The 72,089-nt window shown below is 40.9% G+C and overlaps 2 protein-coding genes and 1 long non-coding RNA gene across 4 annotated transcripts; 2 read left to right on the forward strand and 1 right to left on the reverse strand.

Annotated features, from left to right (window-relative positions):
• Window positions 1-1,840: 1,840 nt before the first annotated feature.
• Window positions 1,841-12,960, forward strand: LOC127625999 (uncharacterized). The gene is made up of 14 exons (XM_052101496.1): window positions 1,841-1,850; window positions 4,041-4,121; window positions 4,235-4,346; window positions 4,430-4,558; window positions 4,767-4,826; window positions 4,968-5,018; window positions 5,107-5,157; window positions 5,241-5,315; window positions 6,578-6,622; window positions 7,164-7,384; window positions 7,587-7,752; window positions 8,757-8,850; window positions 12,564-12,617; window positions 12,936-12,960. Exons 5-14 carry the CDS (start codon window positions 4,799-4,801, stop codon window positions 12,958-12,960), a joined length of 810 nt encoding a protein of 269 aa, XP_051957456.1. The 5' UTR covers window positions 1,841-1,850; window positions 4,041-4,121; window positions 4,235-4,346; window positions 4,430-4,558; window positions 4,767-4,798.
• Window positions 12,961-16,073: 3,113 nt separating this feature from the next.
• LOC127626346 (uncharacterized) lies at window positions 16,074-17,421 on the reverse strand. The gene is made up of 3 exons (XR_007968440.1): window positions 16,785-17,421; window positions 16,460-16,619; window positions 16,074-16,373 (listed from the first exon to the last, which is right to left on the reverse strand). It is a non-coding gene; the product is annotated as an uncharacterized LOC127626346 (long non-coding RNA).
• Window positions 17,422-18,352: 931 nt separating this feature from the next.
• On the forward strand, window positions 18,353-22,813 carry LOC127626340 (uncharacterized). Of its 2 annotated transcripts, none has more exons than XM_052102071.1 (4): window positions 18,353-19,509; window positions 19,659-19,871; window positions 20,155-20,270; window positions 21,189-22,813. In XM_052102071.1, exons 1-3 carry the CDS (start codon window positions 19,185-19,187, stop codon window positions 20,268-20,270), a joined length of 654 nt encoding a protein of 217 aa, XP_051958031.1. In that variant the 5' UTR covers window positions 18,353-19,184; the 3' UTR covers window positions 21,189-22,813. The 2 variants fall into 2 exon arrangements, with proteins under 2 accessions (XP_051958031.1, XP_051958032.1); XM_052102072.1 differs by lacking the exon at window positions 21,189-22,813 and adding an exon at window positions 20,757-20,964.
• Window positions 22,814-72,089: the final 49,276 nt, after the last annotated feature.

Genomic DNA, 72,089 nt, shown 5'->3' on the forward strand with positions numbered 1-72,089 from the left:
GTTGTGTATTTTCAAAATCTGCCGGCCGTTTTGCAAATCACATACCCCACCTTTAAAGCTGGCTGCTTTAAATGCTTTTTGAGCGCGCAATTACGGCTCGCGCTTGCGCAGTTGCGGGCGAAGACAACAGTCGTTCAGTCTGATCACCGCTTCAAACGTTGCATCAACAGGTAAGTTTATAAGAGCGGCTACTTTTCTTAAAGGTGGGGTATGTGATTTTCTTTTTTGACCATTTTTTCAAAATAACTTGAAATCCTATTCCTAACCCACTTACTGGCTGTAAATTAGAAGCACTGAAATGAAAATTAAGCAATTTAATCATCTGTGGAACGGGCAGGACTCGAAAAACTCCAGCCGATCATTTTCAAGACCATCTAGAATCAATGGACAGAAAATGTGTCAATCAAACGGTCGTACCATGCCCCCCTCCCCCCACCACCCTGGCGCGCGTGTCCCGTTCGTCATCAGCTGCTTTCAGATGGAGCGGCATTTACTACACAGAGCTGTAGTTCATCACTGACAAGCTGGGCAATTTACCCTTCATTATCACGGCCCAGCTTGTTAGTGAACTACGGCTCTGTGTAGTATACGCCGCTCCATCTGAAAGCAGCTGATGGCGATTTACTAATCAATGAATGCACTTTATGTTATGTGCTTTACTGACGAGATGCGCATAACAATCTCATCTGATAACGTTATATCGGCCGGGCAGCCCTATATTTAGCCATAAACTTCGGTGACAACCAGGACGTCCAGTATATTTTTATATATTTTATATATATTTATACAATATATATTTACATTTCAAAAACATCAATTTTCTAACAATACTAATGATTTATGTGACTGTTGAATGTTAATAATATCTGGTGCAACTTACCGCTGAATGTTGTGCCATGTTGACGGTCTTAGCAGGTAAATGGTGACGTCATGCAGAAACTTCAACCTATGCGCGCATCTGAGTTTTCGCTCGTGCATGATTGCGCGTCCATGTTTTTCGAATGGGTGGAGTCAGGTCCAGCGTTGGAGGAGAGAAGGTAGGACCTTATGAGTTGTGTATTTTCAAAATCTGCCGGCCGTTTTGCAAATCACATACCCCACCTTTAATCATTATGAACTGTTTGTTTTGTTGATTACCAAGTCCACGGCTGTTTTACCTCATTGTGTATTTAATGTTTGAAAGTATATATAACATGTTTTAGCAGGACAATCTATTGTAAATCTAGCACACATACTTTGGGTAAATTTAAAATGAAGTGCACTAAATATAACAAAGATATAAAAAGAAACATGCTAGTTTCAGTTGGGGAATGACCCAAATAATGCAAAATAGATTAATTCATGTTACAACCATTTTTTTTTTTTTTTTTTTTTTTTTGCTATTGTGAATTTTCCTGCCCGAATTATCAGGATTATATTTGGGCTCCATTTTATGGTGGTGGTTTGCGCAGTTGTTTTTGTAAAACCTATTATGCTAGATATACTGCTAGTAGATGTTTAGTTGATTTTTTTTTTATATTTCAAAATTAAAAGTTAAGTCTTCTTTCATAAATACATCCTAGAGAAATAACATTTATGAAAGAAATGAACAGCGCACTTTAAAATAGAGAGAGAGATAGCGGTGATAAAGGAATTTAATTGATTTGATTTGTTCATCTTTATGGAATTGTTTTACTAATTCTTAAGTCCTGTACTCTTCAGGTAATGAAAGCCAATATATGAGTTTTGGAATTCCCTACATGCCTTTAAAGTTTAGGGCACAATAAGTAGGCCTTGACACAAATTTTTCATATTTTTCTTTTTTTCTCTACAGTGATCCAGCCAAAAAAGAAATGATGGCATCTGACTTGGTATGTGGAAAAGACATTTCCCTTTTTATTTCATGAAGTTTTAGAGGGGGTGGTAATTGAAGACATGTCAGAACAACAAAAATACAACACAATTTGGAAGAGAGCTAAAAGAGACCAGCAGAAATCTGTTCAGACTCATATGGAAAACTTAGAGGTGCAGAAAACAGAGAGATTTAGTATACAGCCCCTTGAGGGAACATCTCTTGAATTTGAAACTGATGTTCAGGGGGCTCAAGGAAATTATGATTCAGATTCTTTTGATATGTCTGATGAAAGTGTAAATGACACCATCGTTACAAGTTAGGCTTGCACAGTGGGCCAATAAGTTTCAGATCAAACACAATGCAGTTGATGGCCTTCTTAAGATTCTCGGAGAACATCACCCAGAACTTCCTAGAACTGCAAGAACATTTCTTGGCACTTGTGAGACTGTTACATTTGAAAACTGTTACATGTGAAATCTGGGATGCAGTACTTCTATTTTGGATGCAGAGAACAAATGTGCAGATACTTGAATATATACCCTAGTAATGTTATTACTCATTTAGATTGTCTGGACATTTCTTTGAATATTGATGGCTTGCCATTGTTCAAAAGCAACAGTCAGTCACTGTGGCCAGTTCTTTGCAAAATGAATTTGTGTCCATGCGTTGTTTTTCCTCTTGCTCTGTGTTTTGGTTTGTCAAAGCCTAGGAATCTTGATTTTTTGACAGATGTTACTCATGACCTCAATTACATTTTACAGAATGGATTAGAGACTGACAAGGGTGTCATTAGAGTTAATCTGCGCTGTGTCACTTGTGATGCCCCTGCTAAAGCACTTGTTAAGTGTTCAAAGCAATATTCAGGCTATTACGGTTGTGATAAATGCACACAAAAAGGTTTCTGGGATGATAGTCGGGTTATTTACCCAGAGACTTCTAATCTAACTCTAAGAACAGACGTGTCTTTTCGTGAGCAGTTCCAGGAAGAGCACCACCAGCCTTCAGGGGTTTCTCCTTTTTGCATGCTCCAAATGGACATGATTCAGCAGTTCCCTGCAGATTATATGCACCAATGCTGTCTTGGTGTAATGCGAAAAATGATTATTTTGTGGTTGCGTGGAAAGCTCAGAACAAGATTGTCAGCTGGCCAGGTAAAGGAGATCAGTTCCCGACTTCTTGGTTTAAGACCATTCATCCCAGACAAATTTGCAAGGAAGCCACGTGGCCTGGAAGAAATTGACAGGTGGAAAGCCACTGAACTGTGACAATTTGCCATTTACACAGGCAAAGTTGTACTGAAAGGCATTCTCTCTGATGAGCTCTATGAACATTTTATGCTATTCAGCGTGGCATTGGCCATTTTAGTATGCCCACACCTAGTGAAAGAGTATAACTCATATGCAGAAGATCTGTTGGTGCACTTTGTGGAGGAGGGAAGAAAGTTGTATGGGGATGAGTTCTTGGTTTATAATGTGCACTCTATGGTTCACCTCACCTCTGATGCATACACTTATGGTGGGCTAGATGAATGTAGCGCTTTTCCTTTTGAAAATTACCTACACCAGCTGAAGAGGTTAGTACGCTCTGGTCGGAATCCTCTGTCACAAATTGTCAAACGTCTCAGTGAAATTGACAAGCATAGAGAGGAAATAAAAACACAGCCCAAAGCTGTGGTTGGTACTCAAAAACCAAACAATGCTTTTGCTCTCAGTGACATGCAGTGCTGTGAGGTCATTTCTGCCGTAGGTGAAAACGGAGACAAAGAAACAATGGTACTTTGTCGCATTTATGAGAAACTTGAGCCATTCTTCATGCATCCTTGTGATTCTAGGTTGATTGGTGTTTATAAGGCCCAAATAAATCACACCAGAATGAAAACAATGTCTGAGAGGCAATTGGTCAGAAAGGCATTTTTAATTGAGGCTGAGCACGGTGACTGTCCAAACATCTGCCTTGTCAATAATTAAGGTACAGTTTTTCATACACTTTTAAGTGAATTAAGGACATATTGTGTAAAATAAATGCATTTCACTGGATTTGTAGTTTGTTTGTTTTTATTTTGTTTCTGTACAAACAGTGTACTCTAGGCAAAACCCAATGAACCACTATTTCATACATTTGTATGCACCTGAGGACACATTTAAATTACTTTTAAGTGCACCTGCGCTATGTTGATTCCAGACCCTCATTGTTGTTTATTTTTTAGAAATGCTATGCCGTGATAAAATTTCCTGAGGATAACACTGTTGACGTTGTGCTTTCTACATGGCTCGAAATAACAAGCAAGGTATTACCAATAATTCTCATCTGACTGTTAAAACTCTTACAAATTTCTACAGTATATGCAGCTGTAGGTGGATGTCTTTTTAATTTTTGACATGAAGCTCTTGTTCTCAATAGGCTGTATATTGCTATTGGTCACGTAAAAACTTAACGGCCAAGGTGAAGCGAAGAGATGCACCTGATACTACACTCTGGTCGAAGCATGTTAGGTCCATTCTAGTTTATGCAGGTATAGGATCTATTTGAGGTTTCTGATATATTCAGTGGTTTATACTGTTCTATATTTTACTGTTCTACTCATTTATTTTACAGACAGCTACGAAGAAGCCAGGTGCAAAGCAAATCAGGCAACCATAACTTCAAACTTGGAGAGTGAGGATGAAGATTCAATTCGTAGAAAAATAAGACCCCCAGCACGATACAGTAGAGCATTGGATAGTGGCAAGTACAATATATATTTTATTTTGTTAATACAGCATTATGACTTTGCATAGTTGTGTTTAGGTATGGATAAAAAAAAATTTAGTAGGGTGGTGCTATTGACACCAAATCAGAGTCTATATTTGTTCAGTTCAGTTTAGTGGAACTTTCTGTATTCAATTATTTGACATATTTCTCATAGTCTATTTTTGTATTTTTTTAAAACAAGATGATGATGATGATAACCCTTCGGCACCAAAGATGTCACGAATTACAAGAAGACCCACATGTGAGTTAATTGAGTTGTTTTGATAAGCTCAGAGGCCTGTTGTAAGAAGCTTGTTGTGCTCAATTGTCCTTTGCATAATGTAAAACTACCATTTACTTAAACCTACAATTGTATGCTATTAATTATTCTTTTCTGAACTAGATGTGGAAGACCCACCAGCACCAAAGACAGTCATTGCAAGCACACCTACATGTGAGTTAATTGTTTTCTGCTTAGTTTTCCACTGCATAATTTAAACCCAACATTGACTTAAACCCACCATTATATTCCAACACTTTAGTCACGCCAAGGACAGAATTTTTTAACAACAGAACTGGACAAAGAGAGCCTTGTGAGTTTTTTTCTATTCTTTGTAGACACACATAGGCATTGTATTTCATATAGTTGCTAGTAAACTTTTTTCTTATTTTTCAGGTCTTTTCACAAGTACCCCACGAACAGAGACTGACATTACTTCAAATATATCTGAAGTGGATGCCCATTATCAAGGTGGAAGAGATTAAAAGTTTATACTAGCCATTTAATTGCATTAAGGTGACACTTTTATACATGCATTATTGATGAATATTAATATTAGTAGTAGGTAATCATTCAAAAGTTGATTTATCCAGATGTTTTTTTTTTTTCATTTTTTTTCATTCATAAATAACACATTTAAATGTGTAGTGCTTTTACAAAACACATTGTTGCGAAGTAGCTTTACAGAAGGTCATGCCTAAAAGTTCATCTAAAAATATATTTTTTATAATTATCTCACCCTCATGCCACCTTCATTTGTGCAACACAAAAAAATATACTTAGAAGGATAATTGAGGTGTTTTTGTCCATACATTGTAAGGCAGTGTGGTCCAAAACATTCAAGCTTCTAAAATGATAATAAAGTATCCTTAAAGATATTAAAATAAAGGTAATCTAAACGACTCAAGTGGTTGTTCGTGCATGTTCATGAGAGAAGCTTGTTCACACTTGCACAAACCTGATCCATATGCAGAGCACTGTCCATAAGTTTAGTTGATGTACACATGCTCTGCACAAGTGTCAAGCATAAAGAAATGTGAACAATCTTCTCTCATGAACGTGCAAAGGAGAATGTCGATGTCAAGTTTCATTGCGACTAAGAAGTCACAGATTGTGCTCACTACTAGCCCCGCCACTGTGGTAGTAGTTTATTCCATTTGAAGTCTACCCTAAGAGACCTAAGTAATACAGGCAGAGTTGGTTGTATTTAATTTTCTGTGAAGCCCAATAATATGGTGCCCTTTATTTCTTCTGTGAAGAAATAAAGGGCACCAGAAATATTTCTATAGGCTACACCTGAGTATTTGAAAGTTCTCTCAAGCAACAGAATACTGTTTACTAGTGTTTGAAATCATGTTTCATTTAAAAGTAAAACATTATTGTACTCCAGCCAGGCCACCTAAGCAACCAAATTGACCCTGTAGCTAGATAGGGTAGCGTCACAGGTTACCCTCCTGGAGGTAGTGATAGTGTACCCACTCTCAGTGGGGTTCATGGTGAGTTGTGAGCGGAGAATAGCACGGGCCTACAAACGTGCCACATCTCCACGGTATCACACACAGTGAGCCACGTGAAAAGATTACCATCTCAGAAGCAGAGGCAACTGAGATCACGCCACCACAAGGACTTAGTGAGCACTGGGAATTGGACATGCCTAATTGGTTGAAAAAGGGGGGAAATGGCCCAAAAAAGAAAAACATACTTATTGTAATATATTATTTCCTTACTTTCAGGTGATTACATGCCATGCACACCTACATCAGACAACACCAATGTGGGTGAGTATGCATTGCCCTCCATTGCTTATTCATTCACTAAATAGTTTTGACTAATATTGATTCAGTGAATCCTTGACATTTTGATAGCCTAATATAAAATAATCAGAAAAGAGTCCATTTTTCCCTGTATCTTATAGTATCGGATTAGGCAACTAGAATAATAAAATTATGTTTTTCAAATGTATTGCCTATGCACATAATGTTTTTGACTGTACTAACATTTTTAACTTTTAAACTAGTCAATTGCAACATTTCTGTTTAAACAGCATTAAATTAGTCATTGGCACATCCCTATTGCTGAAATGAGCTAAATTAACTTTTGTGTTAACCTGTTTTACCATAAAAGAGGGATATCAATAAAAAAATCTGTTTCAAATTGTCCTATGGACTTATGAACTCTTTTTAGAATTTAATGACATTTAGATGAGTCATTGTGAATAAAGATGTGAATTTTTGACAAATGTTTATTACTTATAACCTTTGACAAATTTGACAAATTTAACTACTTATAACCTTCTCTTTTGTGTTAACTTGTTAACAGCACAAATCTCAGAGAATTCAGAAATGAAGAAACTTGAACGAGCCATATTTGTTCGACTGGACAAAGTGGACCAGAAACTTGCAGATATAAAATCCATGCTTTTAGGTCTTGTCCCACCAAATGACTCTTCTGATGAGTTCCTGTTAAATCCTTGCCAGAGCATAAATGAATTGGATGAGTTGTGCATGAATTTAAAAGATGGCGAATATAAGAATAAAACTGTAAGTTATTTAAATTTATCAGTAGATTGTTGATGTTGTTTAAATTTTGAATGCAGCATTTGTCATTCTTTTATTAAGTCTCAGAGACTTGCTTTTTACTACATTTTTATACTGTTTTAGTGGTCTGCACATAAGTCTATATGGAATTTAAATGGGAAAAATGCAGCCTGCAAAGCGCTAAAATCTAATTGATTTATTTCAGATCCATCATCTCAGCCTTCTTGGTAGCAAAACTCCAGGTGATGCTGTAAGGAGGGTGTTGCGCACAGTTGCCCCAAACAATGTGTGGGCTCAGTACAGCATGAAGGGTCGAAAGGGAAAGGGAAAGAAAAGCCTTGAAGACCTGGAAATCTGCACGGTGATCATTCGTAAGTGTTCCATTAAAAGATTTTCTGTACCTCAACTGTGATATTGCTTTTATACAAGTTTAATCAGCAAGCATATGTGTTCAATAAATGGCCATTTAAAACAGATATTCTGATACGAAAAGATATTCTTCTTTACTTTTGCCTTCCTATGCTCTATGGTTATTTCAGAATCCATTCAGATTCATTGCACCTGTAAAATTATGGGATACATTCTTTAGAACATCTTTGTTTTGTTAAGCTATTTCAAACTTTTCACACTTCTTATCCATCCATAGTTTAAAGAGATGTTAATCCAGGGTTAAGGAAAATTGTGGCCATTATAATCAATTAGATTGTATATGCTGGATGTGTCGCCACATTGCATTGCAAAACAGTAGAACAGGGTTCCAAAATTTCAATGAAATACCTCTTTTGAAAATAAAACGGGATGCAAGTTATTCAGACATTTTAATCATTGTTGAAGTTTACTCAAGTTCAAAGCTGATTGTCTGTGCTTTATGTAAATTGACATTTATTCATTTATTATAACCTTTTTTAACCAGGATAACCTCTGAGATTAAAAATCAATTTTATAGGAGTGTACTGGCCAAGGTGGGCAGCAAGTAAATAAAAAATTCACAACCTAATTAAAATCAACAGAATTCTGTCAAATTTAACAAAACCTTTTATCCAAATCGACTTACAAATGAGGAATACAACAAGCCATTTATTAGCAATAACACGAGAAGTGATAACAATACGAGGTTCCAAAGTGATTCAGAATAGTACAGGCAAGAACAGGGAGAGAAGAAATAGTAAAAGTTTGTCATTATGAATGTTCGCTTCACATCCAGTGTAGACAGACTCAAGCTCATGTGCCATCTGCCTTGCACAGTGTAGAAAGGGTGTTATTGTAATGTAAGTTGAAAAAAGAATGACCCTGGGTTAAAATTTTCAGGTGTGAAAAGTGTTTAAAAGTTTTTGTTTTGATGCAAACAAATGATTTATGAAAAATATATTTTTAGAGGCATGCCGCAAGATGCATCCAAAGGAGTCAATAAAGGTGTTTGTTGAGTGCATCGCAGAGACTTTTAAGTATGCTCCACATCGTGAACAAGGGTAAGTTTTTATAACAACATGGATGTGTACTAGTGATGCGCTGGGTCGGCTTTTTTCCAACCCGCTGGTCCCGCTTTTATGAAATTATTTGGCCCGCCCGCACCAATGTATCTATTTTTACAACCCGCCCGCCCGCACCACGACCATTAAACAGGCGTAATGTAAATGAAAACAGCCTTTATTTCATTTAAGTGCTTGGAAACATCGTGTAACATGTTGTAAACAGGCAACAACAGACGATTATGTATGAACCATCAGGTCATATTAATAAAATAACGATAAAATAAAAAATAAAAGTGCTGGCATCCACACGTCCATAACGTGAACCAATGTTAATTAGAGACTGGGCTACGGTATGAAATCCATCTCCAGATACTATGTCGAAGGGCCGCAGATCTCGACAGCACAATTCAACACAAGCGTCTGTGACCTCGGACTTGACATGTGCTGGTACTTTACTTTTGAGGAAAGCAGTAATGTTTTGAGACGTGCCACTGTCGTCCTTTTCTTTGACCCCCGCAAATATGTCTAGACAAGCTGGAAGTGCCCGTTTTGTGGCTCTCGTGTTTGTAAATTTTCTCACAGGAGTTGCACTTAACGTAGCCGATACTGCAGTTGTCTTCTGCTGCAACTATTTCAGAGAACCGGTCCCAAACACTAGATTTAGCAGCCTGACCTTTTTTTCGTTTAGTTATGTAATCTCCCGACCTCAATTTCTCCCGCACCTCGTCCTCCATCTTCACTTTTTTTATTGCTACGTTTTGTTGTTGTTGTTGTTGTTGTGTCTGACGGCGGGAGCTGCTTGGCGCGCAGCTTTTATGTGTAGGCTACGTGATGCCAAAGGTTTGGGGAAATCACTACGGCCTTCGTATTGTAACCTTATAAAAGAACCTAATAAAATATGAAAATAGATATTCCCAAATATTTAATATAGGCTGGAAATTGCAAAAAACATACATGAAAAAAATGAGAAAAAGTATGACCCGCCCTAACCCGCCCAGCAAATAAAGTGACAATTTATTTCCAGCGCCCGACCCGCGGGTTACTCATGAGAGTCCATGGGTTACTGAGATCGACTCAGCGCATCACTAATGTGTACCACATGGTGGCCGATGACTTACTGGCATATTGGCAGGGCTTAATGCACATATGTGATCTTAACTGTTTCCAGGCACTCAATAACCTTCCCTGAGCAGTCAGTGATATTTATTTATACTAGTCATCTATGTCTGTTGTGTAACTTTGACCAAAATTACCATATTACAATTACTACAAGTTTTATGTTTATGAAACTGTTTCAGTTTAAATTAATCTTCTGTTCAGAATATTCTTGTTCTTTTCTCTTTTTCTCAAAAATGTAATTAGGTTGAAAGATGGTTAATTTTAATGCAATTGAAAGATTTCTCACAGTTTTAAGGATTGTTTCACTGTGGAACATAAAAATGTAGTACAGCATCCAAGCTGTTCTTGTACATACATATATTAGAACGTAGACTCTAGGGTAAAGTGAGTGAAGTGACTATGCAAACTCGAAAAAACAATTGAAGCATAAATAATATTTATCGGCTAAGGTGCAAAGCAAGATTTTCAATTAATAGATAATTTTGTTTGTTTCTCACACAAAGCTATAATATGGCATTAGATGCTGTGGTATCTAAGCCACATGGCCTAAAGGTTTTTATTTATCTTTTCTTTGTACCTTACCTTAAGGTCTAACACTTGCACTGTGGCAGCAGTGCAATCAAAACATTGTTTTAGGCACACGTTCAGGCCAACAGTTGGTTGGCTCTTCTGAAGTTTGTATAAAAAAACATGGACGTTTTAGCTATTTTCCTTGGTGGAAATTACACACTTCAGCTTTGATAAAAGATGATAAAATAAGTTATATCGGGAAGACTTGAGTGAGGTTTAAGATGGGATTAATTTGATGAATATAAAACAGAAATATAATGTCTCTCTTTGGCATAGGCCCTGTCTGGCAGTCCGAGGGAGTTGTACTCGGCAGGGGCGAGGAGCCTACCCCTGTGTGGGACGGGGCTCAGCTGGTGGTGGTGGTGGTGGGGTGGAGGAGGTTGCCGTGTTAGCACACTGAAACAGCAATGTGATAGATCGTAAGCAGACTTATAAAGCAATGCCTTACATGCGATTGGCTGGGAATTACCCATAATGGTGTGATGATGTACAGCTGATCTTCCCGCTAGAACTACACTGCACTTACATTTCAGTTGCATATAAGTAGCAAAAGTGAATGTCTTATGATAATCTCATAATATAATAACAATTAAAAATAATAACTTGAGGCAATCTGTTCACTTCACAGGTGGAGAATCAGGAGAGTGGACACCAGTAGTGTGTGTAATGTGTACACACACTTATATACTTTTACTCTTAATGTTATAAAATACACACACAAATTTATATTTGTTGTTCCTTATTTTTTATATCATTAAACCATTTTGTTTTTTAAATGTTTTGAAAATCTGTTGTGAAAAGTTTTAATTTTTTAGCAGGAATGCTATCCTTCAAATGTTCTACTCATGGTAGGAAGTACTTGGAATATTACAAAGAAACATTCCAAGAATTATATTGTGAGGGAAATAAAATTAGCAAAATGTAAAAAAAACATTACTCTAAACTTTCATTGACATTCTAAGCACAAGAACAATGTAACATTGTTTAAATGTTTATTTAAACATTATGTTAGTGTTATATTGTGAGGGAAAATAAAGTTTGAAAAATGTTTTTAAAACTTTTTTTTTACCTTTTAATAATGTTATAATCACAATAAGAAAAATTGACATTTTAATGTTCATAGAATATTTAAAATAAACGTTCAAAGTACGTTTTATTTTGGGTGAAATTAATGTTAGGATAACGTTGTTAGAAACGTTTTTTTAACCTTTAAATAACGTTATAATCACGTCAAGAAAACTGGACATTTTAACGTTCTTAGAATATGAAAAATAAACATTCAAAGAACGTTTTTTTTTTTGGGGTGAAATTAAAGTTAGGAAAACGTTGTAAGAAACGTTTTTTTTAACCTTTAAATAACGTTATAATCACGACAAGAAAACTGGACATTTTAACGTTCTTAGAATATGAAAAATAAACATTCAAAGAACGTTTTTTTTTTGGGGTGAAATTAAAGTTAGGAAAACGTTGTAAGAAACGTTTTTTTTAACCTTTAAATAACGTTATAATCACGACAAGAAAACTGGACATTTTAACGTTTTAGTAACATTTTTAAACAACGTTTGGAAAACGTTTTTAGAACCTAAAATTGTTACCTGGGATAGCGCATGCTCGGTGTTGATTTTCTGTAATTGCATGCTGACACCGAAACAAACATGCAATTAGGGTCCGTGAAGTTCTTACGGGTAATAGTCTTTTCTATTTGGAACTGTCATTTCTTCGTGATGGCCGTGATTCATTTGTTGAATGAAACACTTGATACTGTAGATGCATAGATAGTACGCCAGTAGAAGTAACAACAGCAGAATTGCTATTTCCTTGATCCACAGCCAGGGTTTACCTAACAAGTTTCCGAACCATGAAGAATTCTCTTCAGTCATCTGGTGTAATTTTGCTGAAAGATCAAGAATGTCTTGTTGGATGGTTATTAGTACGACAATCTTGATCATGTTGATGGATGACTGAAGGTTCCTGTATGTGAGTCTCTGTGTTGTGTATTTTTTCCTTTTCTTTTGTAATAGTTGGCTCAGCAGTGGGTCTAGTTGTTTTCTGGAAGGTTGTGGCTTCATACGCAGGTGAGGAGGTCGGTGCGAATAGGTCTCGGGACAGCCATCAAGTGGTACCTGCACAGAGGAAGAAAGATAACAAAAAAACAGTAGAGCAGTATTTGTTCAACCTCTATGGTTGCATCCTTTTCCGAGTCTGCTATTATTGTCCCTTCTTTCCCTATTTCTCAATTCCTGTGACACCTAAAGAACAGTGAGGTAAGGATGGACTAGTGGATGGGGGAGGTCTATGAGGGAGCCTTCACCGCAGGGTGGGCCCCCGACGCATGGTGCATTCGGTTCTTCCCTGGGCTCCTCACTGGTTTGTGTCCTATCCTATCCCTGTAGGTGGGGGAACAACTTTACAGTGTGACACATGAGTCCAGGTTTTCCTTCCCTGACACACTACTGCAGCTGCTGTAATCAGCATCACTTGATGTGGTCCGTGCCACTTAACGCAATCCTGTGTCATTTCTCCTTCATCCTCTAACAAAACTTCAGTCATTGCAGACATCATACATGAGGATGGGTTCGTGATCGGTGCACGCTGTAAAACAATGTTCGGGGCTGTGAGAGTTGCTAACCAATTTCCCCAAAGAGAGGAAGTGACAGAAGTGACTTTTGCTTGACTCATTAGTGCGGACACTGCGTGAGGGCAACTTACGTTTACAGTCTGTCCTAACACCATTCCTTTATCCAATTTTGTAGGAATTACTGTAATTTCTGCACCTGTATCAAGCAAAAAAAATCAATCTCTTTCTCTTGTATGTCACCCTTCACAACAATTATTTTGTCATTATGGTGGATCACAGGGGAAAGGTAGCTACTCACAGCCCCAACAATTAGTTTTTTTCCTGGTCTTTTTGTGCTCTTAGAAGAGCCTGAACGAGCTGTCCTAAAGTTTCAGTGGACACTTGCGGAACTGCTTCAGGGTTGTAAACAGGCTGAGGAGGAGCAGAATTATGCATAGCATTTCTTTTTGTATCTTGCAACTTCTTCCTACACTCTTTCTCCCAATGTCCTAATTTTCCACAGTAGTGGCATTTGCCTTCTTTTTTAGACCACCGGTTTTCTTGTTTTGCTGTGCTAAATGTAGCTGCTGCTGCTACTCTCACTTTGGCTTTAACATCAGCATCTCTTTCCCATGCAGCCAACCTGACTAAATTACTTCTGAGAGTTCTGTTAGACCAAGTTAGATCTAGGAATGGCAAAGCGCTTTTGTATTCGGCTACAAGACCATCTGACCAGATACGAATTAGTGGTCCTTTGTCATCGAGTACACTTTCAGAATCATCCACTATTCCACTGTAAGTTACGGCTGACTGACAAAACCTCTCAGTATATTCACTCACAGTTTCTTCTTTCTTTTGTACACAGCTAGTAATTCTAGACCAATCTATTTTGGGTCCTAGGATATTCTTTAGGATTTTCAAAACACCTTCTCTCATATCGCTTCTACTGGCATGCTGTAGTTCAGAAGACACTGCAGATTCAAAACTGTTGAATTCAGATTCAGTTAAAATTTGTGACATTAACTGTGTGACTTCTGTTAATGACATGTCATATAGACGCATTTTGCTGTTCAATGCTCTTCTAAATTCAGAGAACTGTGTGCGTGCTGATGGTAAGCTCTGGGATAGTCTCTCTATATCTTTAGGTCCAAGCGCTTTTGCGACAGTTTGTATTTGGATAACAGAAGAGTTGGTAGAAACACTTTCAGTTACCTCAATTCCCTGTGATCTTTTCCTAGCACCACACACATTGACTGAATTTACAGGCACATCAGTTACTGATTGGAGAGCTACATCTGTTTCATAGAATGCTTGTAAGTCAGGGTAAATGTTATCCGGCTGACTAACTTCTACATCAGTTTTTTCTATGGCTTTGTTGCAGTTCAATTTCTTGGTCAAAGCGGAAACTCTAGCACGTAGCTCTTTGTTCTCTTTCTCTAGCTCAGAGTTACGCTGAGACTGTTGTGTAGCTAGTGCTAAACCGAATTCTCTGTGGCAGCAGATAATGCCTTTCACATTGTTCTTGCGAATACTTGCTCCTAGTACCTTTTTACACTCATCTACCGACCAAGTCTTGTCTGGATGAATCTCATATTTCTGAGTTAGTTCTTGTCTAATTTTCTCAGTGACTATTACCCAGATAGCAAGAAGTCGGCGGTCCGCTGGCGGTGCGCCGGCGGCAGTAGAAGCGGCAGAATGGCGATATCGCAAACACGTTCGACGGCGGTGCGCCGGCGGCAGCCGCTTTTTAAAAGCGGCAGCTGCCTTCCTACCGCCTTCCATACGCGGACGGCCCGCTGGCCAGCCGCCGCTCCGCCGCCGTTATATCGAAGGCGGGCCGTCGGAGGCAAACGCTTTTTTCGAGCGATCTGCCGCCGCTTATTGTGTGTAATATATATATATAGCATGCAGTTTATCAAGAATAATGATTGATCAAACCAGACACATTTCCATTTGGCGTTTTAATTCCACATTTCAAAGTACAGTAACTGTCATTGAAACAAGATGTCAGATCACTGAAATATAAATAACAGAAAAATACAAACATTATATATACACACAAAAGAACATGCAGGTTTCCAATTTCTTTTTTTTTTTTAAAAACACTATTGTAACACTTACAATAATTGTTAATAATATAAAGAGGTCAGCTCTGGGATGAAAAGAATTACCAGTAAACACAAGCAATGAGGATATTTGGTACCAAAGAAAGTGCAGGATACCAAATAAATTGATGTATAACATCATATTTACAAGTCATTTCTAACAATAGGTTAAGTGGTAATAATTTAGAGTAAAGCTCTGGAGTAGAATATACCATTATAACTGCAATGCTGACTTGTGGCACAAGGATTTACAAGCTATATGTAACAATAGAATAACAGTTAAACACTGTGATGGAATGAAAGTAGAATTTTTGGTACTAGTTAATGTGCAATATCAAGTATCAGAGGTATGAAATAGGATTTACAAACTATAATAGAATTGTTAAGCACTGACGGAATGAAATAAGCCAATACTAAAGTCAAGGTAAGTAGAATATTTGATACCAGATAATGTGCAAATATCAAGTATTAGATGTATAATGTAGGATTTACAAGCTATATTTAAAAATAGAATAGTTAAGCACTTTTAACAATGAAATAAGCAGCAAATTGTATATGAAATAATTGAGATCTTTGGTATCAAGGAATGTGCAGGTATAATATACATTTTGACATTCAACTTACACATGACAACAAGTGGGAATAAATATAATTAACAGCAGAAAATCTGGCTGTAGAGAACACAGCCAATCAGAATGTCTGGAGAGGTTGGGGACTTCTGGGCTAAGAATCACCGGTTTTCCCGACCTCCAGAATGAGGCAGTGCAAATTGGCATATCTTCAGTGATTCCTCGTATGCCTGTATAAAACGACAAACCATCCCATATTCATCCAAGGAGCTGCCCTCAAAGCAGGGTCACGAGAAAAAAAAAAAAGAGCAATTTCCACAGTGAACAGTGTGGATTGGGTGAGTGTAGTCTGACACTTTTAGCAGGCTTTTTTAGGGGTCTTGATGTTACTGACTGCAGGATAAAGAAAGGGTTCCAGTTGTCAGTGATGCTGGGGTGTCAGTAGTCAGCCTAGGTTTAAGGGGTCGGCTGTGGGTCCCTCAGCTGTGCGGCACCTTTTTCCACCTTCATGTTCAGATGCTCCTTTCAGGTAACGCGTAACGTTAACCTGGATCGCCTCATCAGTGGCATCCTGTGTTGCCGGGTTCTTCCGGATGGCTCCTGTAGAAAATAAAGATCTGTCATTCCATTTGAATGGCATAAGGTCATACACATCTACTTAAATATAAAAAAAATATCCAACTTACTTTGAACAATGGTCTTCAGGAACATGTCTCTAAAGCATGCTTTATCCCGTACACCAGTCCAGGTTGTATTGATGGAAAGGTGATTAGAGAAGATACTCTGAAGCATTCGCCACACGGTTGTCTTTAGGTCCCTCCCACATTTGATTGCCAAAAACCGAAGCTGAAAATACAAAAAAAACATGTTACAAATTACATTTCTCTGAAGCTTCTCATAAATTTTAAATGTGACAGGCTGTGGATTCAGACTGTAGAATATGCAGTGTACGATCTTAATTGTACTTTTTAGATTACCCTATACCGTTATAAACGAAATCGGCACACTTACAAATCGTTGCTGGAGCTCTTTATCCTGCCTCAAACTGTTGTCAAGCAATGCCAAATGTTCCTGGGTGTCTAGGGGGGAGTAACAGATCCCCTGTCAGGGATAACTCTCCAACAGACACATTGGCACTGAAACGTTGCAGCATAGCATTTTGTCGTCCATGCTACGCACAACATCGCCAAACTCCCAAGACGTCGCAGCACTAGGGTTTGATCTGCACCTACAGGGGTTCCCAGAATAAAAGAATAAAGTTGTCAGTCCTGGACCTTCAAATACTAAACTATGACATTTATATCTAGGTCTACTACATGTACAGGTGGCCCCAGTGGGAATTAAACCAACAACCACAGGTGTTGTTTGCAAGTTGTACCCGATTGCCCAGTGCGAGCAAATGTCTTCAACGTTGTCCCAACTTGCTTCACCTGCTCTTGAAGCGAGCCGCTGTCATCTGGGAAGTAACAATATATTGATTAGCAATACACTAAATATAATAGTAATATAATATAACCACAATTATCATACCAGTAACTTTCCCTGTAATTTCTATCCACAGTATGTTATGCATGGCATACAAGTTCATAATGAAGAACCCTTATGATAACATCAATTTCATTTTTTTTCTTTGAAGCAGAATATTTGTTTGTAAAAGGGAGGAAAAAGAAAATGAAATATTGGTATACAGATTTTGGTTGATATATCATACTGTACAGTGAAATGTGCTATTGTTATATCCCTACTCACCTGAAGGACCGGATAGATCAGGCAAATCTCCAGTCAGGCCTTTGTAGAGTGTGTGCTCCTGCATATCCACAGGTATTTTAATTCAAACATGCAACATATTGTAATAAATCTACAATATTCAGCCTTTACCTTACACCCTCGGTTGTTGCTCTACACTTATTATATTAAATACTTATTTATATAGCTTGCTCACTGTATAATCATGATAGCCTAATACTTATAACACAAGATTGCATCTTAAACGAATGACTGAGTTGAAAACTTGAATAAGAACGCATTTTACACAGAGGGGACCAGCTAGGGAAACTTACCTGCCTACAATAACTGTTTTCATTTGAGTTACATTAATCATGAATAACCTTAGCCGAGTCCCCAGGAACATCGGGCTATTAAAGTAACAAGCCTATAACTGCGGTCTTATTAACGGTACATGTGTTAATTGCGATTATGAACATTTAATGTGTTAAACTTTTTTAATTAATTGCATGCGTTAACTTTGACAGTTCTAACTTATAGACATTTAAATAGAGATGTATATCACGTTAAATCATTTTACATAAACATATTTATGTGTACTAATCAATTCCACTCTCACTATTTTCTGAAATGATGTAAGACTTTAAAATTAAGGCTTCCAAATTCTTATATCAAAATATAATTGGTTCCCAACTCTGTTGTCACAATTTTCATTCAGATGTCACAATTTTGAGACGGCACCCAATTAAAAAAAAACCCAACCATCTCCGGTCTCCCCTAATGCTGGATTCTAATATTGGGTATAGGACTGGGAGCTAGAGTAGTGAGTCATGACCTTTACAGTAATTGGGCTCTGTTTTATTGGGCATACAGTCTCTCTCCTGACTATGCCAATTTAGAACCTGTTACCCCAGCACTAGACCAGTAATATTGACTTTGTGTTCCCGGCCTGTATACTCTCTGCTAAATTAAGGCAGGAGAAGCGATCTATCTACAGGAGTCTGCAGTTGTATGTAAGTGTGTTTATTTAATAGTTTTTAACATTGTTATAGTGGTATTCATTGCTAGATCAGGTGCTGTTTGTTTACTGTCTTGAACGTGGGTCGCTTAGACGTGTGTTTGGTGTGTGTGCGCTATATTTGTGTTGACTTGTCCCATAGTATTCGCTGATTTTTATTGTTTAAACTTGTCACGTAGGATTCGTTGCTAGATTTGCTTAGACTTCGGGTTGGTTATCCTGTGTGTGTGTAAAAATGTCGTCGTTTTAGTGTCTGCAAACAGTGCTTCACTTGTTTTAGAGTATTATTTATTGCTAAAGTGCAGCATAATTTATTTGCGCTGTACAGAAGTTGCGTTTGTTCCCGCGCAACCCTGAGTTTCGGTTTCGGGTGACCACGTGACTAGCTTTGTTGTGATAAGTAGCATTAAGGCGTGGCTGCTTTTTTCCACTGAACGGCTCGTAAAAGTGGTTATTTATTGGACTTAATGCTGACGCGGAAGCGGCAGCGGAAGTGGTGGCCCTCGTGTGAAGCCCTCCTCGTGTGAAGACCTACTTGGGTAAAGACCTGCGAGTCTACCTGTGCGAGTCCACCGAGCAAGGACACTGACAATGCTCCACTCACCAAAGCACTTAAGTATTTTTCTGTTCTATCTCTTTTATTATTTTACTTATACATACATACTAACATGTCTAGTTCACTAATAACACATGCCTTCAAGCACATCCCTGTTATCTGTTGTAGACCATTCACAAGATACAGATGCAAGACAAAACGCAACCCACACAACCTACGGCCGCTTTGCACTTCAACACCTGCTCCACTCTCGTTCTCAGTGGGACACTGGAACTGCCAGTCTGCTGTGAACAAAGCTGCCTTCATTCTAGCTTTCGCCATGCAGTCCACCCTCAGCATCCTGGCACTGACAGAGACATGGAAACATCCTGAGGATACAGCAACACCTGCTGCTCTCTCCAACAACTTCTCCTTCTCCCACACCCCTCGACATACTGGTAGGGTGGGGGAACAGGTTTGCTCATTCATAATAACTGGACTTTTTCACCACAGGCTTCACTATATAACAATACATCTTTTGAATTCCATGCCATTACTACAATGCAACCCACAAAATTACATGTTGTTGTCATCTATCGCCCCCCAGGTCAGCTGACAAGCTTTCTTGAGGAATTGGATGTCCTGCTGTCCTCCTTGCCAGAGGATGGCAGGCCACTTGTGGTTCTTGGTGATTTCAACATACACCAAAACAAACCCCAGGCCATTGAACTGAATACTCTTCTGGCCTCATTTGACTTGGAAAGACTACACACCACAGCAACTCACAGGCCAGGCAACCAGCTGGACCTCATTTTTACACGTAACTGTACCACCTCTAATATTCTTGTTACACCTTTACATGTCTCTGATCACTACTTTGTTCAATTCAACATGATTCTCCCATCCATTGTAAAACCGACCCCACCTTTGGTTTCCTTTCGCCGTAACCTCCGTTCCCTCTCACCCTTTCGCCTTTCCACTGATGTCTCTGCCTCTCTTCCCACAATAAATTTATTTTCCATGCTTGATGTAAACACTGCCACAGACACACTTAGCTCTACTTTAACAACCTGTCTAGACAACATCTGTCCTCTCTCCTCTAGACCAGCACGGACTACACCACCCAGCCCCTGGCTGTCTGACGTCCTTCGTAAACATCGGACTGATCTCAGGGCAGCTGAGAGGAGATGGCGGAAATCTAAAGATCCAGCTGATCTAGGTAAATATCAGCTTCTGCTTGCAACTTTTTCAAATAATGTTAAAACTGCAAAAACTTCATATTACCAGACCAAGATCAACAGCACCACAGACACTCGTAGCTTGTTTTACTTATAAGGTTACAGCCATCAGCAATACATTCACAGCACCACACCCTGTCAAACACCTGGCTCAAGTATGCAACCCTTCTTTCCCTATGTTCTCTCCTTTAACTGACACTGAGGTCTCCCTTGACCCCATTCAATCACACCTTCTCCAGGCCATCTCTCCGTCCATCCTACCGGCACTTACACACATAATTAACACATCCCTTCTTGCAGGCACTTTCCCCACTACATTTAAGCAGGCTCGAGTAACCCCACTGCTGAAAAAACCTGCACTTAACCCCACACAGATAGAACACTACAGACCAGTCTCTCTCATCCCATTCATGGCAAAAACACTTGAAAGGGCAGTTTTCAATCAGATCTCCGCCTATCTCTCACAGAACAAGCTGCTGGATGACAATCAGTCAGGCTTCAAAAGTGGACACTCCACTGAGACTGCCCTGCTGTCTGTCATCGAGTCGCTGAGACAGGCGAAAGCTGAATCCAGATCATCCATTCTGATTCTGCTGGACCTTTCTGCTGCCTTTGATACAGTCAACCATCAGATCCTTCTCTCCACGCTCTCTAAACTGGGTATCACTGGAACTGTGCTTGACTGGTTCAACTCTTATCTCTCAGAAAGGTCCTTTGAGGTAGCATGGAGAGGGGAAGTATCCAAGCCACACCAGTTACTTACTGGGGTACCTCAGGGATCAGTGCTTGGGCCACTTCTCTTCTCCATATACACAACATCACTGGGATCCATCATCCAGTCACATGGTTTCTCTTACCACTGCTACGCTGATGACACGCAACTCTACTTGTCTTTCCAGCCCAACGACACCACAGTGACCGCTCGAATCGCTGCCTGTCTGGCAGACATCTCAGCCTGGATGAAGGAACACCACCTTCAACTCAACCCTGCCAAGACCGAACTCCTTGTCTTTCCAGCCAAACCGGCTGTTGAACACAACATCACCGTGCAGCTGGGTCCAACTACAGTTTCGCCTTCCAAAACGGTCAGAAATCTAGGGGTAACCATTGATGATGAGCTAAATTTCACAGACCACATTTCAAAAACTGCAAGATCATGTAGATTTACACTCTACAATATCAGGAAGGTAAGACCCTTCCTCTCTGTACATGCCACACAACTGCTCGTTCAGTCCCTTGTCATAACTAACTGGACTACTGTAATGCTCTCATTGCAGGCCTTCCTGCATGTGCTATTAGACCTCTCCAAATGATCCAGAATGCAGCAGCACGTCTGGTCATTAATGAACCTAAGAGAGCACATATTACACCACTCTTTGTCTCTCTCCACTGGCTGCCGGTTCATGCACGTATTAAATTCAAGGCCCTGATCCTGGCATTTAAAGCAGTCACTGGGTCTGCTCCAGCATACCTAAAAAAATGTATGCAGAGCTACGTTCCCACCAGAAGCCTGCGGTCGGCTAAGGAACGTCGCCTTGTCGTACCAAAACAAAGAGGCACCAAAACACTTTCCCGGACTTTCAGTTTCATCATACCACGGTGGTGGAATGACCTTCCCAACTCAATCTGGGAAGCTAACTCACTCTCTATCTTCAAAAAACGGCTAAAAACACATCTTTTCCAAAAGCACTTAACCGGTCACAAAAAAAAAAAAAAAAATAAATAAAAAAAAAAAAAAAATATTTACATTTCTTGTTGCACTTAAATCTGTTTTGTATACTATTATGATGATAGTGAAACTTTTTAATATGGCACTTTTTGTACCACTGTCTCCCTAAGATGATTCGCTGATGTTCCTCCTCTTTTGTAAGTCGCTTTGGATAAAAGCGTCTGCCAAATGAATAAATGTAAATGTAAGGCAATGACCCAAAGCTTGGGATCCATGTTTACTTCATGGGGATGCACATGATGTTATTGCTGGATATTACATCACTTTTACAACTCCAAAACGTTGATTAATGATTTGACATTTCAAGATGACTCTTATTGATGACAAATATTTTAACCAGAATTATCTGTGGTTCAACATGCTTTGTCTCTAGGCTGTAAACAGTAGGGACAAGAAAAGTTAGAGGCAGACAGAGATTCAAAAATGTAATGGAAAATAAACAAATACTAAATGAACAAAATCCACCAATAAATACTCTGTCGTTATGCTTAATAGGGATCCTGACTGAGGCTTGGTGTTCATTGATCGTATACCAGAATTTTATTGGAGGGATTTTATCAATTTAAAAATTCCACAATGGGGAAATGTTTTATTTCTCTATTGTCAGGAGTTATTTATAGCCAAAGTGGGGGGCCCGTACACATAGAACAGAATCACTCAGTGCCCAACACACAAGTGAAATAAAACGAAAACAGCCAATAAGTAATTAAAATAATCTGTAAATTAATGGGTTGCAGATAATAACGTCTAGGTTACGTATGTAACCTCCGTTCCCTGATGGAGGGAACGAGACGTTGTGTCAGAGAAGTGACACTAGGGGTCTCTCTTGAGCGCCGATATTCACCTCTGAACTATGAAAAAAGGCCAATGAGAGTTGGCAACCAGTATTTGCATGTCCCGCCCCCGGACATACGGGTATTTAAAAGGCGCAAATACGGGAGTTCATTCAGGATTTTTCTGAGGAGCCGGAAATGGTCCGGCCACAACAGTGGCTCGGCTCAGCGACGTGGCAGGGGAGACACAACATCTCATTCCCTCCATCAGGGGACGTTAACCTAGATGTTCCCCTTCTGTCACTCTCTCCACGTTGTGTCAGAGAAGCGACACTAGGGGTCCACTTAAAAAGTGCCATGAGCCGTGTACGTGAACAGCTGATACAGGAGCGAGCAGGTATTCTTACGTGCAGAACGACCAACTGTATCAGGCTGCACGTACCCTTCCCCAATACCCCATTTAAGCCATCAGACTCCTTATCGTTACCCTGGAGGGGGGAACAAGGCTGGGCCTGGCTGGGCCTCTTTTCTCTCTATGTTTCTCGCATAGAGCAACTACGGCCGGGGCCCTTACATGCATTGAGGGAAGGGGGTCTTAGCCCTCATTCAGGGCGGAGAAGACCCTGCGGAGGCCACACCTATCCGGGAGGGGAGGCAAATTTTAGTGGCAAATACATCAGATGGCCTAACTTAGGACCTATGTGGAAAAGTTGGTGCGGTGGTAGATCCAGCCTCGTAGAGGGGGGAAGCATACAGCACGGTGACCGAGGCAGCTGTAACTGCCTAAGGGAGACACGGGAGTCAGCTCGTGAGGGGACAGTACCGTGGCATTACACACAGGGGGAATCCGAACAGGAGGCCTTACCTGTGGAGCACCTATACCAGTACAGGGTAGCTTGCGATACCCGCAGTGGTTTGGGTCGGCGAGTTCCTCCGCTGAACTGCGGACCCGCGAGGGCTAGGGAGGAGTCAACCAGCTGCCCAAAAACTGTTTTCCCTTGGTTAGGGGGAAAGGGCGCTAGGCGCAAGCGGTTCACCCTTTCAGATTGTCAGCATGCTACCGAGTTCTACGGGCTCGGACCTGAGAAAACACGGGACGATACTGACTCAACTCGGAGATTATAGAATCTCGCAAGTGTTAGGTGTTGCCCAGCCCGCTGCTCTACAGATGTCTGCTAAGGCGGTGCCCCTAGCCAGTGCCCACGAGGACGCAACACTCCTAGTGGAGTGAGCTCAGACCCACAAAGGGGGGGGCACGGCCTGGGTGTGATAAGCCAAGGAAATGGCGTCGACAACCCAGTGGGCGAGTCTCTGCTTGGAGACAGCGTTCCCTTTCTGCTGTCCCCCAAAGCAGACGAAGAGCTGCTCAGAGCGTCTAGTGGTCCAGATAGATACATAAAGCACGTACTGGACACCGCAGTGAAAGGGCTGGGTCTGCCTCTCGGGGCAGCTCTTGCAGGTTCACTACCTGATCCCTGAAGGGTGTGGTAGGAACCTTGGGCACATAGCCCAGTCGCAGCCTTAAGATCACGAAAGTGTCTGCCGGACCGAACTCCAGGCAAGAGTCGCTAACAGAGAACGTTTGCAGGTCTCCGACCCTCTTGATGGAGGCGAGCGCGATCAGCAGGGCAGACTTGAAAGAGAGGGCCCTGAGTCCAACTGAGTCTTACTGCTCAAAGGGGGGTCTCTGGAGTCCCGTGAGGACAACCGAGAGATCCCAGGAGGGGTGCAGGTTAGGCCGGGAGGGAGTCAACCTCCAGGCACCTTTTAGGAACCTGACAATTAAGTCGTGCTTACCAAGAAACTTGCAGTCTACCGTGTCATGATGGGCCGCAATAGCGGCGGCATACACCTTGAGGGTGGAGGGGGACAGCCTCCTCTCTAGCCTCTCCTGTAGAAACACGAGCACTGACCTAACCGTGCACTTCTGTGGGTCTTCGGCTCGGGAAGAACACCAGTCTGCAAACAGACGCCACTTTAGGGCGTAAAGATGCCTGGTCGAAGGGGCTCTGGCTTGGTTGATAGTGTCTATGACGGCCGGTGGTAGGCCGGCTAGCTCTTCTGCGTCCCGTCCAGGGGCCAGACGTGGAGGTTCCAGAGGTCTGGGTGCAGATGCCAGAGCGTGCCCCGTCCCTGAGAAAGAAGATCCTTCCTCAGGGGAATTCGCCAGGGAGGGGCTGTCGTGAGGAGCGTGAGATCTGAGAACCACGTCCGGGTGGGCTAGTAGGGGGCCACCAGAGTGACTTGCTCCTCGTCCTCCGTGACCTTGCATAGCACCTGTGCAAGAAGGCTCACTGGGGGAAAAGCGTACTTGCGCAGCCCGCAGGCCAGCTGTGCGCCAGAGCATCTGTCCCGAGGGGAGCCTCTGTGAGGGCATACCAGAGCGGGCAGTGGGAGGTTTCCTGGGAGGCAAACAGGTCTACCTGGGCCTTGCCGAACCTGTCCCAAATTAGCAGGACCGACTGGGGATGGAGCCTCCACTCTCTGCCGGGCAAGCTTTGTTGCGGACCTTCGTTGCTCTTAGGGCGAGGTTGGTCGCTGAGCGCAGTTCCTGCAGCGTGTCGGGATCAGGGCCACTCCCGTGCATGTTTTGCAGTGCCTTGGCAGTGCCTTGGTGTTTTTGCTCTTTTAGAGGAAATTACTCTTTTAAATAAAATCACTCTTTTATGAAGAAAAAAGAACTTGTAAGAGATATTTATTATCTGCACTGTCGAAGCGCTCAGGGGCAGGAAGTGCACAGCCGTACAAAAAGGAGAAAGCCGCTGTTGTGCGCCGTAGAATCCAACAGCATGCAGCAGACGGATAGCAAGAACTCGGTGTGTGCACGCAGCAGTTGCAGACATGACCATCGGCTCCGAAGAAATTTTCTGAATGAACTCCTGTATTTGCGCCGCTTAAATACCCATCTGCCAGATGCATAAATGTAAAATGTAAACGTATGTCCGGGGGCGGGACATGTAAATACTGGTTGCCAACTCTCATTGGCCTTATTTCATAGTTCAGAGGTGAATATCGGCGCTCAAGAGAGACCCCTAGTGTCGCTTCTCTGACACAACGTGGACAGAGCGACAGAAGGGGAACAAGAATAAGAGGCAGCTGTAAGTTTTCTGTAAATGTACACTGTTTCAGGTTATTATCAGGTATTTCAGCTTAGATAAGAAATTGATAATTTGAAATAAGGAAAAGTTCCATTTTAATCAGCTCTCCAAACTCAGCTTAAATTCACTTCAACTCCTTTGTTTATTGAGTGTTACATATTCCCTGTTGAAATTCTTGTTTAGTTTCCTGTTTCCTGTGTTAGTTTTGTAGTCCTTGTAGTTTTATTCTTTGATTGATTCTCCCTGATTGTGTCCCCAGGTGTTCCTTGTTTTTCCCTTGTGTATTTAAGCCCTTGTTTTCCCCATTTCCTTTGTCAGTTTTTGCATGTTTTGTCATGTTCTGTGCCTGGTTTCCTGCATTTTGTTATATTCTGTGTTACTTTGTTCATCTTTTGTTTACATTAAAGCTGCACTTAGATCCTCATTCTTTGCCCGCATTGTCATAGACAGTAATTTGTGTTATGAGATTATGGAGAGGGAGAAATTTTGAATAAAATGCATGAGATAGAGAAGTTTAAAGTTTGAGGTAAAGGGTTAAATTGCTTAAAGTTTGTTCACAAACAATCTGTATTTAACTGTTACAAGCTACTGGATGCTAATCGCTAGCTTTTGTTGCTAGGGTTATTATAGACTTTCAATGAAAGATTGCCAACTTGTTAGTGTAGCGGTGCTGTGTTATGCTATAAGCTTTAACAGTGTTTTTCTAATAGCTTAGCTGTACTGTGTTTACAATATGGCATCGGCATACGCGGTAAGTTGCCTCTGAAGAGTCTCTTTAGGACATCCCGTGAACTTTCGTTGTCATAGCAACCAACACCAGTTATTTTTCTTGGTTCAACTCTAATGAAAACAGTTCCCAGATAGCATACATATCCGGGCCTCATCTGGGCCAACTATGGCACATATGGCTCAGTTCTGGCAGCGGCAAAGGTCATATGGGCCATATCTGGCCCACACACATCAAGCCGGTTATAGAGTGAGTTGTGGCTTGCTGTGTGTGGGCCAGATCTGGCCCGTGTGTGGCAAGCTGGTTGTAGTGTGAGTTGTGGCTTGCAGTGTGTGGGCCAGATCTGGCCCGTGTGCAACAAACCGGTTTTAGTGTGAGTTGTGGCTTGCTGTGTGTGGGTCAGATCTGGCCCGTGTGCGGCAAGCCAGTTAGTGTGAGTGTATTAGTGTGACTGACTTCTAGCAGCCACAATCAGGTTGAGTCATCGCCGTCATTCCATGCGGTATGTGGGCCAGAAGAATGTGGAAGATGTGGGCCACAACTGGGCCAGATTTAAATTGCTATCTGGGATTTAATCGGTGCATAACGTTGGCGCGTTCCACAATGCACAAATAAACAGTAATCAGTTTGCAGCGTGTTAATGTCACTAGTTATTTTAAAGAGCAAATTTCCAGCAATGCAAGTTACAGACAACCCATGTGATCATTTTACGGAGTGGCGCTTGTACTTTCAACTCGTTCAGGGCGAGATTAATATATATTTATGCGGCAAGTTAACTGCGGATGTTTAAACAATGAAATTTGATCAGAGAGGATTTGGTGACAGATTCTGGATAAACAACAAGGTCTTTCAATGAAGTTAAACTAGATTTACTACAAATCTTTAGCGATAAAACATTTACACTCCCATTCAAAATTACACTCGGAAAATGATGCACATTACACAAGTTATTTTTAAATTCGCTCAGCAAGCAGACAAAAAAATATGAACATTTACTTTCAATGATTAATCACAGACAGTTCAAAATAGTTGAATGCACTGGACCATCGCAATGTCATCAAATTAGCTATTAATTACGGCCATTCAGAAAGAGATAGATGAACATCGCTCATATCTTTTCCTTACCTCACTGCAAAGAGATTTCTTCATAAAATTTCAAATGTCAAACTCCTTTCGTGGAGTCTTAGTTTAACTGGAACTTTATTCCATAGAGTGTCTGAGTTTCATCAGATAGTTCAGTTCTATTTTTGTGCTCTTTTCATGAGCGCTGAAGGCGGCTTTCAGCCTAACTTATAACGGAGGTAAATACAAGTGTGTTCTTTGTCGTTGTCATGACAACAAACTTGCGCATAATATATATGTCACAGACACGGAACTTTGTAGTTTCTTTGTTCTGGTTCGAAGAAAAGAGAATAACGGTGTATAAAATGACTAATAACCACTGATCTATATATATATATATATATATATATATATATATATATATATATATATAACTGGATTGCTCATAGAATTCTAAACTGCCAGCAGTAGGTGAAGCTACCGGAAGTGCTCTGGCGGCCATCTTACTATTCTACCGACAGAGGGCATTGCGGCATGTGCAGCGTTTAACCGCGAAACAACACTCGGATGCGGCTAAAGTGCCCACAGGTTGTAATTTATGACTATGTACATATTAAGCACACATTAGTCGTTATCCCCATGTAGAGTGGGCATAACGATCATAATCTTTAATAATCAACAGTAAAAATACAACACCAAAGTGTATTAATACCCCTTTTTAAAGCAAAGTTATCCATCTGCAGATTGTTACAGGATGCAATGTTTCTCTGCCTTCATAGTTTAAATCTGTTGATGCTCATTGTTCATAATGTTGACAAATTATACAGCTGCATAATTTGCCAACATTATTAAAGGTGGGGTATGTGATTTGCAAAACGGCCGGCAGATTTTGAAAATACACAACTCTAAGGTCCTACCTTCTCTCCTCCAACGCTGGCCCTGACTCCACCCATTCGAAAAACATGGACGCGCAATCATGCACGAGCGAAAACTCAGATGCGCAGTGTTCTAGCAGTGTTCTAGACTCACTAGTCAAACAGTGCATTCACCTGTCAGACAATTTTTCAGAGCAAATTGTTGACACAGCAGGAGGAGGGGGTCGCATACCACTCTTGAAAGGCGTAGAGCTGATTTTCTCATAACTGTAAAAAAAAAAGAACATCGCCAGCCCTGGCGTCTGTACAGCGGTCTTCTATTCAAAACAGGATTCATAGAAATGTGGAACAACCCCACTAGCACTATAAAAGCTCTATTCTCCATACATAAATACAATCGCTTCCTGTTACTGGGTCATGAGCTTTGAGTATGCGCACGAACGGGACACGCCGCCAGGGTGGTGGGGGAGGGGGCATGGTACGACCGTTTGATTGACACATTTTCTGTCCAATGATTCTAGATGGTCTTGAAAATGATTGGCTGGAGTTTTTCGAGTCCTGCCCGTTCCACAGATGATTAAATTGCTTAATTTTCATTTCAGTGCTTCTAATTTACAGCCAGTAAGTGGGTTAGGAATAGGATTTCAAGTTATTTTGAAAAAATGGTCAAAAAAGAAAATCACATACCCCACCTTTAACCATTTTTGACTAGATTATATAGTAAATGTTAACTAATTTTTTGGCATGCACATCAACAAATTTTGAAGTTGTTAATAAAAACGACTAGCTTTGTGTTGATATTGTAACTAGACAGTACCTCTTCAGAATAAATCCAGAAGAATCAAATATAAAAACTTAGTAGTTGTAGCGGTGTGTTATCTGCGTTGTGTCTACTAAGAATCACTCTTGAATGCTGAAACTCGTCTCGTCAATCCTCTTTTATTTCATCTGGAGTAACAAACAGATTATGAGGACTCGTGCAGCACTTAGAGCAGGGTGCGGCAGCAATGCACACACGCGCTGCAAAAGATAAAGAATAAAAGTAACGTAAAAACACTTAAAGAAAATAATTAATGAAACATGCATGTGTCCATTTCAGAGAGACTTAAAGTCACAATTGCTCAAGTATAACGTATGAAACAATCAGTTAAAACAAATTACGGCCTTATTAAATAAGCACATAAACTTGCGTGACCTACCACTGTGAATAATTATGCAGACTGGGAAGAAGCAAAGTGCGTCACTCCCCCAAATCAGCATGGCGGACGGAAAGAATGAGGGAAACCCAAAAATGGTCATGACAAGTGGAATGACAAAATAAATGTTCTCAATGCACACCTGCTACATTCCACCCTGCTGACTTCCACTTGCACATGACAAAACAAAAGAACACAAACATAACTCATCAAAATGCTACAAAGTCACCCAAAACAAAACAGGTACATACAACCACATAATATGAGAAACAGTAAGAGAAACAATATCCGTTCCATAGTACCAAGAGATAATACTGTAAATCAAGTGACACACTAAACTCCAGTCGTAAGACTATTCTCATCCGAATTAGTAATGTAAGAGGGTTGCAAAGCCTCCAAACACTCAAAGGAATAACATGCCTGTTACATATTACATACATCTAGTAGTCAGTTTTGCACAGCATTTCATACAATCTTATCTACTTTTTAGATTACTCGTAAATCCCCTACCTTCAAGATACTACAACTCACAGATATGCACATTTTAATCATACTATTTAATCATTCTCAGATATGATACCTCTATGAACAGGAGAAACAAAAAAAACAAAAAACTACAACCCAGATATAACCTTCTGGTGCATATTCTGGATAAGTCTAATGACTGGTTTAACCACCCTTCCACATCTGGTTTTGACAGTTAATGACCCGCCCTGAGTTGAAGGCGCTCCTGAACACTGCAGTACATGGTCAGTGGCTACAGTATCAGTATATACATCTGCATCAGCCTGATTAATACTCCTATCAACATCAGGTTCGCATGTCAAAGATCTGCCTTCCGTCTGACCATTGAAGCTTGTAGTATGAGGAGCAGAAAGGGTGGTAAACCTTTCATCTGGAATCAACTGGAGAGAATCAGACTCCGAAAGATCAACTTCAGAAACTGGGAGTTCTGACACCCACGCCACAGTTCTCTCATCTGGTTCATTGACAGGCAGTCTCAATTCTGCATTTTCACTCACAGACAAACTTGACCCACTCAAGGCAACATTCTCGGAAGAATTATCTTCTGAAATCTCATTCTGAAGAGGTAAGAAGTTCACCGGCATGATGAGATTTCTATGAACAACTTTCTCAGTTCCAGTCACACAATTTTGTATATGGAATGTATGGACCTCATTATTCATTCCTTTCACTATGTAAATGTGACTCTCCCATCTATCAGCGTTCTTCCTCCTGCCACGCTCGCCCTTATTGGCCAGCAGCACTCTATCACCGATGTTCACCGGAGCACCTTTCTGCTTCTTGTTGTAGAGATTTGCTTGCCTCTGTTGTTGTTTTGAAGCTGAACCGTGGGCCACTTTCATCGCTTGTGCAAGATCATCTCGGAAAGACTGCACATACTGGTTATAGTCGACCACCTGGTCATCAAGCAGCACAGAGTCAAACATCATGCCGACGGGCAACCTGGGAGTTCTACCAAACATTAACTGGAATGGAGGGAAACTGGTAGTCTCATGTATTGTTGCATTATAGCAAAAAGTGAGAGACTTCAACATTTGGGGCCATCTGTGCTTTGATTTAGGTGGTAAGGCACGAATCATGTTACCCAATGTTCGGTTGAATCTCTCAACAGTCCCGTTTCCCATTGGGAGGTAGGGAGTCGTATGAGATTTCTGAACACCAGCAAGCTGAAGCATTTGAGAAATCAGGCTGCTTTCGAAATTGGCTCCCTGATCTGAACGTATCCACTCAGGAAAGCCGTAAACACAGAAAAAGCTTTGCAACTACCTTCGCGGATTGATTAGGACAAAGGTAAGCCTGTGCCAGCTTAGTAAAATGGTCTGTCAAAACTAATACATCCAGAGACTTATTGGACGAGTCTTCAGTTGACCTAAACTCCACACAAACCAGCTCAAGAGGTCTCAATGTTTTGACACTTTGAAGCAGAGCTCTGGCCTCAGGCTCTGGCGACTTGCTGACAACACATCTTCTGCAGCATCTCACATACTCTTTTACATCCCTTTCCAACCCTTGCCAACCCTTGCCAATAGAACCGACGTCTGGTTAAGTAGAGAGTTCTGTGTTGTCCCTTGTGTCCAGCTTCATCATGTACTCCCTTGAGGACTACATCACGGAGAGCAGCAGGTACAATAAACTGAAAAGTCTTTCTCCTTGTGATGACATCTTTGGAGACTCGATATAATAAACCTGTTCTTATTGACAGTTTGTTCCAGTTTCTCAAAAAACGAAGAACACTAGGTGATTCCTTGTTCCTCTCTCTCCTAGACGGCCTACGTTTGCGCTCCACAAAGAAAAGCACTCTGTTCAGGTCAGGATCAGCATGTTGTAAATCTGTCAGCTCCTGTTTTGACATTGCCGGATCGTCAGACAACCGAGATGGAATGATTGCCTCAAGTAACTTTGGAAGCAGGTAAGCATATGGCTGAACATGATTTTCCTGTCGTCTACTGCAGTGCAGAAAGGCAGAAATTTCCTCCTGAGAAATACCAGACTGCCTTGATAAAGCAGCATTATTCAATTCAATATCTGAACAGGGCTTGTCTTGTGCTTGCTTCTCAAAAGGATGACACGACCAGCGGAACACATCTTGGACATTCTCTGTATTCACAGCCCGAGATTCCTCCAAGAGAGCACCATAGGTCACTCTGGTAAGTAGGTGGAACACACTGGGTCGCACAAACAGTTCACGGCTGAGGGCCTCGGCAACTACATTCTTAGCCCCAGGAATGTATTTGATGTTGAAATTATACAGTGCGAGCTTTGCGAACCATCTTTGCTCGCAAGCATCCAACTTGGGTTTTGTAAGAATGTAGGTCAGTGGGTTGTTGTCTGTCCATACGGAGAACTGCTGACCCTTGAGCCAGTGACTAAATTTGTCACAGATTGCCCATTTGAGAGCAAAAAAACTCTACCCTATGAGCTGGAAATTTTGATTGGGCATAATTAAGTGACTTGCTAGCAAAGGCTATGGGGCGAGCAACCTCTCCATCGGCCACCACCTGAGAAAGGACTGCACCAAGCCCATTACTGGACGCATCGACAGACAGCAAGAAAGGTTTACTAAAATCTGGGTGTGCCAAAGTGACTCTTTCGAGTAAAGCCTGTTTCAGCGAACTAAAGGCATCTCGACATTCCTGAGTCCAGTCAGAAGAGGTAAGTTTTCTGCCTGCCGTCACACGTTTCTGTCCTTTGGTGTGCCTCGGTTTCCTCACGCCTGATGTTAATGTAAAGAGGGGTCTACCAATGCGAGAACAGCCTTCGATATATTGCTGGTAGAAAACTACCATCCCCAGGAATGACCTCACTTTTGTTTGTGATGGAATGTCAGTGCCATCTTCCATAAGATCCTGTTCTGTGATGTCAACAATAGCTTTGACCTTTTCAGGATCCGTAGTCACGCCTTCACTACTCACAAAGTGGCCAAGAAACTTAACTGAAGGCTTCATGAAATGACACTTCTTCTGAGACAGCTTTAGATTGTGAGTTCGAAGTCTGTGGAATACTATCTCTAGTCGTTCCAAAGCAAGCTGTTCATCAGGAGCAAAAACGAGGATATCATCGAGATAGCACAACATGCTCATGAAGTTCTGATCGCCAACTATGTTCATCCTCATGAATGTCGCAGGACTATTGCATAAGCCCTGCGGAAGCCTATTATATTCATAAAGACCAAAAGTAGTAGTAAATGCAGTGAATTTTCTGTCACTCTCGTGCACTTCTACATTATAATAACCTGATGTTAAGTCCATTGTGGAAAAGAATGCGTTACCACCTAGAGCCGCAAGTGCATCCGCTTGATGCGGAAGAGGATGTGCATCTTTGACGGTCCGCGCATTCAGCCAGCGAAAGTCTGTGCACAGTCTCAGATCACCATTCCTTTTCCAGACTAACACCAAAGGAGATGCATAATCACTCATTGACTTTCTGATTATGTCACGCTCCTCCATGTCGTCCAAGGCCTCTCGCAGCTTCTCATAGTGCGACGGTGACAATCTTCTGTAAGGAAGCCTGAACGGTTTAGTATCACTTAGACAGATTCTGTGAACAAAGCCTTTGCCCCTACCACAATCCAGTCCATGACGCGAAAATATCGACTCATACTTGATCAACAGTTCAGCCAACCTCGCTCTCCAGTAAGGTGACAAAGAATTAGAGCTTATATCAACATCATTCAGTCCCAGGCTAGACAGGGTTGAGCCAGCCAGACCATGTGGCGTGTAGTGTTGACTCTCGGTCTCACACTGCTTAGTACTGCATTTTGTCTGGCTTTCAGTCTCCAATTCATTACACTGCAAATCTTTCGTCTGTTGATAAGACATGCCAAGACAGTCAACATCAAAGTCTTCAAGAGCATGCAGGTGTACACATCAGCCAGCTTACAGTTGCGTTTTAGACAGACAGGTTTGTTCGATGGGTTGCTAACTTTAACTGGTGTACTACCATCCCCCCATAATGACACCACTATCCTGCCCACCAACACATTTCTTGGTGCAGTGCGCGCTGTGCTGGGCTCCACAATAATTGTACTACCTGCAGAGAGGATTTTATCACTAACTAACTTCCCCCACACTATATGTTCTTTCATGGGCTCCAGAGTGACAGCATGTTTCAGCTTTACAGTTCCTACTTTATTAGGTGACTCCGTCCCTTTCCATGTCTCAACATTGCACAAAAGTTGAATCAAAGCTCCAGTATCAGAATATATGCCCTGTGAGTCAGATACTCTACTCCAGAAATCATTTGATATTTTCATGTCATGAATGAGATGTTTTATGACATTACTTCCTAAAATTAGGTCAGCACTTTGCCCATCAACAATTAAAGCAGGTACAGAGGAGCAGTCGACAACTTTCATCTGTACGTCACACACTCCCTGTGGGCTCGTTTTCTGACCACCACAGCCAATCAGTGTGAGCAGTGTTGGAGATATGTCTTCTGAGGTAAGTACTTTTGCTTCAATGAGTTTGGACAGAGCTTGTGTACTTATAGTACAGGCCATAGACCCACTGTCAAGCATGGCTCGAAGCAAAACAACTTCCTGTACCAAAACATCAGTAAAGAACAGATCATCATTTGCGTTAAGTCTCTGCACATTTTGAAAAATCACTTTTGTCTCGTCATCAACAGTACTGCAAAACTCAGAATAGACAGATGCCAAATCGATATCCTCATTACCAGGGGACATTATGCATGGCCCATCACTAGTCCCCTCCTCATGTGGGCCATCTAGTTTCCCAACTGACCAGAGTCGGGACCGCTCTGTTGAACTTGTGGTTTGAGGCCGGTCCCGGCAGAACAAGCTGATGCTCTGTGGCTAGGGGCATGACAGTTAAAGCACAAGCGGTTTATTCGACAGTGTGAAAAAGTATCATGACTTGCATCGCCACATACTTCGCATGCAACATTTTGTTTGTTCACACCACTCCGTACTTTGTGTTGAGGTCTGTTCACTCTTGTTGCCTGCTGGCAAGAACCCTGGTCCAAAACTCGTTCCAAAAGACTGATCATGCGATTCAAAGACTGATCCTGAGTACAGTGCTCAGTATCCTGAGGTGACGCTACTGCTGTATTTTTCTCCATACCACGACCATGAGCACTCAAAATGTCTGTCGACTGGGCATGACACGCAATGCCACTCACATGTACATTAGACTTGCGTTGTTGTAGGAGCTTTTTCTCCCTCTCATACTCATCCAGTCTAATCTGCACATCAGCTGCAGTCCATTCCTCCAGTGGCTTCCACTTAAATATTAGAGTCAACTCTGGATCAGGGCAGTTCCGAATAAACATTACAGTGACCTCACGCAAAGGGTCATCCAGAGTTTTTCCTTGTCTCCTCAATCCTTCCCCAGCAATGTCAATCACCTTATGCAGCCTCAGCCAGTAATCAAATGGTTTTTCATTTTTCAAAGGCAAAGTGGCGTAAAAATCTGCCAAAGGCATGCATGAATACACAGTATCGCTACAATGTTGTTTGAGCAGGTCAAAAATTGGCTTTGGACCATCACAGAGGTCAATCAGTGGGTTACTTTTCAGTCCAACCTTCACTACATCACACGCTTTGCCCTTTAACTTTGTCAGTACTTCATCGGCTTGGTCTTTCAAGGGCACTTCACGTTTTCTCAAGCACACTTTTACTGTCTCCACCCACTCGTCAACACAAATTTTCTCTTCCCCATCACCTCTGAAGAACGGGGGCTCGTTAACATCTTACTTAACAACTAAGCTGACTTTTGACAAATCACCCATAGTAATAGTTGAATCACTTTGCTTGTTTTTGCTAAAACCCCCAGATTCAAGACAGGTAATGATGTTCTGGCCAATGCTGCTGCCTATCTGTTTCACTATGTCAGTTATCAGATTCACTGGTACAGCGTTTAAATCAGAGAATTGCACAGAATCATCCGAAACAGCACAAGACTGAGACACAGTGGATGTCGGCACATTAACATGTCTTGTGTGTATAGGGGTTGAAGAAAGTGGACTAATTTTATCGGCCCGCCTGTCTGATGTGCTTGGATGAACCTCAGTACACCCCTCCCTCTTCCCATGTTCATCTGACCATGAAAACTCTCCATATCAGTCTCTGACATTCAAATTAAAATACCACTTCTGATTTTTTTTCTCTTTTTTTTTTAAATATCGTCACCTTCCTAAAATAATTGCCTAAGTCATTTTTTCACTTTTCTCAGAAAACACAAAAAACTGAACCAATAATTGAATATATGATATTTATTGATAATGTCACTCAAAAAGGTTATGGCATAAGATGACAATTGACATACTAATAACAATGCATGTCAATTATGTAACGTAACGGGAATAAATGACTTAGGCAGATTTTTGAACATGCCTTTGTTACTTAGGCAATTTGAAATGTACAACTCTGTCAACAATAAAACACTAACAAACAAACTAAACATCATTCTGAGGAGGCATGTGCATCTCCTCCCTTCTACCTCCAGCTCTTTGCTGGGTTCTTGCCTGATGCCTATTAATGTGGCAAATTATCAAAGTAGTGATGACACTCAACAGGCATGATGTGTTTCATTGACTGGAGGTCCTGGAACTTTCTCTCCTTGATTGGCCGACCACATGGAAACATTCGTATCCATAGGATCGGCTCTTTTGGCAACTGCACCCTCTGTGGCAGTTCTTCCCACACAGAGTCCCCCGAAAAGGAAAGCTTGAAATGGACCTTGCCTTCACTGCCAAACTGAATAGCCCGCAAATCATGCACAGTCGGATCTCCAGCCTTTTTGCCTGGTCTGATGCTAGTGAAGTAAGATCCATTCATTTTCAGGAACTCATCATGCTTGAGCACCTTCACATGGTAAGGTGATGGGTTGATTCTTGCAGTCTGGAGTATGATGACGTAGTCTCTCGGTGTAAAGACATCCGTAACTATTTTGCGTTCAATAGTACTATGCATGCTGTCACACTCCATTTGTGTGTGGCCTGCAACAAGGTATTTCTGTGTTATTAGTACCCCATATTTCCTCGCAAGCTCAGAGAATGCATTCGCCACACCTGCATTGCGGTTCTGATAACCGCAACCGTCGCTCCACACTATGATCTCTTTGAGTTCTGGATGGTCTTTGATCACACCTTCAAAATGGCGATATTGAAGATGTGCAAATACCTCGCTACTCAGGTCACCCTCTGATTCGTCCCAAATGTAGCAGTATCCTTCTTTTGATCTCAAGTCGAAGAGGGTAAAGTTATGGACCTGCAGTTTCGTTTTGTAATACAGGCTGCTGGCTTGGGTTTTTGGACACAGCAGCACAGCTTGCAAGTCCATTGTCCAAACTGACTTCTCATTATTCGCAGAATCCTTGTCAGAGAATTTCTCTTGCCTCGCTTCATCTTTCTCGGTGACATGTGCATCATATTTGGCCTTACTGATATTCCCATGCTTGAATGAAACACAAACATCACACTGATCTTTTCGCGGAATGAATACAGAATAGTTCTCTTCATGGAATACATCTGTGAAATATCGTATTCCAACGGCCCTCACTCCAGTAGTTGCAGCTGCCTGTTGATATTCCCGATGTAGTTGGGAGATGGTTGTGCCTGGGTGAAGGAACTTCTTGTTTTTGTAAGTCTCTGTGCTTCTGCAGTAGTGTGAATCAACAGTGGGTAGGTCCCTCAACCAGTCATTAAGGAAATCCTTGACATCAGCTTCAAGCTTTGCATGCTTGCCACTCATAGGTCCAGATTTAGACGGAGGCACTGCTGCTTGTTCATCATGGTCGAGGGTGTCTTTGTTCAGCCAGTCTGTAATGGTTCTTTCAGGGAGACCAAGTGTAGATGAAAAAGTGCCTTGCACACTTTGAGAATCGTTCCATCTTGAAGCTTCAGTTGGTAGGACAATGATGAACTGCGTCGGGATCCCTCAGCAACTTTCTTTTGCTTGATGTTAACCTTTGTGACCAAAGTGGTGACGTATAACCGACGTTCTTCCCAGGTGTTCATTGCCCAAATCTTCTGAAATATCCACTGCCGCTGCTCTTCTGTAATGACTTGGCAGTCTCGAGTTGAGACTCGCTGACAGAACTTCGAGTTGCAGGGAGGACCCATAGCCTTTGCACTTATTTCTTTGCCACTTTTGCTCTTGTATGATATTCCTTTGAGACGTTTCTCCTTGGATTCATTTTGTTTCCATGTTCCCGTACTAAGGCATTTATTATTAGTCAAAATGCTGACTAAAAAGACTAAATAAAAAGACAAAAACACAATATTTTTATGCAATATTTATAGTCTATATTATAGTAAACCTCATCACTTACCAGTAGGGGGTGAACCCTGAATCATGGAAATAACTTCAGAGGTTGAGTAGCTTTTCCATCTTCTTGATGCACCTGCCATCTTAAAAAACTTGTAAAATTGTCTCATTGCCTTTTGACTTAGGCAAAATAAAACGGCCTAAGTCACACACTTGACATAGGCCATTATACTATAGGGGTAGAATTGCATGATCTGTTCAACTGAGGATGTGGGCGATTTTACCAAAGGTGGCCAGCATCATGAGAAGATGACTTATGCAAAAAATCATTTTTGTCAAAAAATGACTTAGGCAATTATTTTAGGAAGGTGATGCGATATATGTAAAGATTATTATATATATATATATATATATATATATATATATATATATATATATATATATATATTATTAACTTGAATTATCAAAATATTTCAGTCCCTTTAAAACTTCGTAAGTTTCCTGGAATCAGAGATCTTTCAATTCACATCACATAAATGGCGAACCTCTCATCCACTCAGTCACGTTGCAGTGGCGCGCTCATTCGCCAATCACCCCGGCAACTCCTCCACTCGCGTGCAAACGGCCTGGTCCCACGAAGAGTGAAGCAACGATCACGGCACCAGTTGTAGCGGTGTGTTATCTGCGTTGTGTCTACTAAGAATCACTCTTGAATGCTAAAACTCGTCTCGTTAATCCTCTTTTATTTCATCTGGAGTAACAAACAGATTATGAGGACTCGTGCAGCACTTAGAGCAGCGTGCGGCAGCTATGCACACACGCGCGCTGTGAATACTCATGCAGACTGGGCAATAAACTTTTACATAAACAGATTTTAAGAAAATACAACAATAATTAATGTACCTCTAGTAAAAAACAGATTATGAGGACTCGTGCAGCACTTAGAGCAGCGTGCGGCAGCAATGCACACACGCGCTGCAAAAGATAAAGAATAGAAGTAACGTAAAAACACTTAAAGAAAATAATTAATGAAACATGCATGTGTCCAATTCAGAGAGACTTAAAGTCACAATTACTCAAGTATAACGTATGAAACAATCAGTTAAAACAAATTACGGCCTTATTAAATCAGCACATAAACTTGCGTAACCTACCGCTGTGAATACTCATGCAGACTGGGAAGAAGCAAAGTGCGTCACTCCCCCAAATCAGCATGGCGGACGGAAAGAATGAGGAAAACCCAAAAATGGTCATGACAAGTGGAATCACAAAATAAATGTTCTCAATGCACACCTGCTACATATACACACAAGTTCATATACAGTATGTGTGTGTGTATATATATATATATATATATATATATATATATATATATATATATATATATATATATATATATATATATATATATATATATATATATATATATACACACATAAATTAATTTACCTTTACTTAATGGAATTATCCATTTGCATTCATTTCTGGAATATGTACATAACAGCTTGTGAGAATTTAATTATTTCAACAATCCCCTGATCTTTTAAATCATAATTAGAAATAAGTTTATTGACATATGCACACAAGAAAATCATACATATTTATTTGTTCAATAACAAAAGCTTCCAAGTACACACAAAAATTGACTTAAACTGAACAATACAATAAAAATTTGCAGATATGTGGGAACAAATCTGCTAATGGATTTAACAACAATCCCACATTATTCAGCTTACAAAAGAATGGTAGCAAGACATGCCATCAGAGCTAGTGGCAACAGTTCTTCACCGGATAGCACAGTGACACTGGAGGCAGCATCTTCTGATATGCTGGCATTTCAGGCGGTGACGTTCAGCCTGAAACGGAAGACACAGAGAAAAACATCACTGTATTTCTTCCCAGCTTGTCCATGTTCAAAAAGGCTGTGGTAGGGCACATAGCAGGCTTTGCAGTTAAAACAACTATGAAGATGATTCTGTGCACTACCTGTTTATCAGCACTCAGTGTCAAGAGCTCTTCCCAAGATGAATACACTGATCGACATGAAGTCCTGAGGTGGATTTATAAGACTGAAATTTTTATAGACAGCTGAGAGATTTCTTCAACAGCACGCACTCACAAGGCCCATCTCTGTCCCCACAAATGTTCTGGATCTCCATGGTGGTTCTGCATTCAAGGAACTTGAGGCAAACATGTTCAACCTAGAACCATACAACAATCACATCTTCATACTCAGTGCATTGCAGGAAGCTGCACAAACATCAGCCTCCACTTCATTGCCAAGGAAACATGTGCTGCACTCTGGGCAAGCTTGTACTGCAAAATAGAACAAAAAAAAGAAAAGTTTGATATAAACATCAGGAGCCGGTTGCACCAGCTATACAAAAGTTTAAACTTAGCCTAGTTGTGGCGTAAATGGGCACGAAGTCACAATTTACACACTACTAAATATTTGAGCATTGCACCATTAAACTTCAGTACGACGTAACCCTAAGTATAAACTAAATATTTACGGAAGACTCAGAGCAGGTGTAACTGATGGAATAAAAAAGAAGACTGATATTTTATGACATCAATAAGCTCACGTTTTGCATGTTTGGCATCAATCAAATAATTGTGATTATGACAATTAATTGCCTGTTTTAGGTGTATCATAAATATGATGAATAATTACCATACAAACTAACTAATTCATTTTTACAAGCTTGAGTCATATAATAAAATAAGGGTATGATTTCCTTTTCAGGCTTCAAAATCATATGAATGACAGTCAAATATAAAAGTATAAAATGTTAAATAATTAAAATAATATCTTAATTATCAAAATATGTTTCTCAAGAGAGCTGCTCTTGTGACGTCCGCAGTGACAGTTACGTAAGCAAACAAGGTTTGTACATCAACCGTAACAAAATCAAATTGAAGTTCATGGATTTTTAATACTTCTGTGTACAAATATGAACGCTGCTTAATAGATCAATGCAGGTAAACGTCATAGTATGCTACTACGCATCACTTTATGGCAGTGGTGGACGAAGTACACATACCATGTACTTGAGTTAAAGTAAAGATACTCAAGGTAAAATATTACTCAAGTAAAAGTAGAAGTGCTGCCTTTAAACATTCACTTGAGTAAAAGTACAAAAGTATTTGCCTTCAAATGTACTTAAGTATCCAAGTACTATGATTTTTTATGGCCATAATGTCCTATTATAATTTGTCACAAGACTCTTGCTTAACTCAGTCTACATGAAGACTAATGTCACTCTTGGCACACCAATCTATTAATAAAATGACATGAATTAGTCAGATGTATAATATATATATATATATATATATATATTTGAATTGAATAAATTTTTTGTGTGTTTAATTTTGGAGGGAAGGGGACTGTTCCCATAAGGTAGAATACATTTACAGTATTTACTGTATATATTTTTCTCGAGTGTCTATGGTCATAATTATTAACATCCTAATGTTATGATACATTCACATAAACCTGCACAACGCCATTAAATATATTATATATATATATATATATATATATATATATGTGCACACACACACACACACATATATATTTATTTCACACACACACACACGCGCGCGCGCGCACATGCATACTACACATACATAGAATATATATATATATATATATATATTCTATGTTATGGGAGCAGCCAATTTCCCTCCAAAATTAAACACAAAAACGTATTAATGCAGTGTTTCTGCTACTCCCCAGAAAAAAAATGCTATTATATGCAAGTCATTTTAGTGTCAACATAATAAGCAATGTACATTTATGCGTCAATATTTACCGATAATTGCTGCAATAATAGCTGCTGCTCTCTGCCCCGCTTAAAATCAATGGCAACGCAATTTGTTTGGAACTATTGAGAGCTACATGAATTACGTGACCGCGCGGCGGCGAGATCACTTTCGCAACCGTCTATGTTCGCAACTCTCATATTTAACGGCTCTGGGGTGCGTTTCCCGTACAACGACGTAACTTGCTGCTCCACTACCGTAGTACGATACACTGTTGAAGAAATCAACTTGCTAGTCACGACTGTTTCCCGAAACCGTATTGTCGCAAATTGGTTGTTCAACCATGTTGGTTAATGATGTCACACATGTGGTGGAGTAAAAACTACTTTTAATGAATCTGTTTGCGATCGAATTAATGCTAGATGTTTTGCTATAAATTACGGACATGTCATCTGAGGACTATCTCATATTTTTCTCAGTTATTTGCTTTATTTCCAGATTCAATCATAGGCTCGTTCTTACGCACTAGAGCACGTTCACACATGCGCACTCTTCAAAAACGGTGCTTTGAATCTATTGACAAACTAAAAGACATAAAGGACATTTGTATGTCTTCTAAATAAAAGATACTGAATGTCATCTTGCTTATTTGGCTCAAGATAATAATTTATTAAGCCCACATGTTATAACAACAAGAAACTCTGCTTCTAACCACAGGTCCAACCACACAACTCTGCGATGCTGTTTGCGAATGTTCGTGGGAACGATTGTTTCAGGAAACACCGACTCGTTGAACTATTATGATAACGACGGAACTTGCGACCATAGTTGGCTAACGATGCTTTTGGGAAACGCACCCCTGGTTCGCGCTTAGTAGATGCCGCCAAGGCAAGTTCAAAACAAAGCGCACGCGCTGTACTGTGATTGGTGGCTCGTTTGAACAGTTACGTTTTTATCCACTCATAAATAAAAAGGAACGACTGATTTTGAAAATGTAGTAGAGTAAAAAGTAAGATATTTGACTTTGAAATGTAGTGGAGTTAAAGTAAAAGTCTCCCCAAATTTAAATACTTCAGTAAAGTACAGATACGCAAAAAGGCTACTTAAGTACAGTAACGAATTACATTTACTTCGTTACTGTCCACCACTGCTTTATTTACGACTTACTAGTTAAGACTTTAAGAACAGGTGGAGCAACCAAATGAAGCACCGACTTAGTTACAAACTAACTAGTAGTTATGAAGCCTTGAACTTTATACCCCAACTTAAGACCTTACGCACAGCTATTTACTCAACTTCATGTCCTTCCAAACCTGTATGACTTTTTCTGTGAAACACAAAAGAGGACATTTAAAAAAATGTTTATGTCCATATAATGAATGCCATTGGTGACCAAAACAAGCTATTTTGCTCACCATTTACTTTCCTTATATGGAATACAAAATACATTTTTGGGGGTTCTGCAAAAGAAAGTCACATGGATTTGGAAGGACATGAGCTTGAGTATATAATGACAGAATTTACATATTTGGGTCAACTTTTCTATTAATATTAAATGTTATATATGTTATACTATCTGAAACACAGTAATTTTATGAGACTTATACTGCATGTTGCAAAAGTATCTTCATTGCAAATAAAAACAGATAGTATAATATTTTTTACTCTGTTAAAACAGCTCTTCTGTGAAGCCAGGCTGACTCATACAGCTTTTCCTCCTGTTGCAAACCAATTTCAGTTTTATCAAACATTCAGTGGGATGTTTATTGCAATCCAAACGGCAAACTTACCTTGTTTAACTTCAACAATATCCACGTGCTCCTTGTCAGGGCTGGACTGGGAAGAGAAATCGGAACGGGAAATTTGTTTGGGGGAAGAGTGTTCGCTAACGCGGCGGCTCGTTTTAGCTTATCGCGGCCGACACTGCGGCCCGCTCGGTTCTCCCGATGGCCAGTCCATCCTGATTGGCCCCAAAGTGCGTCGGTCCACCGGAAAAATATCCGGTAGGCCAGATTACCAGTCCAGCCCTGCTCCTCGTCTATTCCAATTGATCACTTTATAAATGATGCCCGTGAGCTGGACCGTATTCAGGCGTGCACTGCAAAAAGTACAAATCACACACAGAGAATTAATGCAAGCCCACATTATATTCATCATACGTAACCGGTGTTGATCTGCAATTAGATATTCAACTTGACCAAAAAAGCTAACTTGGTGAGTTATACTGTTATTCATTGTGGTTATTTTCCTAAGTTAACGTTAGCTGCATAGCTAATATTCATTTATCCTAAGAAAATAACCACAATGCACGTTCAACGTAAAAAAAAAAAGCTACAAAACATAATTATGTATTCAGAATAAAAACTTTAAAGCCTGCTAAAAATATGTTTGAAAATGTCTACGGATATCTTACCTCAGTTTCTTAAACTTGTTTATATTGAGGTAACACGTGCGCCGCTGAACGTAATGCTGCTGCAATAAAGAGTAACATAACACGCTCACATTTAGAATAAGCAGGGGGAAAAAATGAAAGTCAAAATAAATAATGAATTACATATTTAGGAAGATTGCATTGTGATGCAGTGTATGCAGACATAAAACATTTTTTTTATGTGACTGGATAGGTAAAAATTACTCACCAAAACAGATGATTTCCCATTGAGACCCATAGGAATACAGAACGTTAGGGAATACCAAGATGGCGGCGCAGTAGCTTCACTGTTGTGACGTCATGAGCTATCCAGTTATATAGATCAGTGCTAATAACTCATTTAGATTCTTTCCCGCATTCCAAAACCATTATATGTAGGATATTTAGGGGTTGATGAATTTAGACGGGAACCGTTAACGTGCCTGCATTCTCACACCATTATATGTAAGGTTATTTGGTATGCTAAATGTATAAGGGAATTTAGGGTCTCAAAATATGTGAGCTGTGAACTAAATTAAACTGTCCTTATTGTACATTATTAGGTAATGAAATGTATAATGGAATTATTCGTGTTTGACAACCATTATAAATTAGATAAATGACAAATAACTAGATTATTTGTCGTAATAGATACACTACCATTGAAATTGAAAATGTGTCTATTACACATTCATGTGTTCCCTCCCCTTCAAGAGGAATTCAGTTGTGATTATATGCACTATATGCACTTTTTAAATGTTTAAAAGTATCCTTTATTGTTCGAATTAACTCTGAAGTTACTATTAATCAAGTGAATTGTTGTAGAATGTAAATAGTATACATTTATAAACTCTAAAAACACTGAAAGTGCCTCTGGAGGTCCAGAGAAATAAATAACACAAAGACAGGATAGACGAGCACCTCAACACCTCCAACACCACCAGATATTGCTCCAAGCTACTGGAAATGTCAATGAGTTCCTCTGGCACCATGGGATGTATCATATACTGAAATGGTCTAATCACTGTAGTATGTTAACCTACTGAAATAAGTCCAATCACTGATGTACTCAATGGCCACCATTGCATGCACATGTTTTATACAAGAAATTGATTGCTATTACATTCCAGAAATAATTTAGATGGGAGTGATAAGATCTTTTACTTCCTTCTAGTTAAATGTGAGGGGAGATGTTTGGTCCTGTTTCTCCTCCGGAGTGCAATTCCATGAGAGCTGTCATTGTTAGAGGAATGCTTGACTTATTGGTCACTTGGATGAATGAAGGAGACTGTCTTGTTAGGCTACACTCTGTGAAAGGGCGATAGAGGGTGAGACTTTTTTCAGTCTCAAAGGAGGGAATAGAAGATTTTTATATCAAAAACATAGAAAAGAACTAACATAGAATAGCCTGGACTTTGTGTGACCCAGGAGAGGCCATATGAGGTTACTAGAAGTGTGGACTTAGTGCAACCGAGTAGAGGGCATATGAGGTAACTAAAAGTGCTTATGCTGCAAGAAACACTGTGCACTAAGCTGTAGCAGAGATGTTGCAAGAAACACACTGTGTCCTCAGCTGTAGCAAAGAACAATGGTACTGAGACATGTGAGAACACTGGGAAGAAATTCTGGAGGGAAATAAATGTTGTGACATTGCATAAAGAATGTGACTTTTTTGGGGCAAGCAGTGTATAAACAAATATAAATATATGTAAAATAAGCATATCTCTTAAAGTGTAGATCTTTGCCAATATTTTGCAGATTAACCCTTAAATGCATACCTCGGGTCTTTAGAGACCCGGGACCTCATTCCACCAAACTGTACCTCATCCATCTTTGGAAGCTGTGCCCACACCTTTTTAGTATTCCTCAGTCTATCTCCTATAAATAGTGTGACACAAAAAAATGTGTCATTTGTTTTTTTGTACTTTCATAAATTATATTTTTTATAATTATTTCATATCTATTTAAGTTTACTATCACATGATATCTACAGTGCATTCAGAGTGTATTCAGACCCCTTAATGTTTTCATTATTTCTTTTTTCACATCAATTTTTCACATTTTTGATAACTTTGAAAATGTATTAAAAATAAAAAACTGATATATCACATTGACATATGTATTCAGACCCTTTGCTATGACACTTGAAATTTAGCTCAGGTGTATCCCATTTCTCTGGATCATCTTTGCGATGTTTCTAAACTTTGATTGGAGTCCACCAGTGGCAAATTCAATTTATTGTACATGATTTGGAAAGGCACACACCTGTCCATTTAAGGTCTCATAGCTAAAAATGTATATCAGAGCAAAAACCAAGCCATGAGGTCAAAGGAATTGCTTGCAGAGCTCAGAGACAGGATTGTGTCGAGGCACAGATCTGGGGAAGGCTACAAAAATTTTTCTTAATTGTGAAAAAAAAAAAAAACCATAAAAAAACCTGAGGTATGTAAGTGTAATTTTTTTTTTTTACACTTTCATAAATGATATATTTTTTTATTATTTCATATCTATTTAAGTTTACTATCACATGATATCTACAGTGCATTCGGAGAGTATTCAGACCCCTTAATTTTTTCACAATTTGTTGCAGCATTATGCTAAAATGCTTTAAATTATTGCTTTTTTTTTCACATCAATCTACACTCCATACAGCATAATGACAATTTTTGATAACTTGAATGAGGTCAAAGGAATTGCAATGCAGAGCTCAGAGACAGGATTGTGTCAAGGCACAGATCTGGGGAAGGCTACAAAAAAATGTCTGCTGCATTGAAGGTTCAGAAGAGCACAGTGGCCTCCATAATTCTTAAATGGAAGAAGTTTGGAACAACCAGGAATCTTCCTAGAGCTGTTCGCCCACCAAAACTGAGCAATCAGTGGAGAAGGGCCTTGGAAAGAGTGAAGACCGATAACCTGAAGGTCACTCTGGTTGAGATCCAAAGATCATTTGTGGAGATGGAAAGAAACTTGCAGAAGGACGACCAACACTGCAACACTCCACTAATCTGGGCTTTATGGCTGAGTGGCCAGACGGAAGCCTCTCCTCAGTGCAAGACACATAAAAGCACAAGATACATGACCTTCTCTCTTCAGCAGACACTGGAGCGCTTAATATTCTTCTGCTATTAGATCTTACTTCAGCCTTTGACGCTGTTTGTCACGGCATTCTGCTCTCTAAACTCTCAGCTATAGGTGTCTTGGGCTCTGCACTAAATATGGTTATCTGATAGATCATTTAATTACTGTTAAGAACCACAAACCTTCCACTGCGTCTGTTGCACATGGTGTTCCTAAGGGTTCAGTGCTGGGTCTGCTCCTTTTTATAATCTACATGCTCCCTATGAGGCAAATCATGAGACAACATGGCCTTAGATTTCACAGCTATGCTGACGACAATCACATTTATATCAGTTATCACTTCTCATAAGCTTCTCCAGCACCATCACTTTTGGCATGTATTCAAGATCTCAGATACTGGTTGGATGCCAAATTCTGAAACTCAGTGCTGAAAAAACTGAAATATTACTAGTTGGGACCCAAAACCCTTATTTCCTCTGAATACAACTTTAGCTTGTACATAGATGGTGTTGCCATTCATCCCTCTCCCACTGTTCATAATCTAGGGGTGATATATAACCCTACGATGACTTTTGAAGAATATTAATCATGTCACAGAAGCAGGGGGCTTGGGTAGCTAAGTGAGCAAAGATGCTGACTACCACCCCTGGTGTCAAGAGTTCGAATCAAGGGTGTGCTGAGTGACTCTAGCCAGGTCTCCAAAGCAACCAAATTAGCCTGGTTGCTAAGGAGGGTAGAGTCACCTGGGGTATCCTCCTTGTGGTTGCTATAATGTGGTTCTTGCTCTTGGTGGGGTGCGTTGTGAGTTGTGCATGGATGCCATGGTAAATAACATGAAGCCTCCACATGCTTTATGTCTCTGCGGTAACGCGCTCAACGACCCATGTGATAAGATGTAAGGTCTCAGATGCGGAGGCAACTGAGATTCACCCTCCTCCACCCGGATTGATGCGAGTCACTACGCCACCATGAGGACATGAATCCGCATTGGGAATTGGACATTCAAAAAAATAATGTCACAAAAGCATATTTTTTTCAACTAAGCAATATTGCCCATCTTCTGTTCTCTGTTAAGCAAGAAAAGATTCATACATTCATAACCACTAGGCTAGATTATTGTAATACACTTCTTTTTGGTCTACCATCTAAAACTCTCAAACGCCTTCAATACATTCAAAACTCGGCTGCTAGGGTCCTCACACATAAGAAGAAATCTTGACCATATCACTCCCATACTATGTCATACTATTGCCAGTATCCTATCGCATCAAATTAAAAATTGTAATCATAACCTTTAAATATTTAAATGGACTCATTCCATTCTATATTTTTGAATTCTATCTTCTTACTAACTGTCTTATACGCTATGGTCCTCTGAAGACTAATCAGTTGTTGTATTACAAATGTATTAAATGTTTAATTTAGGTTCCAATACATTAGTTTATAAACTGAGAAAGTTTAATAGATTGAATTTAGTATTTGAGGTATAGTCAGGGTTTCCAGCAGGAGATTTCTGCCTGTCCTGATCTCTCTATTGTAAGTTAAATTAGTCGGATTGCTGAGACTATCACCTTTTCTCTTTAAATGACTCTTGGAGCCCCTGACCCAGTCGTTGAATAGTCCGGCTGATTAGATTAGTTTCTGTGCATTCGAATCACACTGTTATGCTGATGAGATCAGGGCTGGGGAATTTCCTGTAACGAGTTGACTCCTGTACCTCATTTACATGCTTTGTTTCAGAGTGTCTCCACCTCTATGTATAATCAAGTCCCCTCACCCTTGAAAGATATAAAACCCTATCGTACTAAGTTATAGAGACAGACTTGGATGACTACAGCGACGCAACAGCGACTTCTCAATAAAGAGTAAATTCTGCTTAAAAGATATCCCAACGTCTCCTGGTCTCTGCTTCGACAACGAAGAAGAAGTTTACAACAGTTTTGGTGCCGTGACCCGGATAGAGCTACTCACCTGAATCCAGATTGATTCAAGCTCAACAAAGATCTCAACACAGTATGAACTTTTCTGACTGAGTTCCAGACGGAATCTTGAAACTTCAAGCTCAACAAAGATCTCAACAAAGAATGAACTTTTCTACCTGAGTTCCAGACGGAAACTTTCCGTACATCCAACGATTTGGTGAGTGCCACTCTATCCAAAAGAACCTTTAAGACCAGTACAAATGTGTTATTAAAGAGTTAACAGACAGCTGTAGGGTTTGGTTAACTAAGTTAATCCTCTAAAGTTTTCTGTTAGAGATGAAAGTTATCCTCTGCCCAGGCAGGGAAGATTAGCATTACGTGTTAATATTTGGTTAATCCTCTGTTCACAGAGAAGGAGTAGCATTATGTGCTAGTTATTTTGTTTATCCTCTGTTCACAGAGAAGGTTAGCATTACGTGCTAATATTTTGGTTTATCCTCTGTTCAGGCAGGGAAGATTAGCGTAAAGTGCTGGTAATTTGTGTTATCCTTTGCTCTGCCAAGGAAGGTTAACAATAGTTGATCTGTGTTAACAAGTGAACCCTCTGTTGATCAGAGAATTTTTAGTGTTTTTGATTGTGTGGTAACAAAGAAACTCACAAAATGTTTAGAAAAAATGCTAGACTGATCCCCACAACTGAAAAAGGTGGTCTTGCGACTCCTTTGTGGTCAGATAGCGAATTCAAATCACTGTTAGGAGTACAAATGAACCTACCCAGATAGCAAAAAATGTCCGCACGGCTTCGTTTTGCCGCCGTCCCCAAGCTGTCGGCTATAGGTGCGTCTCACTGGCGGGGATGAAGCGTTTGCCGCCGAATTCGTCACGCCCATTTCCCAGATAGCAAAAAATGTCCGCACGGCTTCGTTTTGCCGCCGTCCCCAAGCTGTTGGCTATAGGTGCGTTCAGACGGCGGGCCGCCTGCTTCATTTTCTCTGGCGGTTGCCTCGCGGCAATCGACCGTGGCCGGCCGGCGGCAAGCCGCTTTGAAATACGAGGACAGCTTAGACTCTCAAAATTGACCAGCCATGTTGGCTATTATTATTTTTTGCTCCAAAGCCATTAGGGTTTATAACAGATTCTTGACTCTTGATTCCATGATAAGGTAAGGTTTAGGAAATGACATTTAAATTACTTTGAATCTCTGAAGCGATTATACAGTAATATATGTAAAATATATTAAATTATTTATGCACAGGTGAAAATTGTTTACATTTATTTGATTGATGCACATTGAGACATGCACCAATAAACCAAAAATAATTCCTTTTGTAAAACTTACTTGGCAATAAATATCTTTCTGATTCTGATTAGGTTTTAAAATAGATATTTAATACAGGGTATGAACAATTTAGCAGAATAAATTGATGAAGTTAGACTTTTCACCAATGCCTGTATCAGTGAACAGTGAAAGACATCTGCAACATAGCCAAAATATCGGGTAGCCTATACTTTAATTATTTTTTATTAATTTGCAACCATGGTGATATCTATCATAAACATGAAAATCCCTGTTTTGACGTGAAGGATAAACTCAATGAAAAAGCTGAAATTATCCTCTGGTTTCACAGTTACGCAGAAATTTCGTTTATGTCTACATTTTTTCCAACCTCGATTTTTTTTTGTTATTTTACCTTTTACAGGTTTTGCAATTTGACCTATACAAATGTTTAAGAAAGTGTTAAAGTCCCTGTAAAGGTAATAAAAAAATCTAAACGCATTATAAATGTTAAAAATGTATTGCTAAAACACATGACAAAGACTGAACAGTGAAGTTCCGCTGTCGCCAAATCTGTTTCCGGTTTACTTGCGCGTCGCCCAAAATGTCTGTTTTTACTCGACGTCTCCAGAATCTTCCGAAAATACGCGTCAGCAATGTTCATCGCATTGTTGATGCCTGGTCCCCTGCTCCGACAAGCAAGAGGGACAAGGGCTTTAAACTCTACATATCGAGTTATCTGCACAACTACAAGGGTAAGTATTTTAATCTAATGTGGTGTGCCGGTGTCGTGCCAAGGTACCGCGACCGGGGATACACTTCCTTTCAGGGGTAAGTACCTTGGCACGACACCGGCAGATAGCGGCTAAGCTAGTTCGCCACGTGTTCATTTTTAATGTAACGTTAGTATAGAAGCTTGTTTTTTCTTAGTTTTAAAGCAGACTGTTTGTTAATTTTTATGATAATTGTGATATCAATTATATTAACTTGGTCTCCTCTCAGTTTCTAATAAAGATCAGGACACTGGTGAAGTCACTGTCAGGGCATTGTGTTACAGGGCCATGAGAAAAGCAGATAAACCTCACAGTTGAGTGTATGGTGAAGCTAGAATTAATAAAGCATAAAACGGGGCGGAACCTTTGTGATGTTACTGCCTGGAGGCTTTACACTGCCTGGAGGCTTTTACACACCAAAAACAACAGCCATGTCAGTGATAAAGTGATGGGGAACGGAGTCTTAACTATCACAAAAATGCAGAACAAGATGCTATTTTTGTGCAATTGCTATCTTTATACTGTGGAATAATTTGTTTGTAAAATGTTTATAAATCATTATTGTTCCATATTTTTTTTATCTTTCCTAAGAAGGAAATTGTGAATTTAAAATAAGTAACTTATAGTTATCTCAAATTAAAATATTGTAAAACCGTTGTCAATAATGAAATCAAGTTGTCCTAATTAAACAGCGGACTACATGAAATGTCACATTTTTGAATTATAACTCAAATATATACATTCTTTAATCATTGGTTTTTAAGTACTACTAACTTGCAGCTGTGTGGAATACCCCTAATGTCAGAAGTGTGAATGATGAGCTCTGCACACTTTGCTAGTTTTGAATTCTTTTTGTATTATAAACCAGTGAGATTCGGTACAACCTATTACATAAATGTTCTAAGAAGTCAATATGTCAAAGAATTCAAAATCCTCTGGCTTTGGATATATTAAAAGACACTTACATGCTCAAGCTGATACCTCAGACAGGGCCGCAGACCAGGGATTCCAGGGAGTAATCCAGCGGCAACTGGCAAGCATGTCTGTAATGCTGACGAAAGTCGTAGCGGACCTGGATGATCTGGCTGTAATACGTTGATCGATTACAGTGATAGAGGTGAGATAGTTACAAGAATCGGGTACGTCGGAAGATTTGGAGAATCGTAATTGTTGGACTTCCTGGGCATGAGGAAGGCCAAGATATAGTGAAATTCCCCGACAAGCTCTTTGCGAGCTAGCTCACAAAGTCCCGGCTCGCAGAGGGAGACAGGCTCTGATCAATTCTGGCCAAATTTTTGAGATCATTCGGTAAAGATCTTGCGTTACACATGGCGAGAAGTAAAGGAAGGCTTTCTTTGAAAAACCACAGCAATTCGACAAGAGAGACACGGGATCGAATCAAGGAATGCAAGAAATTCTTACATCAACAGAAGATCATTTTGCATTGATGATTCCAGCCAAATTGAGAATGGTTACTAAGGATGGCTGTAAAATATTTGCATGTCCACAGCAAGCAATGTCTTTCAGAAAATCAAGAAACTGTGGAAGTCATGGTGTGTTTCTCATGTTGCCTCCAAGTGAGCTTGTCTCGCTGAACATACACTTGATTGTCTGAAGAGGCTGGGCACCTTTTTTGTTTGTTTTTGTGCTAGTTCCGCCTAGCGGCTGGAGTTTGTTTTGTAGAAAAACACTCCTTCTGGACATTTATGGATGAATCTGCATGTTCCTTGTGTTTATGCCTCCTGTTGGTTGGAATTTGTTTTGTGGAGTATTTTTTGCAGGACATTGGAAGGATTAGGTAATCTGCTTCATTCATGAACAACTGACTCACTGAGCATTAATTTGACTGTCCGAGGAAACTGAACAGATTTTTGTGTGTGTGCTGCTTCCATGAGAGGCTGGAGTTTTTTTTGTGGAGGAACACTCCTTCTATACAGTTTTATGAATGATTCTACACGTTATTTGTGTTTATTCTGCATATTAGCTGGAGTTTGTTTTATAGATTATTTTCTGTTATGTAATTCTGTCTCACAAAATTTGTATTGAAGCAGAGAACTTGAGCAATCCGACAGCAAAGTTGTCACGGGGGCTCTCGTAGGCATACATGGACTGTTTGAGTTTAGAGGGATGGATGCCAGTTGGTGCTGTCATGTGTGGGGTTAATGCGCACATTTATATTTTTCTGTTTGTTTTGTTCTGCGGGACGTTCGGGGGGTTGATTGTTGCACCAATGTGGAATGTGGTCTTTATTATTTTATTTTTGACACACAATCAATTTTTTTCTAATACATCAAAATGTCAAATGTTAATCTAAGTGGATTATCTCTCTCCACGTGGAATGTGAATGTGTTGGATCACCCCATAAAAAGAAGGAATGATATTTCTTTTTTAAACGTAAGAAATATGATATTGTGTTTCTTCAAAAACAATATAGGAAGATATGGGGAGGACATGTTTTCTTTAGTGCTGGCTCAAGTAAGGTCTCAAACAGATTAAAGATAAATTAGGAAGAATCATTATTGTTTTAGCAGAAATTCAGGGGCAAAAGTTGAATATTTACGCACCTAATGTTGATGATCAGGGCTTTTTTAGAGATCTTGAAGGGATGTTGCAAGCCACTGACACCCCTCATATTATAATATTGGTAGAAGAATTTAATCTTTTGATGGACCTTGATCATAGTGAAGCAAAAGGGTGTAAGCCCCCGAGAGCAACACTGACACTGCACAGGATGTGTAAAAACCTTGGTCTAACTGACATTTGGAGACTTTTGAACCCATCTGGTAGGGACTAAAAACATTTTTCATCAGTCCATGAGAACAGATTTTATTTAATCTAAGTCCCTCATGTCATCTGTTGTGGATTGCTCAATTGAAAACATTTTATTCTCAGATCACGCCCTGGTGGCTTTAGAGGTGTTGCCACATACAGAGAAAAAGAAATCATATAGATGTCGTATTAATGTATCCCTTTTGCAAAATCTTGAATTCCAACAAATGTTAAAGGCTGTAATTAATGTTTGTACGGAGACTAACTGGTCCTCCGTATCCTATGCGGGCATGGCTGGGGAGGCACTTAAGGTGGTCTCCAACCCCAATAGATCTACTGTATACCTTGCCTTCACAGAATCATTAATACCTTTTCTAAGTTCTCAGTATACAGATTAAATTGAAGTTTTGGCTCAAATGTTAAAGGCTGTAATTTTGTATGGAGACTAACTGGTCCTCAGTATCCTATGCGGGCATGGCTGGGGAGGCACTTAAGGTGGTTCTTAGGGGGTCGGATAATACAGTATGCCTCATTCATCAACAAGTCCAAAGAATGAGAACTCTGGGTGTTGGAAGGGAATATTAAAAGTGCCGAGGCAGAGCTGAAATGCTGAATGTCGTCTGATGGCCTCAGAGAAATGAACCAATTGAAATACAGATAAAATACAATTTTGTTGCGAAAGGTGGAGTTTTGTCTAATCAGGGTAAGACAGTCGTACTTTGATTTGGGGGACAAAACAGGGAAGTTTTTGGCTAGATATATAAAGTAGAGAGACTCTTTTTCTACCATTCCCTCAGTGAAATCTGCTGGTGGTGAAATGTTTACCTCGGCCATTGATATTAATAATGCTTTTAAAGAATTATATCTTGATCTTTATAGTTCCACGTCTTCACCTACTGATGAAGATATTAGAAACTTTGTGGAACCATTAGAACTCCCTAAACTGGTTACTGAACAAAAACAAATTCTTGATTCTGAGATAAGCTTGGAGGAGCTTGATGAGGTAATTAAGCCCCTGTCTACAAGCAAGGCTCCAAATATTTTAGATCTTATGCTACAGAATTGGCTCCACTTTTGCTAGACATTTATACAGAATCATTACAGAATGGAAAGCTTCCACCAGCCAAGTCACAAGCCCAGATCAGTCTGATGCTTAAAAAAGACAAACATCCAAGCGAGTGTAAAAGTTACCTTCCAATTTCTCTGATCCAGCTAGATATAAAAAAATAAAAAAAAATTATGGCTAACCAGTTGAGTAAAGTTATGACAATTCTTATACATATAGATCAGGTGGGGTTTATTCCGGGCCACAGTTCTTCTGATAACATTAGGCGTTTCATCAATATCATGTGGTCAGTGGCGAATTATCAGACACCGGCACCTGCCATCTCACTTGATGCTGAAAAGGCATTTGATATGAATACTTTTATTGGATGGATTAAGTTACTTTATAGACACACGGTAGCAGCGGCACAAACAAATGGATTCATTTCAGATTATTTTACTCTGAATGGGGCACCCGGCAGGGTTGACCTCTTTCCCCATTATTGTTATGTCTTGCCCTGAAACCATTAGCAGCCGCGTTAAGATGGGAAGATGATTTTCCAGGGGTGGTGTCGGGAGTTGTGGGGCATAAGCTTTTGCTTTACGCTGATTATATTTTATTATTCGTCTCCAACCCCAATAGATCTACAGTATACCTTGCCTTCACAGAATCATTAATACCTTTTCTAAGTTCTCAGTATACAGAGTAAATTGAAGTTTTGGCTCTGACAGCATACTGCCCAGCAACGGCTTTTCAGCGGGGTGCCGTTCAGCGGCCCTAACAGGCCATTAAGTATTTGGGCATTTTATTCCCAGCAAATTTGTCTGATTTAGTTAGAGTTAATCTTGACCCATGAATAAAAAGTGGAGTTTAGACCTGTTTGTGGAGAAATGGGGCAAGTATCTTTTTTTTTGGATGATTCTCAGGGAGGGACAGTGGAGAGGCATGTGTAGTGGATGTGTTATTATATATTTTTTTGTTTTTTGTTTGTGTGTCTATGGTTGTCTGACCACTGGAGTGTTGTTGGGAGTCGGGCATTTGTGAGGGTTAAATGTTGATTCTGTTTGTATGTGTTTTGTTTTTCATTGTTTAATAGTTAAATAGTTAATTGTTTAATCAATAAAAAATGTTAATCACAAAAAGAAAAAAGTTGGACTTGTGTATAAATATAATAATTGTTGTTAAAAAATTTATATAGTTTTAATTTCTATGACTATTGTTGTATTATTGTTTTGTTGTTGTTATGTTCATTGTTGTCTTTTGTTTTTGTGCTCTTATGTTGAATTTTAGTTTAGTTCCTGTTTCCTGTTTGGTTTTTGTAGTCCTTTGTAGTTTAATTTTATGGTTGGTTTTCCCCTGATTAGTTCTCATTCCCTGATTGTTTCCCCAGGTGTTCCTCATTCCCTTGTTTGTTCCTTTGTGTATTTATGCCCTTAGTTTTCTTGTTTGCTTTGTTAGTTCTTGCATATGTTATTATGTTCTGTGCTAGGTTTTCGTTTCTTTTCTTTGTCCTGAGTTTTCCTGTTTTCATGAATAAAAGCTGCATTTAGATCCACATTCTCTGTCTACCTTCATCACAGTTGTATCTGGTTGATGGTTGGCATTTGTCTAAAGTCAATAATATGATTAGTGTTACCTCTGGTGAATTTGGAGACTGTTACATTTAACCCTCTGGGGTCGACGGACGTGCCGGCGCATCCTGCTGGATTTTTTTGTCATTACAGCGGAAACAACATAAAGTTCTCAGTCATTTTGGGGCATACAGATAAGTGTAAAACATCATTAGAGACTATAAAGGGTCTTCTTTTATTTGTGTATGCTCCCAAAAACAACATAACCTTGTGCTTTTGAAAAATAAAGAACATAGAAAGGGTGTGCTTACAACAGTTTCTGTGTTCGTGAGCATATTTCTGAAACACGTCACAAAAATTAACTGAAACTCTGCGAATACTTATCACACAAACATGAAACACATGTCTAAAGAAAGCAAATTTAAAACAAATATTCTCCTGCAATGTAATCTGTATGAAACAAAGCGATGTACAATTTCTCCTGGCTCAGCTAATTATCCCTAATGTGATCACACCCACGGGCAGAGGGCCCTATTCATACGTTAATGTGCTGAGGCGATCAATGTAAATGGTAAACGTCCCTGACTGTGCCTTGAAAACATAAAGTTCATTCACTTTTCGTTTGGAAGTTGCACGATACACAGGCAAGGAAACTCCTGGATAGTGCTAGAAAATTGATACTGTACATTTTTTTAAACTCTCACGGGGGACCATGACCCCGGACCCGCCTACAAAACAAGGGAACACAATTTTTACTTCATAGGTGCATCATGAAATGCTAGATGGGTTCCCGAGAGATTCTGTCCTCCGATATAAACCAGTCTGTTACACTTAGGCTCATCAGATCGCATGACATTGTGATCATTGTTCAGCAAACAGCATCTTAAAAGGACATTCCTTAATCCAGAAACATCTTACACAAAATCACAGTAGTTGCTTAATCAATCCTATAAAATATACAAGACTGCATGGACCCACACACAATGCCTAGCCTTGCCTAGGTCATTCTGGATTTCTTTGAGCTTTGGTAACTTGTATAACTGACAAATTAATGATTGTATACCTCTTTAAAATGTGGTAATATTTTATCCATGTGGTAAAACCAAGGAATTAACCAGTATGATTTGTAACCAGGGATTTTCATGTTTTGTTAACTACACGTACAATATCCATAAAAAAATAATTATTATATTATGTTTAGTATGTAAGCATTTGCTGGCATATGCAGAGAAAGCTGATGGCAACGAATATCATGTCTCTTGTACCATTCTCAAGATATAAAAGTTCATGATTAAATATGGACTATTTTTGAGTGGGAGATTTGTAAGAATCTGAAACAACGGACCATAAATCAACTGTCGCAAAAGAGCCCAGATGACCATGTGACTCTGAAAATTCACTTCTGATTGGCGCTGGACACATTTGGGGACGCAGCCAATTTCTTTTCAAATGTTTCCAAACAGGAAGAACACTCTCTCTTCTTCTCTTCTCTTGCCATCTTCACACGCTTCATCTTCTGCTTGTCTGACTGCTCAGACTTCGCTCTGACTCTTCCCTTGTGGTCTTCTCTGGATCTCGTCAGAACCGATCCATGCCATGTGATGTCCAAGGAAGCTCGGGACACGACATGAGAAAGCTTGTCACTCTCTACGGTTCACACATCCATGAGAATGCCTTGCTTCAAAGCCAACCTCATCATTTATACAGACAATAAATCCGATCTTACAGGGGTCCAAAACATAGACAGAACAAATTTCGACCAAGAACTAAGTAACACAAAGAATGCAAGGAAACACCTCTACACGCAAGTACATCTCCAATATTTTTCTCAAAGTGCTGGTGTATTTATTAAATAAATTGGGTAATCCGATAGCAAATCGATGTAGACTCAAAGAAGGGTAAATGGTTCTTCAGGTATTGTCAACAGACTCCATAAAGTTCATTTTCACTGTATTGATCATTTATTTCACATTCTGTCACTCTTCTCAACAACCTGTCTCATGTATATATGTGTTAGATTAGATTTATGTTTAGAATAGTAATAGTAAATGTAAAGTTTGTCTGTGGTCAAAGACGACGTGACTGTGGTATATTTTGATAATCTCATTCTTGTTTCTAAAAGATTTTGCTTCAAAGCTGTACCTAAATACGTGTGATATTATTTTTAATAAGCCATGAGAATAACATCACTCCAATAAGTGAATTAATCAGAATGATCTTATTAAAGCTAAAGTAGAAATTGTGAGTGGATACATTGTATTACAATTTTAATGGTGGAGAATTTATTCAGACAAATAATCAAGTTATTTGTCATTTATCTCATTTATAATGGTTGTCGAACATGACTAATTCCATTCTACATTTCATTACCTTATAATGTACAATAAGGACAGTTTAATTTAGATCATAGCTCACATATTTCGAGACCCTAAATTCCCTTCTAAATTTAGCATACCAAATATCTTTACATATAATGTTGTGAGAATGAGGGCACTTTAAAGTTCCCTTCTAAATGTTGCATACCAAATATCCTACATATAATGGTTTTGCAGTGCGGGCAAGAATCTAAATGAGTTATTTGTCATCTTATACAGTCATTCTTTTCTTTGAACCAGAAACAGAACAAAAAATTCTGTGCATGTGACATATATGCACAAGTTTGTTTTCATGACAACTTGTATTTACCTCCGTTATAAGTTAGGCTGCCACCCGTTAATTTACAGTTTATTTAAATTACTTATTGGCTGTTTTCATTTTATTTCACTTGTGTGTTGGGCACTGAGTGATTCTGTTCTATGTGGACGGGCCTCCACATCTGGACATAAATAACTCAGTCTCCTGACAATACAGAAATAAAACTTCCCCATTGTGGAATTTTAAATTGATCAAATCCCTCCAATTAAATTATTTTACACAATCACGATCAATGAGCACCAAGCTTCAATCAGGATTCCTGTAATTGCTATTAAGCATATCAACAGAATATTCACTGGTGGATTTTGTTCATTTAGTCTTTGTTTATTTTCCATTTACATTTTCGAATCTTGGTCTCCCTCTATCTTTTCAATCCCTACTGTTTACAGTCTAGAGACAAAGCCTGTCGAACCACAGATAACCCTGGTTAAAATATTTGTCATCAATAATAGTCATCTTGAAATGTCAAAACATTAACCGAATTTTGTGTGTTCTCCCTAGTCTAAACCTCACGCAACTACTTTCTTTGTGTTTATCAACGCAATCCAAATTCCAGTATCCAAACGCAGCCACGTCCGGAAATAAATTGCAGAGAGTTGTACCAGGTAACCGACACCACCCCCCGAGTGTGCCTTTGAGGCATCTGTGGTAAGCAGTTCAACTGTACCACATAAACAGGTGTATGGTGGCAACCCTGCCAGATTGAAATGAAACATCGAATTACATTTCACTATTTGTTCATATTCACTGAAATCAACACTTAGCTGTAACTACCCTTCATTTGTGTCCCCACATATTGAAGCCAACATCTAGCTGTAACACTACACACTTAGGCCCTTAACCCTGTGTATATCTGTGTCAGCTCTCTCTCCCTAGTCTTCCACTACGGTGTGTCAACATGTGGCTGAAAACTGACCCAACGGCCCACTGGAAAGACTTGAAGGCGATAGTGAGTGACATGCTGGGAAAAGTCACCAACTACATGGCCCACCACCTCATTGGCCAGATGAATCAGATTGATGCCACCCATTGACACAGGAAGTAAAAAACCTAAAGCTGCAGTCCAAACAGACCCAAAAGGTGCTAACACATGCCATGTGCCGCATAGACCAGCTAGAAGCTGAAGCCCAAGAATGATGTAAGGTATCCAAACAACTGGAACAAGTGTCAATGAGAGAATATCGAATGGCACCAGGAAGCCCTGACAGCTGCCAATCACAGAAAGCAGCAGTCTAAAGCCGCCCAAGAGAATCCTGGAAAAGAAACTACAGCACACTGAGGTACAACTGGAAAAGGCCATGTTTGATTTGGAAATATGAACTCTCGAAACAAGGCCTTGGAATGCCATCTGGACATGCCCAGAACGGAAATTAAAATCCAGCAACTTGACCTCACCAAAGATGAGCTCGACATGGTCAGAGGTGAATTGAAACACTCTTACGAGTTAATGCAACAATTTAAGATGGACAGGCATCCGACAACAGCACCCCTGTTCTACAAAGCAGCATTCTACCACCAACAGCTACCACAAGATGAGCAACACGAAGGCCCACGGCACAAAACCTCAATGGCTCTCTTCCAATAATGCCGCTACATATGCAGTGAAAGGCTAAACATCCCAACGAACCCTGAAGCAGCACGTGGAATGATCTTAAGGACCTCGACAAGCTGGCAAGGAACATTGACAAGTTCACACCAGATCCTGTTGAGGGTCTCAAGATCCATGCCACCTGTGTGAGATAGAGTTCCACCTGAATATGAGGCCTCAGATGTCTAACAGAGACACATTATACCAACTATGGATAACATTCTGCCATGAGATAAAAGGTTTTCTTGACAGACAATCTAACCACACAAAGTCTGACTACCAACGTCTGAGAGAGGCCCTGGTTAAAGAATTTTCAGACCCAGAATATGGACAAGAACTGTTTACCGCCCTGAACACCAAACAGGGACGAAAAGAAACCATACTATCTGTGGCAGGGCGGAGGGCGGTGCCGGGTCGTGATCGTACACACCCGGTATTAGGCTAATCAAGCCTCCGAGAGGGATAAAGGTTGACTGCAGAGGATCGTGCGGGACGTGTCCGTCATATGTGTGTGTTTGTCTTTTAATTTTGTCTTTAAAACTATTATATTGTCAAGCCAGTTCTCGCCTCCTTTCTATTGATCCCTTTACACTGGTGCCGAAATCCGGGAAGGAGGAGGGATACGCCGTAGTAGAGTTCTCGCCACTACCGTCCACCCCAACGGAGCAGCCGCGGCTATCTGCCAGGATGATGGCCGCCGACTGCGAGGGGAGAAGGGGCTCGCTGCCGACCGCCTGGAGCGGTAGAACTGCTGCCAGGGGCGGGGGAGACCCCTTCTGTTCCCCGAGAACGCGGCGGGGTGTTCCGTCCACCAGGGGCTGGAGGTCTGCCTCTGATCCACCTGGAGAGGCGCGGCTGTTGTCCGATAGAGGGTGGAGGAGTGGCCGAGGAACAAGCTGTGGTGTATCTCTCTCCTCTCTCTCTCTCACTGCCGCTCTGCATTGGCCTTTTCCCTCTCTTTTAAATTTTACAGTTTTTTTGGGGGGGTACTACACTGTTACAGGAAGTACCCCCCAGTTTAATTATTTCTGTTTCCCTCCCCTTGTCCCCTCCCTCGCCCAGGTAGACTGGGATGACCTGCCGGCAGACAGGGCTTAGGGCACACCCTCCCCCAGGGAAAGAGGGGGGGGTGTACGTCATGCTGGGGGCTCCCCAGCCTGAGAGAACGAGGGAGGAATGTGGCAGGGCGGAGGGCGAGGCTGGGTCGTGATCCTACACACCCGGTCCCATATTAGGCTAATCAAGCCTCCAAGAGGGATAAAGGTCAACTGCAGAGGATCGTGCGGGGGAGAGAGATCATTTACGGACATGTCCGTCATATGTGTGTGTTTGTCTTTTAAGTTTGTCATTAAAACTATTATTTATATTGTCAAGCCAGTTCTCGCCTCCTCCTTTCCATTGATCTCTTTACACTAGCCTACTACCTACTACTACTAGTCTCAGAACAAACCTGAGATGGAAGAAGAACTTGACTTCAAAACCATCTTCATCCGAATCCTGCGTCCCACGTTGAGATATCATCTAGGAGTCAAGGCCTGTCCTCACATTATGACAGCTCAACAACTGCTTGACTTAGCACACAAGGCTTATATGAAACAAAGAATAGCCTCAAGAAAGGCCCAAAAGGAATCATCAAGCCTTACCTCTCAAGACCAAGGGCTGGCATCAGAAAATATGTGGCATCACCGCAAAGCCAGTTTCTTCAGCATAGAGGCAAGTAAAACACATGCCGTTCAATACCGTGACACCCACATCAGTGCCAGACCCATACGCACGTCCAACCACTGGGAGAAACCATGGAACAGACCACGTCCCTCAAACAGTCCAAAAGAAAGGACGACATGGGAACCCAGATGGACAGTTAAAGGCAACCGACGAGGAAAGCCATTGCAACACCGTGCAGACAGACATAGAACTGAGCCTGCACATGAACACAGCATTTGTGGATGGTTCGTGTTCTCACTGCGAGAACCTCAACATGGCAACGTTGCTGTCACGGCTTTCCTTCTTAAAGAGGAACGCCACTCCAGCCGCCTCCCGCCTCGCTCCTTCTTCCCACGGGATTGAGGACGACCCAGTGATTTGGGGATGGCAGCAGGCTCGGTTTCGCCAGGTAAATCCCAACGAACCACCCGCCTCCCCGGCACGCTCGTTGACTTCCATCCAGGTTCAAGGTGAGAGCTGTTCACCTCACGGCCAGTCTGCTTACTCCCTCGAGACCCCCGAGTTGGATGATGAGTTCGCCGCTGCATCGTAGAGCATTATGGCGTCTGACGTGGAAGACTTGACTGGAATGCCGCCTTCGGGTTGGCACGCTCAGTCTGAGGCTGACATCCAGATGGCTGACATGCTTCCCCGGGCCGGCGTCAGCGTGGGGTTGGACTGACCTCAAAGACACGTATTTCCACATCTCTATCTTGCCTCGACACTGACTCTTCCTACAGTTATATCAGCAAAATGTCCTCCCCTTCGGCATGTCCCTGTCCCCTCGTGTCTTCACAAAGGTCGCAGAGGAAGCCCTTCCCTGCTAAGGGAAGTGGGCATCTGCATACTCAATGACCTCGATGACTGGCTCATCCTAGCCCACTCCCGAGAGTTACTAGGACCAGGTGCTCAGGCACCATGGCCGTCTAGGGCATCAGGTCAACTGGGAAAAGAGCAAGCTCGCCCCGGTTCAGAACATCTCTTGTCACGGCATGGAGTTAAACTCAGTCTCAATGACAGTGCGCCTCACCAACGAGCACACACAGTCAGTGCTGAAATGCCTCACCTTGTTCAAGCCAGGCACAGCAGTTCCTCTAAAACAATTCTAGAGGCTCCTGGAGCATATGGCATCCTCTGCGGCGCTCTTGCCACTGGAGTTGATGCATATGAGACCGCTTCAGCACTGGCTCCAGACTCGAGTCCCGAGATGGGCATAACGCCGTAGCATGCACCGTGTGTTCATCACCCCCACCTGCCACCAGACTTTTAACCCCTGGACAGACCTCTGTTTTCTGCGGACAGGAGTCCCCCTACAGCAGGTGTCCTGATGTGTTCTGGTCAACAGGGTTGGGGCCCTGTGTGCAACGGGCACGCTGGCTCCTGGAGAAGGCCCCCACTGCGTTGGCACATCAACTGCCTAGAGTTGCTGGCTGTATTCCTTGCCCTGCGGAGGTTTCTCCCACTGATTCGGGGCAAGCACGTCTTGATCCGTTCAGACAGCACCGCAACGGTAGCATACATAAATCGCCTAGGTGGCGTGCGCTCTCATCATATGTAGACACGATCAACCAAGCCAGAGCTCCTTCTACCAGGCAACTTTACACCCTAAAGTGGCACTTGTTCGTGAATTGGTGTTCTTCCCGGTCCGAAGACCCGCTGAGGTGCGCAGTTGGGTCAGTGTTCTCATTTCTGCAGGAGAGGCTGTCCCCCTCCACCTTGAATATGTATGTAGCTGTTATCACGGCCCACCACGATGCAGTGGATGGCAAGTCCTTGGGTAAGCACGACTTGATTATCAGGTTCCTTAGTGGTGCCCGGAGGTTGAACCCTCCCTGGCCAAGCCCGTTCCCCTCCTGGGATCTCTCAGTGGTCCTCTCGGGCCTTCAGAGACCCCCCTTCGAGCTGCTAGAATCAGTCGACCTGCCTGGAGTTTGGTCCGGCAGACACTCTTGCGACCGGGCTATGTGCCCAAGGTTCCTACGATCCCCTTCAGGGACCAATTAGTGAACCTGCAAGCGCTGCCCCGGGAGGAGGCAGATCCAGCCTTTTCGTTGCTGTGTCCAGTTTGTGCTTTGCATACGTGTGTGTGGACTGCACACAGATCTTTAGATGTTCTGAGCAGCTCTTTGTCTGCTTTGGTGGACAGCGGAAAGGCAACGCTGTCTCCAAACAGAGGCTTTCTCACCAGATTGTTGATGTCATCGCATTGGCATATCACACCCAGGCCGTGTCCGCCCCCTTGCGGGATCGAGCACACTCGACAAGAAGTGTGGCATCCTCGTGGGCACTGGCCAAAGGCACCTCCCTAGCAGACATATGCAGAGCAGCGGGCTGGGCAACACCCAATACTTTACGAGATTTTACAATCTCAGGGTTGAGTCGGTCTTGTCTCGTGTTTTCTCAGGTCCTAGCCGGTAGAACTAGGTAACGTGTAGGGTAAGGTGTACCGCTTGCATCTAGCACCTTTCCCCTCCATTGAGGCGAACACGTGCGCTCATCACAACTGGAGGGGAAACTCGGAGAACACGGTTCCCTGGATGACTCCTCCCTAACCCTCTGGTCCACGAATTCAGCGGAGGAATCCCTGACCAGACCCACTATGGGTACTTAAACTACTCTGTACTGGAATAGGTGCTCCACAGGATGGACTCTTGTGTGGATTAATCCCCCTGTGTGTATTTTCCACTGTACGGTACCCTTACGGGCAGACCCGCGTCTCCCTTGGGCAGTCCTCGCTGCCCTCCCTCGCATCAGGCAGGATCTACCACCGCGCCATTCCCACATGTGGCCTGATAACCCATGTGACGTATACCGCCACTCTTTACCTCAGTAAGTTGGAAAGAATAGGAGTTGGAAAAGAATGCCTTCCCCGATGCGTGTGATAGCGTTAAGATGGCCCCAGCCACTTTGATTCTTTGACTGATGTGAGAAACATAGAGAGAAAAGGCGCTGCTAGCGCAGCCTGCTCCCATGCTTGGCACGCTGCTTTGTTCCCCCCTTTGGGGTGCCGGGAACCTAAAAAGGTTATGATGAATTTATGGGCCGTTGGGGAAGGGTGATGAATGACAGCTTGACTCATAAATGATTAGAGACAACTAGGGTTAGGGTTTGGATACATGCTCAGGAAGGATCTAGAGACCTCAAAATTTGGGGCCTGATTTGTGCATTCTACACAACAGGTCTGTGGACACAGTCCCTAAAGGGGCCAACTTAATGAGAAAAAATGCAAAAGTTCACAGAACTCTGCACGCTGTCTACGAACACACTGACGCTATGCTGATGAGATCAGGGCTGGGGAATTTCCTGTAACGAGTTGACTCCTGTACCTCATTTACATGCTTTGTTTCAGAGTGTCTCCACCTCTATGTATAATCAAGTCCCCTCACCCTTGAAAGATATAAAACCCTATCGTACTGAGTTATAGAGTCAGACTTGGATGACTACAGCGATGCAACAGCGACTTCTCAATAAAGAGTCAATTCTGCTTAAAAGATATCCCAACGTCTCCTGGTCTCTGCTTCGACGACGAAGAAAAAGTTTACAACAGTTTTGGTGCCATGACCCGGATAGAGCTACTCACCTGAATCCAGATTGATTCAAGCTCAACAAAGATCTCAACAAAGAATTAACTTTTCTGACTGAGTTCCAGATGGAATCTTTCCGTACAACCAACGATTTGGTGAGTGCCACTCTATTCAAAGAACATTTAAGACCAGTAAAAAAAAATGTTTTTTCCTCTGCGCCGTCAGAGAAGAGTTAACAGACAGCTGTAGGGTTTAACTAAGTTATCCTCTAAAGTTTTCTGTTAGAGATGAAAGTTATCCTCTGCCCAGGCAGGGAAGATTAGCATTACGTGTTAATATTTGGTTAATCCTCTGTTCACAGAGAAGGAGTAGTATTACGTGCTACTTATTTGGTTTATCCTCTGTTCACAGAGAAGGTTAGCATTACGTGCTAATATTTTGGTTTATCCTCTATGCAGGCAGGGAAGATTAGCATTACGTGCTAATATTGTTTATCCTCTGTTCAGGCAGGGAAGTTTAGCGTAAAGTGCTGGTAATTTGTGTTATCCTTTGCTCTGCCAAGGAAGTTTAACAATAGTTGATCTGTGTTAACAAGTGTACCCTCTGTAGATCAGAGAAGTTTTAGTGTTTTTGATTGTGTGGTAACAAAGAAACTCACAAATTGTTTAGAAAAAATGCTCGACTGATCCCCACAACTGAAAAAGGTGGTCTTGCGACTCCTTTGTGGTCAGATAGCGAATTCAAATCACTGTTAGGAGTACAAATGAACCTAATAGTCACTGAGAAAATTAGACAAGAACTAACTCAGAAATATGAGATTCATCCAGACAAGACTTGGTCGGTAGATGAGTGTAAAAAGGTACTAGGAGCAAGTATTCGCAAGAACAATGTGAAAGGCATTATCTGCTGCCACAGAGAATTCGGTTTAGCACTAGCTACACAACAGTCTCAGCGTAACTCAGAGCTAGAGAAAGAGAACATAGAGCTACATGCTAGAGTTTCCTCTTTGACCAAGAAATTAAACCGCAGCAAAGCCATAGAAAAAACTGATGTAGAAAAAGTTAGTCAGCCGGATAACATTTACCCTGACTTACAAGCATTATTTGAAACAGATGTAGCTCTCCAATCAGTAACTGATGTGCCTGTAAATTCAGTCAATGTGTGTGGTGCTAGGAAAAGATCACAGGGAATTGAGGTAACTGAAAGTGTTTCTACCAACTCTTCTGTTGTCCAAATACAAACTGTCGCAAAAGCGCTTGGACCTAAAGATTTAGAGAGACTATCCCAGAGCTTACCATCAGCACGCACACAGTTCTCTGAATTTAGAAGAGCATTGATCAGCAAAATGCGTCTATATGACATGTCGTTAACAGAAGTCACACAGTTAATGTCACAAATTTTAACTGAATCTGAATTCAACAGTTTTGAATCTGCAGTGACTTCTGAACTACAACATGCCAGTAGAAGCGATATGAGAGAAGGTGTTTTGAAAATCCAAAAGAATATCCTAGGACCCAAAATAGATTGGTCTAGAATTACTAGTTGTGTACAAAAGAAAGAAGAAACTGTGAGTGAATATACTGAGAGGTTTTGTCAGTCAGCCGTAACTTACAGTGGAATAGTGGATGATTCTGAAAGTGTACTCGATGACAAAGGACCACTAATTCGTATCTGGTCAGATGGCCTTGTAGCCGAATACAAAAGAGCTTTGCCATTCCTAGATCTAACTTGGTCTAACAGAACTCTCAGAAGTAATTTAGACAGGTTGGCTGTATGGGAAAGAGATGCTGATGTGAGAGTAGCAGCAGTAGCTACATTTAGCACAGCAAAACAAGAAAACCGGTGGTCTAAAAAAGAAGGCAAATGCCACTACTGTGGAAAATTAGGACATTGGGAGAAAGAGTGTAGGAAGAAGTTGCAAGATACAAAAATAAATGCTATGCATAATTCTGCTCCTTCTCAGCCTGCTTACAACCCTGAAGCAGTTCCGCAAGTGTCCACTGAAACTTTAGGACAGCTCGTTCAGGCTCTTCTAAGAGCACAAATAGACCAGGAAAAAACTAATTGTTGGGGCTGTGAGTAGCTACCTTTCCCCTGTAATCCATCATAATGACAAAATGATTTTTGTGAAAGGTAGCATACAAGAGAAAGAGATTGATTTTTTGCTTGATACAGGTACAGAAATTACAGTAATTCCTACAAAATTGGCTAAAGGTTTAGACATCCCGTACAAGAAAACCAAACTTTCTTTAACCGGCGTAATAGGTGAAGATTCTGTTTTGTATGAAACCCCGCCCATAGATGTACAATTCATTACTATTCTGGTAAACTTGAAATAGTCGCTCAAGTTATGGGCCCATGCCTCAGAGCAGTACAGGCAGTTCATCTAGCGCTTCAGGCTTCATCAGGAATGGTGTTAGGACAGACTGTAAACGTAAGATGCCCTCACGCGGTGTCCGCACTAATGAATCAAGCAAAAGTCACTTCTGTCACTTCCTCTCATTGGGGAAATTGGTTAGCAACTCTCACAGCCCCGAACATTATTTTACAGCGTGCACCAGTCACGAACCCATCCTCATGTTATTTTCTGAAACTTGAGAAGTGAAGCCCAAAGTCTCTTCTTTCAAAAGATACTACGACTATGTCCATACTCCAGGGGAGCCAGTAGATACAGCCATTTAAGTTGGGGATGTAATTTGCATGGTTTGTGCTCGGGAAGAGGGGGGGCGCACATCAACAGGTGAAACTGTGATGTCATGCTGAAGTTTTGTTAGAGGATGAAGGAGAAATGACACACGATTGTGTTAAGTGGCACGGACCACATCAAGGGATGTTGATTACAGCAGCTGCAGTAGTGTGTCAGGGAAGGAAAACCTGGACTCATGTGTCACACTGTAAAGTTGTTCCCCACCTACAGGGATAAGATAGGACACAGACCAGTGAGGAGCCCAGGGAAGAACCGAATGCAACATGCGTCAGGGGCCCACCCTGCGGTGAAGACTCCCTCATAGACCTCCCCCATCCACTAGTCCATCCTTACCTCACTGTTCTTTAGGTGTCACAGGAATTGAGAAATAGGGAAAGAAGGGACAACAATAGCAGACTCGGAAAAGGACACAACCATAGTGTTTGAACAAATACTGCTCTACTGTTTTTTGTTTTCTTTCTTCCTCTGTGCAGGTACCACTTGATGGCTGTCCCGAGACCCATACACACCGACCTCCTCACCTGCGTATGAAGCCACAACCTTCCAGAAAACAACTAGACCCACTGCCGAGCCAACTATCACAAAAGAAAAGAAAAAAAATACACAACACAGAGACTCACGTACAGGAAACTTCAGTCATCCATCAACATGATCAAGATTGTCGTACTAATAACCATCCAACAAGACATTCTTGATCTTTCAGCAAAATTACACCAGATGACTGAAGAGAATTCTTCATGGTTCAGAAACTTGTTAGGTAAACCCTGGCTGTGGATCAAGGAAATAGCAATTCTGCTGTTGTTTCTTCTACTGGCGTACTATCTATGCATCTACAGTATCAAGTGTTTCATTCAACAAATGAATCACGCCCATCACGAAGAAATGACAGTTCCAAATAGAAAAGACTATTACCCGTAAGAACTTCACAGACCCTAATTGCATGTTTGTTTTCGGTGTCAGCATGTAATTACAGAAAATCAACACCGAGCATGCGCTATGTGCCTGAAACGATCACAGGTTACATGAATTAACTTTTAAGGGTTTAAATTTGTATTTTGTGAGAGTTATTAGAACTCTCAAAGGGGGACAGTTGTATTACAAATTTATTAAATGTTTAATTTAGGTTCCAATACAATAGTATATAAACTGAGAAAGTTTGGTAGATTGAATTTAGTATTTGAGGTATAGTCAGGGTTTCCAGCAGGAGATTCCTGCCTGTCCTGATCTCTCTATTGTAAGTTAAATTAGTCGGATTACTGAGACTATCACCTTTTGTCTTTAAATGACTCTTGGAGCCCCTGACCCAGTCGTTGAATAGTCCGGCTGATTAGATTAGTTTCTGTGCATTCGATTCACACTGTTATGTTGATGAGATCAGGGCTGGGGAATTTCCTGTAACGAGTTGACTCCACCTCTATGTATAATCAAGTCCCCTCACCCTTGAAAGATATAAAACCCTATCGTACTGAGTTATAGAGTCAGACTTGGATGACTACAGCGATGCAACAGCGACTTCTCAATAAAGAGTAAATTCTGCTTAAAAGATATCCCAACGTCTCCTGGTCTCTACTTCGACGACGAAGAAAAATATACAACACTACGAAATAGAATGGTATTAATTGTACATGGGATGTGCTCTAACTTTGTTCCGTGTGCTCCAACAGAGGGAAAATTTTGCATGGTCACATATCTGCTGCCCCTCGATCACATAATAAGAGGGCAGATCTTTACTGTGACAATTTTTCTCAAACTTCGAAATATGTTCTCAGCCCACTCCTGTATTCCCTGTACACACATGAATGTGTAGCAACACATACCTCCAATGACATCATTAAGTTTGCTGATGATACGATGGTGGTAGGTCTTATCACTGACAATGATGAAACAGCCTACAGAGAGGAGGACTCTGACACAATGATGTCAGGAGAACAACTTCTCCCTCAGTGTCGGCAAGACCAAGGAGCTTGTGGTGGACTTCAGGAGAAAATATAGAGAACACAGCCCCATCACCATCAATGGAGCACTGGTGGAGAGAGTCAGCAGCTTCAAGTTCCTTGATCCACATCACTGAGGAACACACATGGTCCGTCCACACTCAGGCCATAGTAAAAAAGGCTCACCAGTGCCTCTTCATCCTGAGACGGCTGAGGAAATTTGGAATGAACCACCACATCCTCAAATGGTTCTACACCAGCACTGTAGAGAGCATCCTGACTGGCTGCATCACTGCCCGACATGGCAACAGCACCACCCTCAACAGCAATGCCCTGCAAAGGATGGTGAGAACTACCAGACACATCATTGGAGGTGAGCTTCCCTCCCTCCTGGACATCTATTCCAGGCGGTGTGTGAAAAAAGCTCGGAGGATCAGAGACACTAGCCACCCGAGCCATGAGCTGTTCTCACTGCTACCATCAGTTTTTTTTTAATGTATACAGTCTTCTTCTTTTTGAGTATACTGTATATTTTATATTATATTTTCTTTGTATACGGTCTTCTTATATTGTGTATACTGTATATTGTATATTATTAGGTGTATATTGTGTTGTGTAACAAATGTGTAAACTGTGTTAAATCTGATGTTTATTGTAATTGTCAGACTGCTATGTTGCTTGGAACTGCACCCAAAATTTTCACCCTCTTTTGCACTTGTGTATGTGGTTGAGTGACAAAAAATATATATGCTCTGGCTGTTAATTGAAAGATTAGATGGACTCACTGCTCCTGAACTTACATTTAGGAACTTCATTTATAAACATGAG

Source organism: Xyrauchen texanus, chromosome 32, assembly GCF_025860055.1.
Source record: "Xyrauchen texanus isolate HMW12.3.18 chromosome 32, RBS_HiC_50CHRs, whole genome shotgun sequence".
In the NCBI taxonomy this organism is placed as follows: domain Eukaryota; kingdom Metazoa; phylum Chordata; class Actinopteri; order Cypriniformes; family Catostomidae; genus Xyrauchen; species Xyrauchen texanus.

Coding starts and splice junctions, on each gene's coding strand:
- LOC127625999 (XM_052101496.1), top strand. CDS start 4,799: ATGTCACGAATTACAAGAAGACCCACAT. Junction 5,158..5,240: donor AACTGGACAAAGAGAGCCTT/GTGAGTTTTTTT, acceptor CTTATTTTTCAG/GTCTTTTCACAAGTACCCCA. Junction 6,623..7,163: donor ATCAGACAACACCAATGTGG/GTGAGTATGCAT, acceptor ACTTGTTAACAG/CACAAATCTCAGAGAATTCA.
- LOC127626340 (XM_052102071.1), top strand. CDS start 19,185: ATGTCTAGTTCACTAATAACACATGCCTTCAAGCACATCCCTGTTATC. Junction 19,510..19,658: donor CCACACCCCTCGACATACTG/GTAGGGTGGGGG, acceptor ATCGCCCCCCAG/GTCAGCTGACAAGCTTTCTT. Junction 19,872..20,154: donor GCTGGACCTCATTTTTACAC/GTAACTGTACCA, acceptor TCTCTCCTCTAG/ACCAGCACGGACTACACCAC.